Below are 72089 nucleotides of genomic sequence, written 5' to 3'. Positions count from 1 at the left end.
AAGTGACTTGCTCAGCTAGTAAGTGTCAAGTGTCTGAGGCCGGATTTGAACTCAGCTCTTCCTAAATCCAGGTCTGGTGCTCATCTACTGTGCCACCTACGTTTTTATCTGTAAAAAGGAGCTAATAATAGCAGCTACCCCACGGTATTGTTGTGAGACTCGAATGAAATAATATATGGAGAGCACTTTGCAAATATTCTTATTATTTTTAAATATACAGCACATTTTTTTCAGTTAATGAAAATTCACCAAATAATTTTAAGCTTTAGGAATTCCGTGTGTGTGTGTGTGTGTGTGTGTGTGTGTGTGTGTATAAGAGAGAGAGAGAAAGAGAGCCTTGATTAATTCAGTTTCTCCAACCCACTGGATGCAACGGGGAGGAAAAAGTGGTTACAAGATGATATTAAGGTCTAAAACAATGTCTAAAGGAGTATTTAAAAAAATATATATATTGCCTATTTACATGGTATGAAGAAGTTCTTCAAACAAACTTGATGGAACTTCCGGGTAATTAGTCATTGTTTGGCCAAAGGATTTTCCACACTCCTGATGGTATTTAACAAAGTAGGACATATTTCATAAGGAGTCAGTCAAAGTAGGTGACAGTTCTGAGGCATTGGGGCGGTACATCAAGAAGAGATTCTGATATATAGTGCTATACCCATTCTGTTCTACGGCATGCCCCATCTCCAACTCTTACTCCTGTGTTGCATCCCTTGAGGGATGATTATCCCAGGTATTCTGTGGGTCCATATGCCTAAAACAATAGTTCATAAATCCTCATTGGCATTCACCTTTAAAAATAGCCAGAGGAGGCAATTAACTCAAAGCAAAAGCATTTAATGAGATGGCACTCTAAGAATAATAGCTATAAAACATTCCCTTCGTGAAGCTGAGTTTTGTTCTCTGTCATATACACACAGGATCAGTGTGAAGAGTGGGCAGACACAGAGAGGATGATACTAGAGAAGCATATACTTAAGCACCACCTGGGGCCAAGGTGCCTCATGCATCTGATTTAGGAAGTTTCTACTGTTCTTCCTAGTCACTGCATCTCTATTTTGCAATTTACTTAGTTGGGTTCTCTAGTCCCGTTCCTTTTTACATCTTAATCCTTGAAGGCCAGAGTTACTTCTTTCTTCACACACAAAATCTCCTCCAATCTCATGCCTGGATTCTTGAGTCTTCTCCCTTCAAAGTATGGTGTCTCCTATTTGTTGAGTAGCCTAAAAGATGTCCTGGCCTCCACAGAGGATGCTGGGAGGATTGGGAGTGAGGAATCCCTCTCAAGGAGTGGGTTATTCTTCATAATTAGCTCTCTTCTAAACTCATAAAACTCATTCTCAGAACTGTTTCCTTCCTTGATTGAATCCTTAGAGAGTATTTTTCTTTTGAAAGACTGGTAGGGGTGTGGGATATCCTTTGGCTATGCAATGGCTGTTGTTCATTTATTTCAGTCATTTTGAATTTTCTTGGCAAAGATATTGGAGTAGTTCTACACTTCCTTCTCCACCTCATTTTACACATGAGGAAATGGAGAAAAACAGGATTAAATGAGTTTCCCAAGGGTTACAAAACTAGAAGTGTCTGAGGTCACATTTGAACTCAGGTCTTCCTGACTCCAGGCCTGGCACTCTGTCTACTATGCCACCTTGTTGCATTTAAAGGCTAGCCATTCTGGCTAGCCACCCTATAATTTCATTAAATTTGCCTGAGTAATTTCTTCACATTGTAATAAAGGAGATAACAAATATAAATACATCTATACACTTCTTTTTTTTGGACAGCTAAATGGTACAGTCTATGGAGCACTGGGCTTGGAATTCATCTTCCTGAGTTCAAATACAGCCTCAGACACTTACTAGCTACAAGTCATTTAATCCTGTTTGCCTCAGTTTTCTCATCTGTAAAATGAACTGTAGAAGGAAATGCAAAAGGACTCCAGCATCTTTGTCAAGAAAACCCCAAATGGGGTCATGAAGAGTCTCTCATTTCATCTGTGACTTGTTCCTTGCAACCTATAATTTTATCAAGTAGTCTAGGAGAACTCAACTGATCTAGGTTTCCGTGATCAATCCCTACACACTATATGAAAATTAAATTACAAAGTCTCTCTAAGGTACAGTACATGATAAGCTCATGAAATTTAGATATTCCATACCACTATCTCATGCCCCTGTTTTACCTCTGCTGTTTACATTATATGGAATGCCTGACTTAAAATACTATTACAATTGGACTCTAGCAACTGAATAAAGTCTGACTTTGCTAATACATTTCTAGGTTGTATCATTTTGATGTGCTTACTCCCTCTAATGATGAAACCATCATCATTTAAAGGAAACAAAATGAATCATTAGGTTGGGAATTATATGGTAAATAATGATGTAATATATTAATTTTGTGATCATTGTCAGATGTTATCCAGTTGTAAGATAGCTACATGTTCCAGCAGACTATGAGGTGAACCTTTATTTCTAAACAATAATTGATCATCCAAATGTTAAATTTTATGTGTTCTTCTCTCCTCCCATCCTAGGATGCTGTGCTTTTACAGTTTTTTAAAGCAGGGATTCTTAACCTTTTCCTTTTTTTTTTGTAATGGACCTCTTTGGCATTTTGGAGAAACATATTGACCCCCATTTAATGACTTTTAAAGAATTGAAAGAAATGCTAAATTTCAGTTAGAGGTTAGTGAAAATAAATATGTAATTGTTTTCCTATCATATTTCATAGACCATTTGACATATATCTTTAGACCTCTTGCAGGTTTGTAGACCCCAGATCAAGAACTCCAATTAGATCAGGAGTATGCTAATAAAAATTAACAACCAACTCTGAAATATATATATAATATATATATAAAAGCAGGACACAGTTTTAAGTTTAATTCTGCACAATTAACATTTCTCTATGACTTTAAGTTTAGACAATCAACAAAAGAATAAACCAAGCCTTAGTTTTTAGCATTCACTGATTTCTGAAGAGTAAATGCTCACACTGAAAATTTAACAATCAACCTTTATGAGCTAGGTGTCAGTTCACCCCTCGATGTATCTTGCAAGAGGCCAATAGAGTCAAATGATGGTGAAAATGAAAGAGAAATAAACAAATATGCTGGGGATAGATGAGGGAGATGTCATTCTGGGAAGAGTATTTGGAGGGGGATGGGCTTAACATTGTATTGAGAAGAACATCTGGAATTTCTGCTATGTGCTCAGTAACAGTGCTACAATAGGTATTCTGGAATATGCAAAAAAAGGTATAAAACATAATCCCCACCCTCAAGGAGTTTGTATGTAGTTAAGGAGATAGAATTAACGAAAGGGAAATTACCAATATTTTGGAATGTATGGGTAAGGGATGTTAATAAAAATTCAGTACAGCTTGAGTCTGTATCAGAAACTGAGTGAGGCTTTTTGGGAAGGAAAAAAAAGCATGGGATACAGGAAGATTGTTATATCTATAGTGGGAGCATTATGTAGGGTGGAGTGGGTAAATTGGCTATGTAGTATGTCATCATTAGGTTGGGACTTGTACCATATCTTCATGTCCTACATATTTTGACATTTTTTTCAGCTTAGGATAGTGTTATTATTAACATTTGAGTTATTTTAATTTTAAAATGCCATCTTCATGAAAATCCTTGTATTTATTACAAATACACAGCTTACAAAGGTATGCTACATTCTTGGCTATGAAATTCATAATACAAGAGTTAGAATTTTCTAGTAAAACACATCAGCCATTTTTATTTCATCTTGCTGGAAACATGGCAGCTAGTATTTCCTTAATTGAAATTTAAGTTTAACTTTAATTAATTCATTAATTCAATGAATATCAAGAGTCTGATAAGTGCCTGGAGCTGAGGAAACAACAACAAAAACTAAATAGTCCTTGACCCCAAGGAGTTTATCCTTTTATTGAATGAGGAATCATCACCATCATGATGATAATAGCTAATGTGTACACAACACTTTAATATTTACAAAGTCCTTTTAAAACATTATCTCATTTGATCCTCACAACAACTCTGGGGAGTATGTGCCATTTTTATCCCCATTTTACAAATGAGGAAACTGAGGCAAACATAAATTAACTGGCCCTACCCAGGTCACACAGCTAGTTATGTATCTGAGGTTTGATTTGAACTTGTCTTTCCTGATTCCCTATTCAGTTCTCTCATACAGCTGGGGGGAAAATAGCCCTGCATTTGCAGTAAACAAAACAAACCAAACCAAAAACCAACCCTCTAAACCCTGATTCTATTTATTGAAATCTTGGGTAAATCTTTTGACCTCTTTGGCCCTCAGTTTCCAAATCTGTAAAATAAAAGCTTTAGATTCAATGACCTTTAAAGTCTCTTCCTTTCTAAATTTGTGATCCTATGACTAATTCTACCTCTTTATTTCACAGCAGCAATTCTGAATGAAAGGATTAGATTCATTTGCAAAATTCTTTAGGATGTTGACAATCAAAGGTGGCAGAATATCCCACCATGTTGCTGACACAGACACTGAGCAAGGAAGAAATAAAGACACTTGTTTGAGAAAGAAGCAAAAGAGAAATGTGAACATTTCAGAAGTGTATTTATCTCCTAAGAGTTTGTCCTAGAAGGAAGACACATGGAAAGTCCTGATGTCAGGACCTTTTGAGGATGTAGCCTGGATTGGTAGTTAAGCTGCAAGCCAAAGTCAGGTAGAGTGTGAGAATGAATGTACACATACATCTGTGTATATGTACATGTATATGCATAATACACTTTCATATATGCATATATGCACACATATATGGATATTCACATATAGACACACCACATTGCATAGATGTATATAATACATATATATTTATGCATGTATGGAATATATAGCTATGTATATGCAGCATAAATAAGTATATATGTATATACAATGCGTGTATATGTGTATATGTGTGTATTCATATGTGTTCGTATGCATATAAATATCTCATTATTTTCACCAAAAAAAACCTCTCAAAAGCAGTGAAAGGCTAAATATTATCATTCCTATTTTATAGATAAAAAGACCCAAAGCACAGAGAGATTATTTGTCCATGTTCACTCAGCTTTTATGGTTCAGAGATAAGACTCAAATGTAGGCTATCTCATTTCTAGTCAATTGTCCTTTTCTCTCCACCATGCAGTGTCTTTCAGTTGCAGTCAATCTACCTCTCAAACTCTCTGAGCAGGAGGCAACATCTTAGGCAGGCAAAGTTGAGTCTCTGAGACTTGAGTCATACAAAGAGTTAAAGTTAGGTGAGAGGCTGCTTTAGTGGTGTGGTTCTGTGAATGAAGGAGCCTTGTTGGTCACCACAGGATCATTGATCTAAAGTTGGAAGGGACTTCAGAAGCCATCTAGTCCAATCCCTTCATTTCACAAAGGAGGAATCTGAAGTCCCTGTAGGTTGTTGTGACTTTCCCAAGGTCACATGGGTCAGAAGTAGGAACAAACTCAAATCCTTTTACTGCATTTCCAGGACTCTTTCCACTGTGCCATACTATCTTTCAATGGGTAGGCATTTGAAGTGGTCAAGCATGGTGGAGGTTGGAAATTTGGAATTTTTTATTTTTAAAATTTTTTTAGTGAGGCAATTGGGGTTAAGTGACTTGCCCAGGGTCACTAAGGTACTCCTGAATCCAGGGCTGGTGCTTTATCCACTTCGACACCTAGCCGCCCCTGCAAATTTGGAATTCTAAGGTAAGAATGAGTGAAGGTAGGAGCTGAATGGAGATTATGGACAGCATGGGATTGGTTTCCTGGATGTACAAATTGCTCCATCGGAATTCTATTGCTAAAAGCTAGTTTGTGAAGGGCTATTGGGAAGAGGTTTAGCCTGGAGCAGGCAGGTTGGCTCTAGTTTAATCAGTCATAAGTGTTCCAGCTAGATGGATTAATTAATTCAAAATTGTGCTAAGTCCTGAGAGAAGTGTAAAGTTTAGATGAAACACTATCTCTGCTTTCATGGAGCTTACTGCCCAGGGGAGATACAACACACACACAAATAACTATAATACAAAATAATAGGATACAGACCAGCCCTGTGATTTTGTTGATATTAGTGAGGAAACTTCCTTTATCAAAGCAGGAGGGTCCCTTCTCTGTAATTCATAGTCTCACTGGATTGCCTAGGGAGGTTGACTAATTTGCTGATACCTCCCTTTGTTGGACAATTTCACTTGTGAATCTTGATCCTTAACTCTCTTCCCTGATGAACATTCCCAAGGCGTTTTAATAACCAGGACCTGAGCTCTCTTCTTGTCTGAGTACTTGGATTAGGAGGTCAGGAAATGAAGAGAAAATTCATCGGGGCTTCTTAAAAGAGGGATAAAATAAAGGGAACAAAAAGAAACAAAGGCTGGGTCGATGCAGATGCCTTCTTCAATCTAGCTCCTAGGTAGAAGAAGCTTTACTTAGATTCCTCATGTGGCTTCTCTTGAGTTACTTCTTTCTGTAAAGATGGGGAGTAGGAAATCTGAACATGAAAACTTAAAAGTAGATTTTCCCCCCATCAAAGCCTTTTTACCTTCCTTTCTATTCCTAAACCTGTTTTTGCTTCTTTTAACTTCTGTATACCTCCCATCACTCCCCCACCCTTCCCCATCCAACTCTGCTTTCACATAGGATTTGATCTATTCTTGGGTCTTGGGCTGTCCCAATTCTGGACTAAAATGCTAATTGCCACCTCGGAGGCTTGAAAGTCCCCTCCATGTGGCTTATAAAAGCACTGGCAGCAGCAGCAGCAACATCTTCATCCTCAGCAGCAGCAGCAGCATGACCAGCATCACCACTATTTTTTTTTAAATCACTTTTCACCTAAGCTCCTGTCTCATTCCTAATGGGGAAATTTATATTTTCCCCATTTTCTCTTGGAGTTTCTGGGATAAGCAGCCAGTTTTTATTTTCTCTTTCTGTTTATCTGAGACTTTTTTTTTGGTGAGACAATTGGGGTTAAGTGACTTGCCCAGGGTCATACAGCCAGTAAGTATTAAGTGTCTGAGGATGGATTTGAACTCGGGTCCTCTTGAATCCAGGACCCATGCTTTATTCACTGAGCCACCTAGCTGCCCCCTATCTGAGACTTCTTAAGTGGTTTTTGCCTTTTGCCTTCCTTATTTATCAAACCTATTTCCACACATAACTGAAAGAACCTGATTTTTCTTTAAAAGAAAGATAGGGCAATTTTCTCAAACCACAGTGGAGGGAATATAAGGATACAAACTGTATATTCAGATTAGAAGGTGTGTGTTATTTTATTACCTTTGTAGAATTTCAAGGTTAAGTTTGCCTCACTGTCCTGGTTACTTGATTCTCCTTGAGTTTACTGTCTCATTACTTCACCTTAATATATTCTTAGGTCCCTTTCTGTCCCTAGAGGAGCAAAATATTTCTTCCATCCAAGCCCCAGAGCCACCTCTTCGGTTTTCATTTAAAAGTGCTTTTTTCACCTGGAACTCAAGTCAGCTGATACTATCTTGTCTTTGTATATAGATATTTCCACGTTTCCTTTGGAGTACATCAAACAGTGCTTGTTTTCTTTGTAATTCTTTTCTAGGGAGAGACAGTGTTATATGGGGGATAGTGTATTGGACTTAAAGTTAGGAAGACCTGAGTTCAAATTCTGATTCAGGCTTTTATGAAATTTGTGACCTGAAATGTCTTTCAGTCCCAAATTTCCCTATCTGTAAAATGAGGATAGTTATAATATCCATTTCACACAGTTGCTTTGATGATCAAATGAAATGATATACATCCAATGCTTTCAGATGTTAAAATGCTATATAAACGTTTGCCATTATTTGTAGGTTGCTCTCCTCATGTCTCAGATTACCCTGGTATTTGTCTTATTCTGAACCCCGATGTTCGCTTCTTGATTTTACCTTATCTTCTTGCTTTCTCAGTCAAGATCAACACTGTAGAATGGAGGGGGTTAGACTAGATGGCCTTTGCATTTCCTTTCAGCTCTAGAGCTGTGATTCTATGATCCTCTGTCCCTTCTGACTGCTCTGGATTAAATTTCTTGGTCCTCCTACTAGGCCTCCTCCTTGTTTAGCAGCTATCTATCAGTAGAAGCAATGAACACTTCTGCTCTTGTTTAGTTAAATTTTCCTGGCCCTTGCTGAGTCAGGCATGCTCTCCAAACTACCATGATTTTGGAGGATGGTTAATTTTTTTCCTCCTCTTTCCAGGTTGAAAGAGGATGCATGACCTAGCTGATAAAACCGTCATGGGAGAAATAACTCCTTTTTGAGTTCATGTGGGAGGTAACTACTGCCAAAATACATCTACCATAAAGCAGAAATTAAAGAGGGGGAAACCCCCCTAGGTTTTATTATGCTTAAGCACAGGTTCAGGGGAAGTAGAGAAACAATCCCTGAGCCACAATTAGGATTTGAATATTATTGCTGTTCGTTCTGTTTTCAAAGAGGACCATGAAATCGGGGAGGTGATGTTACGATTTTCAGTGAATTGGATTTAAGTGAGGGAGGATGGTGCAAAGTCACCAACCTCACTCCCTCCTCTGGAGCCCTCTGGGTCCAGTGGCAAGATATAGAGCAGGGCGACTGAAGATGTATTCAAATAAGACTTCTTATAGACAAAATTATGTCACAGTGACAGAGAAGTCATTCTACATATTAGAATCTTGTATACTCCTTTAGGTTATAAAAGTTAGGGAAAAGGCAAATTCATAATCCCATGCTTCCTCCAGTGTTGTTCAGCTGAACAAATTTAAACATAATCATAATCTCCTATATCAGCTAAGGAAACAAAGCTAGTTAAACAGACTATAACTGGACTAAGTCAAGTTACAGATTGAAATACATTTAGAAGGTTCACAATGTGCTAATTGAGGGAGGAGATTTAATGCCTATAGAGTCATTTTCATAGAATCCCTTTCTCAAATAAGATAGGGCAAACTACTTGGGAAGCCTTGATTACCTTTTCGATTTCTGACCTCAGGGAGGTTTGAGGCTTTAAGTAAATTTTCATATCCCATGGGTCAGATTTCAGCCAGCTCAATAAGCACCTAACCAGGAGAAATACCCCTGACCTCCCCTGTAATAAAAATTAATAAAAGGAAATCAAGGATGAAAAATTATCACAAAGTTAACTTGGCATCAGCAAGACCTGGGTTCAGATCCTGTGTCTGAAAGTTTATGACCATAGACATTTAAATCACTTAATTTCTCTGAGCCTCAGGCAACTTTCTGAGATTATACTTTGTTGAGAGACACCCTTCAGGTCCTTGACATCATTGGCAATACTGGGAGTGACCTTAACTAATTTTATCATGTAGGGATAAAATTGCTAGAGAAACCTTCTCAAGGATCATTCTAGACTCTTGGTCAGCTTTGACAGAACATTTAGATTTCTGCCACTAGACTGTAATTTATGGTGACTAAATTGTCTCAAATAGTAACAGTTTTAGGATTTACCATGACTGTATCCACTTGTATAGAAAAAAAAGTCATATCCTTTTAAAATATAGCTGAATAAATCACACATTTAGTTTGAGGAAGCTAAAGAAAGTTAGAAAAATAATCTGGACTAAGATTTCAAATGAACAAAATGGCTAAGTATTTTGGTATTTCTACCAATTAAAAGCAGTTGCTCTCTCTCTTGTTTAGAGTAATCACCAGCTGGTGTCCACCCTAGCTTAAAGTAAAATCTCATTTTTCCCCTTCTCTTCTAATATAATACCTTTAAAGTAGTCTGTGAACTGGCCTGGGGATCAGCACTGTTCTTCATGGATCAGCAGAAGGTTTGACTGCCAGCATCCTGCTGGATGGCTATACCACTAGGTTTTTCTTAAGCAAGCCTTTGATCATTCTCTAAATGTTGTGGCTTTCAGCTAAACTGTTATCCTTCTTTGCCTTCCAGGCTATTCGTGCTTACAGAACAGCTGGACTAAATCTCTGTGTCTAACTTGACCTTGGTCTAAATTGAAATGGAACGAAACTCAAAGGTGAGAACATGGGGGCTACCTCCTACTTCCCAAGACTCTACATTTTTGCCTAGTTAGGGAGAAATTGGCATATGCCACAAGGGCTTCCGTGGCATATTTCCCATGTGCCCCCTAGCTCGGGTAATATCACCTGGATTTATGATAGTAAAATGCCCTGTTCTTTCTAGCAGGTCACTTTTTACACATAATGGGAATTCTTTTTTCTTGTCTGCATCCGTTAAGGAGCATTGCCATCACCCAACTTTGCCACTCTTGATCAGGACAGGGATTTTATACAAGTGGTGCTGCAGCAGGAAGTAAGGGTACAAAAAAGAATAGGCAATTCTTAGTGGTAGGAGGCAGAGGAGACTGCCCCAAATGCCCCGAATGGTAAGTGGAGAAAGTCTCAGGAAATTCCAGCATTCAGCCTCAGGAAAAAAGGCCAAAACAGGAGTTTTCTTGTGTCCCAGGGGTCAATCACGATGCAGTAGGCAGATTTCTGGCTAGGTAAACTGGTTACAAAGTTAGGTAGACAGTATTTGAAAATCTAGTCAAGTAGGCTTTGGGCTTAAAGGATTATAGTTCTAAAGTTGGAAGAGACCTTAAGAAATCAATTCAAAGGGCAACTAGGTGGTGCAGTGGATAGAGCAACTGGCCCTGGAGTCAGGAGGACTCAAGTTCAAATCTGGTCTTACTAGTTGTGTGGCACTGGGCAAGTCATTTAACCCTGAATGCTTTCCCCCTCCAAAGAAAAATCAATTCAACCTCCTCATTTTATAAATAAGGGAATTGTGTCCCAATTCAAGTGACTTGCTTACTACTTTTATAGGTGAAATTTTTGAACAGTGTAGATAATCATCATCCCAAAGTCTACATGAATCATAAGCACATTTTGATTGGTGAAATGAAAAATATTTGTTTGAAAAAAGTGTTGCGGAAATACTAAGAAGAGAACTGTGTATACATTATGGCACTGAATAGGATAATATTTGTAATATCGTTTAAAATAATTAGCTCATTTTAAGCCTAGGAACCATTTAATGGTCCCTTAATTGAATATGATTTCCTCCTCCCCTGCTTTAGAGAGTTTATATATAACAAAAATTTAGAAGTACCACTACAATGAGTACATAGCTATGAATGTTCCTAACATTTTAGCCGAGGTTTAGCTCTCTGCTTTAATTTACATTTATATCTCTCTCTTGATAACCTCCAGTCTCTTTGTGATGAGGCAAAATTCAGTTTACCAGAAACATTCGGTTAAAAAAAAAAAAGCAAAAGCAGCAGACTATATTGGAGTATGTTGATAGAAAAACACTGGGAGTGAAAGTTGGAGAAAGCCAAACTTTTCTTTCAATTTCTTTCTATCCTTAAGGAGATGGGTACAACTAGGCCTCATCTTGAGTCTACTACTCCAAGATGCCTATCAGGCTGACATCCTCCCTCAATAGCAACTTTCACTAAAAAGATTCTTTCAAGGAATTGTAGATAATATGCTATGTTTGTCTTCGTGGTCATCCAGGTTCTCACTAACTTTTTCAAACTGTGAGCTGATAACCATACTACAAGGGCAATAAACAGAGAAGACAACACACATCTGAAGAGTTGAAATTAAATAAAATTTGTAGAAAAGTCAATCTAGTACATTAAAAAAAATCATTTCAATAAATATTTATTTAGTGATCATAAATCCTGTCTTAAAATAAGGGAATAATTATAAAACAATGGCATACTATTTGTATTTTTTTGTTTGTTGGACCATTATTTCAGGGGGGTCAGTGTCCCCAGAGTACTTTTAGACCTTTTAAAAATTATTTTTAATTAATGGAATAAACAAGCATTTCTATAACATAGTAAAATAGAAAAGATGACTGCACATAAAACTACAAATCTCCTATGCACAACTTGCTATTCCATTCAAATATACAACAAAATTATCATGTAAGGGGGCAGCTGGGTGGTGCAGTGTATAGAGCACACCGGCTCTGGATTCAGGAGCACCTGAGTTCAAATCTGACCTCAGACACAACACTTATTAGCTGTGTGACCCTGGTCAAGTCACTTAACCCCAATTGCCTCACCAAAAAAAAAAATTATCATGTAAATTTCTTTCCCCCTTTTTTCCCCTTCCCTCCCCTTAGTCCCTCAACCTAGAGATGCTTATCATTAAACACAAATAGAGTATGTATGTAAAATTATTCTATACATACTTCTATTCATCAGTTCTTTTTTCTGCTGTCTAGTGTCTTTCTTCATATGTCCTGTATAGTTAATTTAGGTTAATGATAATTTTCCTTGGGGGTGCTGGAGGAGTCAAGGGTTGGAAAATAGTTTTCTAAGGACATGAGTCATAGGGATAGTACATGGTTGCTGAGAGTGCTATGGTATGGATTTTAGAAAGGCAGAGCTGAGATGCTGGAGGAAAGGCAAATGAGAAATGGGTACAAAAAAGGAATTACTTATTCACTCATTGCTGTTACTATGTACAATATTTTCCTGGTTCTGCTCATTTTGCTTTTCATTATTTTGTGCAAGGCTTTCCAAGTTTTTCTAAAATCATTGATCTCATCATTTCTTATAGCACAGTAGTATTCCATTACAATCATATATAACAACTTGTTTAGCCATTCCCCAGTTGATGGACATCCCTGCAATTTCCAGTTCTTTGCCAATGCAAAGAAAGCTGCTATAAACATTTTAGAACATAAAGGTTCTTTTCCTTTTTCCTTAACCATCTTTGGACATAGAAAAAGTAGTGGTATGGCTGGATCAAAGTGTATAGGTAATTTAATAACTCTTTGGGCATAATTCCAGAATGTTCTCCAAAATGGTTTGATCAGTTCACAATTCCACCAACAATGAATTAGTGTTTCAGTTTTTCCACATCCACTCCAACATTTTCATTTTTCCCTTCTATCATTTTAGCCAATCTAGTGGGTATAAAATGATATATCAAGGTTGTTTTAATTTGCATTTCTCTAAGCAATAATGATTTAGAGCATTTTTTTCATATGACTACAAGTTGTTTTGATTTTTTCAGTGGAAAACTACCTGTTCATATCCTTTGACCAATTATCAATTGGGGAATGATTTGTATTCTTATAGATTTGACAAAATTCTTCATATATTTTAGATAAGAGACCTTTATCTGCTGAACTGTCTATAAATTCTCCCCCCCACCTCCAATTTTCTGCTTTCCTTCTGATCTTGGCTACATTTTTAAAAATTGTACAAAACTTTTTAATTTAATGTAATGAAAATCATTCATTTTACACCTAACTTTGCTCCCTATTTCTTATGTATTTATAAATTGTTCGCCTATCCACATTTTATGAGTAATATGTTCTAATTTTCTTGTAAAATTTCTATATCTAGGTCATGTATCCATTTTGACCTTATCTTGGTAAATGATGTGATATATTCTTCTGTGCCTAGTTTCTGCTATGCTGCTTTCCAGTTTTCCCAACATTTTTTTTACCAAATAATGAATTCTTATCCCCAAATCTTAAATTTTTACACTTGTCAAATACAAGATTATTTATTTGCTGCTTTAAGTTATATGCCTACTCTATTCCATTGCTCTAACTTTCTATTTCTTAGCCACTACCAGGTAGTTTTGATAATAGCTGCCTTATATTATAGTTTAAGATCTCATAATGTTAAACCTCCTTCCTTTACATTTAAAAAAATCTGGTGCATATTTGAGAATCTTTGAGTAGGTTGTAAACTCCTTGAGGGAAGGAATGCTCATTGTCTCAGAGTGTATCATTAGTGCATAGCACGTCACAGGTATTTAATAAACAATTGCTGATAGATACATAATTGGTAGTACGCTATTCAATAATTGTCTAAATTGTCAGTCATGTAGAAGAAAAGGAATAGTATTGTTTTAATGTAGTCACGCTAACCATTTTTGTGTTTCATTTGAAGAAGAGCTATGATTGTTGTAGGGATTAGGGAGCAGAGTTTGTGACTCTCAGGTCTCTCTTCTGTGAGAAGGTGTTGGCTATCATTCCATCACTTTCACACTATCATAAATCTAGAGCTGGAAGAAGACCTTAGAGGTTTCTTAGTTCAATCGCTTGATCTTACATTTAGAGAAACTGAGACACAGTGGGATTAAGGACTTGCCCAAAGTCATAGAAGGAGTAAGCATCAGGGATAAAATTGGAACCCAGGCCTTCTGCCTCCAGAACCAGTGTTTTCTCCACTATACCATGATTTTTCTACTCCTACAAGATCTATTTATTAGTACAGGTGCTGACCTTTTTTAAAACCAGCTTCAGGAGACAACTGTCTACCTGATTGAGCTTTTCAATGCCCAGTGATAGACAAATCTGTAAGCAGGTGATTTGAAGGACAACTGAGGTTCAGTTGCTCTCCTTATCAGTTTTCTGGAAAGAAAAGAAAATAAGTAAACCTGTGGAAAGCTAGTTCCAGGGCTCATTAGGAGGATACTGTGACAGGTGACATCTACTTCGGTGAAGATGAGAAAGAAAAGTATGCCTTTAGGGCCTTCTTAATGCCAGGCATCAACAAGACACAGAAAGACATGTATGTATGTGTGGCTAAACCGAAGTAGCAGGTACAAAAGAAAAATATAATAACAGGATATAATGAAATTGGTTTCCTAATCCACAGTCCTAAGTTAATGATAATTCTCCTTGGGGGTGCTGGAGGAGTCAAGGGTTGGAAAATAGTTTTCTAAGGACATGAGTCATAGAGATAGTACATGGTTGCTGAGAGTGCTATGGTATGGATTTTAGAAAGGCAGAGCTGAGATGCTGGAGGAAAGGCAAATGAGAAATGGATACAAAAAAGGAAGCTGCTAATTATGTTTTGGTTAAGAGCTGGTCATCTTCACTCTTTCTTGGAGGTGAAGTGAGTTATCATTTAAATATATATTTTTTAAATTAATAAAGTATTTTATTTTTTTCCCATCACATGTAAAGATAGTTGTCAACTTTTGTTTATATAAGCTTTCCAATTTCAGATTTTTCTCCCTCCCTCCCCTCCCTCCCCCCTCCCCTAGACAGCAGGTAATCTGATATAGTATATATATATATATATATATATATATATATATATATATATATATACACATAATAACATTAAACATATTTCTGCATTAGTCATGTTATAAGAGAAAAATCAGAGCAATGATGAAAAACCTCAAAATAGAAAAACATAAGCACCAAAAACAAAAGAAATAGTATGGTTCATTCAGCATCTCTACTCGACAGTTCTTTTTTTTTTTTCCTGGATTTGGAGATCCCCTTCTATCATGAGTTCCCTGGAAATCTGTACCATTGCCTTGGTGAGAAGAATATAGTCCATCACAGTAGATCAACACTCAATGTTGATGATACTTTGTACAATGTTCTTCTGGTTCTGCTCATCTCACTCATCATCAGCCCACGTAAGACCCTCCAGGTTTCTCTGAACTCCTCCTGCTTATCATTTCTTACAGCACAATAGTATTCCATTGTATTCATATACTACAACTTGTCCAGCCATGCCCCAATTGATGGGCATCCCCTCAACTTCCAATTCCTTGCCACTACATAAAGAGCAGCTATAAATATTTTTGTACATGTGGATCCCTTTCCCCTTTCCATGATTTCTTTGGGCAAAAGACCCAAAAGTGGTATTGTTGGGTCAAAGTGTATGCACAGCTTTATCGCCCTTTGGGCATAATTTCAAATTGCTCTCCAGAATGGTTGGATCAGTTCACAGCTCCACCAACAATGCATTAGTGTTTCAATTTTTCCACAGCTTCTCCAACATTTATTATTTTCCTTTTTTGTCATTTTAGCCAATCTGATAGGTGTCAGGTGGTACCTCAGAGTTGTTTTAATTTGCATCTCTCTAGTCATTAGAGATTTAGAGCATTTTTTCATATGGGAATAGATAGCTTTGGTTTCTTCATCAGAAAACTGCCTGTTCATATCCTTTGACCATTTCTCAAATGGGGAATGACATGGATTCTTATAAATTTGATTTAGTTCCCTATATATTTTAGAAATGAGGCTTTTATCAGAAGTACTGGCCATAAAAATTGTTTCCCAGCTTTCAGCCTCCCTTCTAATTTTGGATGCATTTCTTCTGTTTGTACAAAAAATTTTTTAATTTAATGTAATCAAAATCATCCAGTTTGCATTTTATAATATACTCTATCTTTTGTTTGGTCATAAACTGTTTTCCTTTCCAAAGATCTGATAGGTAAATTATTCCTTTCTCTCCTAATTTACCTATGGTATCACCTCTTATGTCTAAATCATGTATCCATTTTGACCTTATTTTAGTATAAGGTGTAAGATGTTGTTCTATGCCTAATTTCTGCCATACTATCTTCCAGTTTTCCCAGCAGTTTTTGTCAAATACTGAGTTCCTATCCCAGAAGCTGGAGTCTTTGGGTTTTTCAAACACTACATTACTAGTGTCATTTATTACTGCATTTCCTGTGCCTAGCCTATTCCATTGATCCTCCACTCTATTTCTTAGCCCGTACCAGATAGTTTTGATGATTGCCGCTTTATAGTAAAGCTCCAGGTTTGGTACCACTAACCCAATTTTCTGTGAATTTTTTTTTCATTTTTTCCCTGGATTTTCTTGATTTTTGGTTTTTCCAGATGAATTTTGTTATTATTTTTTCTAGCTCTATAAAATAATTTTTAGGTAGTCTGATTGGTATGGCACTGAATAAGTAAATTAATTTAGGTAGTATTGTCATTTTTATTGTATTAGCTCTGCCTATCCATGAGCAATTGATATCTTTCCAATGATTTAGATCTGATCTGATTTGATTTGTGTGAAGAGTGTTTGGTAGTTGTGTTCATAGAGTTCCTGGGTTTGTCTTGGCAAGTAGACTCCCAAGTATTTTATATTATCTACCATTACTTTAAATGGAATTTCTCTTTCTATCTCTTGCTGCTGGACTTGGTTGGTCATGTATAGAGATGCTGATAATTTATGTGGACTTATTTTATATCCTGCTACTTTGCTAAAGTGGTTAATTATTTCAAGTAATTTTTGAGTTGATTCTCTAGGATTCTTTAAGTATACCATCATATCATCTGCAAAGAGTGATAGTTTTGTTTCCTCCTTGCCTATTCTAATCCCTTTAATTCCTTTTTCTTCTCTGATTGCTAAAGCTAACATTTTTTGTACAATATTAAATAATATGGGTGATAATGGACATCCCTGTTTCACCCCTGATCTTATTGGGAAGGCCTCTAATTTATCTCCATTGCATATAATACTTGCTGATGGCTTTAGGTAGATACTGTTTATTATTTTAAGGAAAGCTCCACCTATTCCTAAACTCTCCAGTGTTTTTATTAGGAATGGGTGTTGTATTTTGTCAAAAGCTTTCTCTGCATCTATTGAGATAATCATACGATATTGGTTGGTTTTCTTATTGATGTGGTTGATTATGTTAATAGTTTTCCTAATGTTGAACCAGCCCTGCATTCCTGGTATAAATCCCACCTGGTCATAGTGTATTATCCTGGTGATCACTTGCTGTAATCTCCTTGCTAATATCTTATTTAAAATTTTAGCATCAATATTCATTAGGGAAATTGGTCTATAATTTTCTTTCTCTGTTTTTGCTTTGCCTGGTTTTGGTATCACCACCATATTTGTGTCATAAAATGAATTTGGTAGAACTCCTTCTTCACTTATTTTTCCAAATAATTTGTATAATATTGGAATTAATTGTTTTTTAAATGTTTGGTAAAATTCACCAGTAAACCCATCTGGCCCAGGGGATTTTTTCTTAGGGAGTTCATTAATGGCTTGTTCAATTTGTTTTTCTAATATCGGTTTATTTAAGGATTTTACTTCCTCTTCAGTTAACCTGGGCAGTTTGTATTTTTGTAAATATTCATCCATTTCATTTAGATTGTCAAATTTATTGGCATACAGTTGGGCAAAATAATTCCTAATTATTGACTTAATTTCCACTTCATTGGTGGTAACATCACCCTTTTCATTTTTGATACTGGTAATTTGGTTTTCTTCTTTTTTTAATCAAATTAACCAATATTTTATCTAATTTATTGGTTTTTTCATAAAACCAGCTCTTAGTTTTATTGATTAATTCTATAGTTTTTTTGCTTTCAATCTTATTAATTTCTCCTTTAATTTTCAGAATCTCTAGTTTAGTATCTAACTGGGGATTTCTAATTTGTTCTTTTTCTAGCTTTTTAAGTTCCATGCCCGATTCATTAATCTCCTCTTTCTCTTTTTTATTCATGTAAGCATTTAGAGCTATAAATTTTCCCCTAAGCACTGCTTTGGCTGTATCCCATAGATTTTGGTATGTTGTCTCATTATTGTCATTCTCTTGGATATAGTTATTGATTGTTTCTATGATTTCTTGTATGGCCCATTCATTCTTTAGAATGAAATTATTTAGTTTCCAATTGATTTTCATTCTACTTTTCCCTGGCTCTTTCTTACATGTAATTTTCATTGCATCATGATCTGAGAAGGATGCATTTACTATTTCTGCCTTTCTACATTTGACTATGATGCTTTTGTGCCCTAATACATGGTCAATTTTTGAAAATGTGCCATGTACTGCTGAGAAAAAGGTATATTCCTTTCTATCCCCATTCAATTTTCTCCAGACATCTATCATGTCTAACTTTTCTAGTAATCTATTCACCTCTTTCACTTCTTTTTAATTTATTTTTCAGCTAGATTTATCTAATTCTGAGAGGGGGAGATTCAGATCCCCACTAGTATAGTATTACTGTCTAATTCCTCTTTTAACTCATTTAACTTCTCTAAGAACTTGGATGCTATACCACTTGGAGCATACATATTTAATATTGATATTACTTCATTATCTGTAGTACCTTTAAGCAAGATGTAATTTCCTTCCTTATCTCTTTTAATGAGATCTATTTTTGCCTGCGCTTTGTCTGAGATAAGGATTGCTACCCCTGCTTTTTTTACTTTAGCTGAAGCATAATATATTCTGCCCCAGCCTTTTACCTTTGCTCTGTGTGTATCTGTCTGATTCAAATGTGTTTCTTGTAAGCAACATATTGCAGGATTCTGGTTTTTAATCCACTCTGCAATTCACTTCCATTTTATAGCAGAGTTCATCCCATTCACATTCACAGTTATTATTACTGACTGTCTATTCCCCTCCATTCTATTTACCCCCTTTGTACTTTTCCCCCCTTCTTTCACCCTATTCCTCCTCACTGATGTTTTACTTCTTACCCCTGCCTCCCCCAATATGCCCTTCCTTTTTATCACCCCCCTCTCTTTTCTTTACCCTTTTCTTTCTTGCTTTTGTCCTCCTTTCTATCAGCCCCCCCTTTCCCTTCCCCTTTTGCTTCCCTAAAGAACGAGCTGTTTCTTTATCCCAATGAATGTATATGTTATTCCCTCTTTGAATCAAATCTAATGAGAATAGGGTTGAAACAATGTTCACCCCTCCTTTCTTTCCCTCTCTTGTAATAGGTTTTTTTTTCACCTCTTCATATGATATAATTCATCCCATTCCACCTCCCCTTTCCTCTCCTCCCCATAGACTCCCTTTTTAACCCCTTAATTTTTTTTGTATCATCACATCAAAGACAATTTATATTTATACCCTCTGTGTAAACTCCTTCTCTCTGCCCAAATACATTTACAGTTCTTAAGAGTTATGAGTATTGTCTTCCTGTGTAGGGATATAAACAGTTTAACCTAATTGGGTAACCTTTTTTTTTTCCTCTGTTAACCTTTTTAAACTTCTCTTGAGTCTTGTATGTTAAGATTGAATTTTCTATTCAGTTCTGGTCTTTTCATCAGGAAATATTGAAAGTCCCCAATGTCATTAAATGTCTATCTTTTCCTCTGAAAGAGAATGCACATTTTTGCTGGCTAATGGATTCTTGGCTGCAATCCAAGCTCCTTTGCCTTCCAGAATATCATATTCCAAGCCTTGCAGTCCTTTAATGCTGAAGCTGCTGGTTCCTGAGCAATCCTCACTGTGGCTCCATGATATTTAAATTGCTTCTTTCTGGCTGCTTGGAATATTTTCTCCTTCACCTGATAATTCTGGAATTTGGCTACAATATTCCTTGGAGTTTTCCTTTTGGGGTCTCTTTCAGGAGGTGATCTGTGGATTCTTTCAATGATGATTTTATCCTCTGGTTCTATGATATCAGGGCAGTTCTCCTTAATAATTTCCTGGAATATGGTGTCTAGATTCTTTTTCTGGTCATGGCTTTCAGGCAGTCCAATGATTCTCAAATTGTCTCTCCTTGATCTGTTTTCCAGATCAGTTGTCTTTCCAATGAGGTATTTTACATTTTCTTCTTTTTTTTCATTCTTTTGATTCTGCTTGACTGATTGCTGGTGTCTCATGGATTCCTTATCTTCCAACTGTCCAATTTTAATTTTTAAGGCATTGTTTTCTTCAGTGATATTATGCACCTTTTTTCCATTTGGCCAAGTGAATTTTTTAAGGCATTGTTTTCTTCAGTGAAATTATGCACTTTTTTTCCATTTGGCCAATCAATCTTTGTGCTTCCTTTTCCAAGCTGCTGATTCTTCTTTCATGGTTTTCTTGTTTTGCTTTCATTTCTCTCCCCATTTTTTCTTCTACCTCTCTCAATTGATTTTTAAAATCCTTTTTGAGCTCTTCCAGGAAGGCTTTTTGTTCTTGCGACCAATTCACCTACCTTCGTGAGGCTTCACATGTAGGCAATTTGATGGTATTGTCCTTATCTGAGTTTATGTTGGCTTCTTCCCTATTGATACAAAAGCTCTCAATGGAGAGGGCTCTTTTTTGCTTCTTACTCATTATTGCAGCTTATTTATTTATTTTTTAAGTTGAGGTCTGCTCTGGGGGCACCAGTGTTCCTTTTTTGGGCTTCTCGTGCATGGGTACAGGTGCAGTGTGACCAGCTTTTTACTCTGAGGCCTTTATAGTATGTGTAGTTCGCCCCCCTGCACTTCCTGTCTGAGTGCACTCTGCCAGGAACCTGATCCCACCTGTCCCATTTGTGGCCCTACAGCTGGCAGCCTGCCCTCCCGGCCGGTGCAGATATGTTATTCCACTGTCCTTCTTGGCCACCAGATTTTTGAGCCAGGTTCCAGGGGCCTCAGTTGTTCGGCTGTGGCCCGCAGCTCCTGCTGACTTGCCCTGACCCCCTGGGCGCTGGGCTGCTGCCCTGCCCTTTTGCCCGAGTCAGACCGACCTTTTCCTGAAGTCTTCTAAATGATCTCTGGTTGGAAGACTGTCTCTTTGCAGGTTCTGTAGTTTCAGAATCTGTCCAGAGGCTTGATTTAATGTTCTTTTTGAGGGAACAGAAGGAGAGCTCAGGCAGCTTGCTGCTTCCTCTCCACCATTTTGGCTCCGCCCCCGTTATAATTTAATTCTTACCTGGTCAAGCAAGCTTTTGCCTTACTCATCCTAGGAGCAGTGATATGAGATAATGGGGAGGAGCAAAAAAATCATGGCAGGGATAGTCTGAGCCTAATATGTGCTCTGAAAAGATGTGTGTGTGTGTGTGTGTGTGTGTGTGTGTGTGTGTTTGTGTATACATTATGTACCATGTATGGATGATTGCCTGTGAAGTTTAACGAGTATAGTTGAAATCTTCAATTATGTGTACCAAAGAAGTAAGCATATCTCTTTGCTAATAGAGGAGGTGAAAAGGCTCAGGGATTATGTATTTTTTTCTGTTGTTGTTTGTTTGTTTTTGTCTGCTGGTATAGAATAACCCCAAACCATTCAAACTATCTTAAATTCATTGGCTTAGACTGCCAAAGAGCCTCAGAGGTTATCTATTCCCATTCCCTCCTTCTGGTGTAGTTGATAGAGCTCTGAATTTGGAATAAGAAAGCCTTTGTTTTAAATCCTTCCATAGACCCATACTAGCTTCATATTGTTGTTCCCTTGTTTCAGTTGTGTTTGACTCTTTCTAACCCCATTTGGGGTTGACAAAGATAGTGGAGTGGTTTGCCATTTCCTTCTCCAGTTCATTTTATAGTTGAGAAAACTTAGGCAAACAGGGTCAAGTAACTTGCCCAGGGTCACACAGCTAGTAAGTGTCTGAGGCCAGATTTGAACTCTGGAAGATGAGTCTTTCTAATTCCAGGCTCAGTGCTCTGTGCACTTGGGTGCTACCTACCTGCCTGCTGAATGACTTTAGGCAAATCTTTTTAAATCTTCTGTATTTCACTCTCCTCATCTTTAAAACAGTGATTATAATACTATCTATTTTCCAGGATCAAATGAGATAATATAGACACATTCATATATAAATATGTGCATATGTTATATATAAAGTGTTTTGCAAAGTTTAAAATACTGTATTGGTATTAGCTGTTATTATTGGTATTATTATAGAAGAAATTGAGGCCCAATGAGGTTTAATGATTTTTCAAGAGGACACAGGGCTTGTCTTTAGTAGAGTAAGGACTTAAACCTGGGCCCTTAACTCCACATCCAGTCCCCTTTCCCCTGAATCACATGTTTCTGGACAGAATGGGGAAAAAATCTTTCAGGAAAGAAAATTCCAAAGGGCATGAAAATCAATGTCTAGAGTGTGACAGGGAGCTTTATAGAATTATAGATTTCTATAGAGAGCTTCAAGGAACTTTGGAAGCTATTAAATCCAACCCCCCACTTTTTTATTTTTATTTTTTTTACAGATGAGAAATCTTAAAGTCAAGTAATAAATATCAATGAAAGAAAGGAAGAGGAAACTGTCATTAGAGTAGTACAAAAAGGCTGTTTTTGTTTTTTTTTGAATGGAAGGTGATTCCAAAAAGCTGATGAAATATCACCATCTCTTGGTCCATAGAAGGAGGTAGTAGGAGGAATCTTGTTACTTCCCCCATAATGAAGAGATGCCCAGTGAGGATTATAGATGCCACCATATGCAGACCTAACACAGGAGTTCTCTCTTTCCAGAGCACGTACAGGAGAGGTGGCAGACAGCCAGACGAGATGGATCAAACTCACTGACTGCTACCCACCTCTGCTGATTCATGTGGCAATGAATCATACTGTCAGAAGAAACCTGAAATGGGAGGAATGGAAGGATTTGGGGGCATGGGCTATGTTTTCATCTCTGCAGCTGAAAGTGGCAGTTCTGGAAGAGGGAGAAGAGTGCGAGAAGTGAGCTGCTGGGCAAGTAGATGGTGAAAAAGAACAATGTTTGATATTTCTTGACGATGGCTTATAACACAAGAATAATGTAGCCCTCCAAAGGAATGGAATACAGTTCTTTACGATTAGAGAAAATGAGATTGACAGGAGACTCACTGACCCAATATAAATGTTTTTAAACTGAAATTTGAATGAAAGGGAGAAAATTGCCCAGATGGAACTGGAAAGTGACTATATAATTTTGCAACTCTTAAGAGCAAAGGAAGGGAAACAGTGCCATCAGATATATGTATTTTAGATTTCTAAGAAAGCAGAATAAAAACAGATAAACAACAAGTAGAAGCATATCATGTTCACTTGCTCCAAATGTGAATGAAATGGATGGGAGTTTTTTTTAAAAAAATGGAATTACTATCATAAACATGTGATGAATGTTGACAAAAATGAAGGAGAGACATCTAATGAAACCAGTTCAGGGAACTCTCTTATTATTTCAAATTAAAAGATATACATGTACACATACATACATACATACATATACACACACACACACACACACACACACACACACACACACATATATATATATATATATATATATATATATACATATTTACCAAAGATAGAAAGAGGGACTTGTATCCTACCTGGCAATTTTGGAATTCAGGGCAACTACTGTTTGAGGGAAGTAGCACCAATAAGTTCACATCATGAAAGGAACCTTTAAATGCCCTTTGTAATTTGTGATGAAAAAATGTGATAATTAGGATAGTAATAATAAACTATTGTAGCTAAAAACCTGGACTGGGACTTTTGGGACATCGAGTATAGTAAATAATCCATTAAATAAGAGGTGTAATGATTGGAATGACGCCACCTGCTGGAGACTTACTGTAGAAGAGTTCCACCCATGAAGCAAAGGTCTTTGAGGGCAAGACCAGGAGTCTTTTCTTTGGCGTCAGGAAGTGACATTGGCTAGGGGGAGGAAGAGGGAAGAGACTAGCACTCTGTCTCGCTCCTTTCCTGGGGACTCTGGCGGAGAGCGGAGCTAAAAACGTGCTCTCCCTTTAATAGATGGATGAATGTAGGCCTTTCTCTCTCTTTACCAAATTCTTATTCTCCTTAATAAATGCATAAAAGCCTAACTCTTGCTGAAGCTTATAATTTATTGGCGACCACTCATTAGATATTTTAGACAGTTTAGCTAGAATTTAAGCCCTTAACAGAGGTTAAGAAGCAGTGTAGTACAGTGCATAGAGACCTGGCCTTGGAGCTAGGATAACCTAAATTCAAGTCTCTTCACACATACTTGCTATGCCATCCAGGACGAGTTACTTGAACTCTCAGCAGGAAGACTCACCACTACTGGAGTACCTGGGCATTTCCACCTAGCCCAGGTAGATCCAGAACCCATCAGAGATGGGCAGGTATTGGGAATACCCAGTAGTTCTCCCCTCTTTTGTTTTTCTGTTGCCCCTTCCCCCAACTCAAGCCACCTTCTTTTTGGCTTGTAGGACTCATGAGATGGAAGTCACCAACTCTATTTCTTCTGATTAGCTGGCTGTTTCAAAGGTCCAGTGTTCCCTTAATACTTCTTGCCCTTTCCATTTGCTCTGTGACTGATCTTTCTTTTAGGTATTACTACTTTTCCTTTCTCAATTATAGTGTAGGCTCTTTGAGAACAAGGACTGTTTGACTTTTTTATTTGCTTTTCCAGTTCTTAGTATACTGCTTGGCATATGGTAAGTGTTTAAAGAAATGATTTTTCCATTAATTAATGAATTGATTAATTCACTGCTCTAGGCAGCTTTCTAAGACCATAAGTTAAGTTGCAGAAAAGGTGCCTATGTGCATTGGTTGAGAGCATTTCCTTATCTAGTTCCTTAAATGAAAGAAATTACATGTCCAATCTCTATTCCTCTCTATTTTTAAGACAAAATCTGTTGAATTTAATTGTTTAATATATCATTTCTTTATAGAGTATCAAAGAGCCACGGCTGTTGTATTATGTCATAAAGTCTAAAAGTTTAAGTTCACCTTTACGAGCTTTCCTCCCATAGTGTCTCTTGATAGGGAGGGTTAGTACTATTGTCTGTTAGGTCAGAACTGCCAAACACACGGCCTTCCCAATGCTATCAGTGCTTTCCAGCCCAGATTAAAATTAAAATTTAACAAAATAAATATATAATAGAACTTAGATGATGTTAATATGTGATTTTCCAAGTCAATAAAAGACTTCAAGGATCCTTACATATGATTTAGTGGCATGGTATAGTCACCTTGTTTTTATTTGAATTTGGCACTACTGGTATAGGGACTAGAATCCGAGTTGGAAGGGACCTCAGAGACTGTCTGATCTAATCCATTGCTTATAGGTTCCCATTCTCTTTCTCCTCTTTAACAATGGCCTTAGTGAGGTTCCTTCCAGCATAGTGAGCAGGATTATTTAGTGACACTGGATATTTTTCTCAAGTGATTGTTTAAAATTTATTATTTTTCCTCCTGCAAATTATCTGTTTATATCCCTGAAAAACTGGGAATTAGGGTTTTCTCAGTTTTTAAAATCAGTTAATTATATATTTTAAATGTTTTCATCTGTTATGTTTGTACCAACATTTATTTTCCTTCAGTCTTTATTATATGGCCTTTTTTGCTGTTTAGAAATTTTATATAATCAAATACATTTACCTCATTTTCAACTTCTATTTGTTAAACAGATAAAATTTATCTACCCTCTGTAATTGAGATAAATATATTAATCTATTTACTTCTATCTCTTTTAAAGATTTTTTTGTCTGTTCATATTTTAGCTTCAATTTAATGAGGCATATAGTTTAAGACATATATCTAAATTTCTTTATTGTCATATTGCTAACCACTCCAAAGCTATAAGTAGGATAGGGCAACCAGGATTTTGTTCCAGTTAAGGATATTTAGTGTTCCTTCAGGAGAATAGAAGGAAACTTTTCCTTTCTCTTAGATGAGCTTTATTTCCACACTTTCTCTGAGAAGCAGACATACCTTTCCCTTCTCCCCTTCCCTATGGAGAGTATGTATGATGCTACCTTTTTTCTTGCTCAAGGTGCCTCATGGAGACCTCTCTGATGGAACAGAAAGGGCATGGAGCCCCAAATTCTAGGCATTGTACTAAACAACCTCTAAGATTCCTTCCAAATCCAAGGTTCTATTCCCTAAAACACAACCACATGAATGAATGAATGGAAAAGCATAGATTAATCACTTACCATGAGTCCAGCACTGTTGTGAGAATAAACATACAAAAGTGAAACAGTTTCTGCCTTAAGGAAGCTTACATTCTAATAGGATACAATACATAGGGAAATAGGGGCCAGGGAAAAGGATCCTTTTCTGGGAAGTCATAGGGATAGTGTATGAAGCAATAGAATAGTGGATTGACATTGTCTTTCCAGAACTATTGGCATTATTAACTTGACTGAATTGATATCATTTATTGCTATTTCTTGATCCAGAGGTCAAAATTGGTGTGGGGTGGAAGGAGGAACTCATGTGGAGCCACTGACAATGATAAGGAGATGGCCATGGGCTCTCTTCTTGGATTCTAATTAATCAAGATAAGATCTTACCAGGGAAAGAGGTCTAAACATGAAAGGCTTAACTCCTCTCAGGGACATAGAGTTTGGAGGCCAGGTTCAGAGGGAGCAGAAACAGAGAAGTTGGCAGGTTACCATAGAAATGAATTCTTCCCCCCAATCAACTAAATTGATCTTTATTACTTCTTGTATTATTAAAAAGTTAATTTAATGGTTCTTTTTGTGCTACTTGTCCTAGGAAGCAATAGCTTCAGGGCCAAAATTGCTAATTGTGGTTTAGCCAATTTCCCAAACTATATTTATTAAGTATTTAATCATTTGTTCTGCCTTTATCTTCTATAAGTTTATCAGACCTTTTTATATGTATGTGATATAGTCTTTGAAATCTGTTTAATCTATTATTTCTTTATTATCAAAGAGCTACTGCTGTTGTATTGTCATAAAGTCTAAAAGTTCAAGTTCACCTTTATCAGCTTTCTCCCTACAGTTCCCTTTGATATTCTCATTCATTTGTTTCTCCATATAAATGTCATTATTATTTTATCCAGTTCTATAAAAACCCTATTGTTAGTGTATTAATCTAATAAATTAAACTGATTCATCCTGTCATTTTTACTTTTTTATTTGTTCCACCATGAATATTGAGTATACCTGCAATTATTCAGATATTCCTGTATTTTTGTCAATAAGGTTTTATAGTTGTCCTTCTAAAGTTCATATAAATGCCTTGATACATTAATTCCCAAGTATTCAATGTTTTTGGTATGTTCTTATCTTTATTGTTTGTATGTAAGAATGTGTGATAATTTTTGTGTGTTTATCTTCTACCCTGCCACCTTTCTAAACTCATTTATTTCCTTAATTAATTGTTTTTATTTTTAATTTTGTAGTGGCAGTTGAATTTCAATTTATGCTATAATGTAACAAATTGATAGCTTAATTTTGATCTCTTTAGTTCTAAGATTTAAAAAATATATTACTTCTTTTATATTGTAGTTGTTAGCATTGCCATTTCTATGGTAAATGAAATTGTGTGAGAATGCTTCCAATGTGTTTTTACTGGATATAATACTGCCACTTGGTTTCCAGTAGATGATTTTCATAATATTGAGAAAAATCCTTTTATTATTACTAAATATAAAGATATACACAAATATATGTGTACAATATTGGCATATATGTGTGTACATATGTATGTAAGCCAACAATTATATCAATTGATACAGAAGACCTGCAGTAAAATCCAACAATCACTATTATATATAAATATATAATTAGTGATTGTATAATTATATATAGTACATATATAGCATATATATATAGTATATATACATATAGAGTAAAACATATATGTTTTACTTTGTGAAAAAATGATCCATCTATCCCTAAAATTATTTAAGTATTTAAGTATATTGACCACTTATGTGGGATGCTGTGAAGGGCCAGGAACTTGGACTGTTATATTTAAACACTTTTCCGTCTCTAAGGTTCTGTGATTCTCTGAACCCTAAATTAGTACTAATTGCTTTTCTATCAATACTAACAGTATTATTAGACTCATTTTATGTATAAGGAATTAAAACTCTAAGAAATTAAATAACTTGTCAGTGATCACACAACAGTGAATTTCTGGGGCAGATTAGAGCTCAGGTCATGGGCATGGGGGCTTATTGGTCTTCCTCATCCTGTAGCAGGAAGTATTCTTTGAATGCCTTTTGTGCTGAGTCAGAAGCCACATCTGAAAATGAAAAAAAAAGTGTAAGATTTACATATGTCAAGCTAAAGTGATTAAGATGAACTCTTATGGCTTGTTGACTTGTCCTTGGTTTCAAATGAGCAGAATCCCAGCTTCGGAAGAATGGATCTCAGAGTTAAGAGTATGTTTTTATACATCTATCTGTGGGGATGTCTCTAATCCATGCTGATCTATGTCAATAAGAAGTGCTAATATCTGGGACATATGCAGGTCTCTAAAATTGGCAGCAACCCAAAAGTTGGGTTTTGGTCTTCCCTTAAATTACATAGCCAGCTAAGTAGGTGGTGGAGTGGATAGAACAGTTCCATAAAGTTGGAAAGACCTGACTTCAAACCCAGCGTCAGGTATTTACTAGCTGTGTGACCCTGGGCAAATCACTTAAAAGACTTAAAGGTAACTTTATGTGCTACATAAATGCGAGCTATTATTAATAAATGCATGAGTCTCGCTTTCTTCACATAGACTATGAGGTTCCTATCTATTTTTCATTATTTTGAGGTCTACTTAGCCTGGGGCATATAGCATCAGGGGTAGATGTTAACAAGAATTTTGTATTAATATGAAGAAATTCTTAATGATTGTAACGGTATGAAATTAATGGATCACTTTGTGAAATTATAATCCCTCGGTCACTATAAATATTTAAGTATTGACTATATAACAATATATGTGTATGCTATGAAGGGGATTCTTACATTAGATGGGAGGTTGGACTAAATAATATTTAAAAACTTTTCAACCTCTAGGGTTCTGTGGTCAGCATTTTAAGAATGACAGATTCTTTCCTGATACATCAAAAAAAATTGTCCATGCTCTTTGTTATAATAGCTCTATCCCACTCCCATTCCCTAGAACATTAAAGAAATATGGAGATATTTACTAGACCCATGATGTTAGTGATATAGGTGAGAAAAATATGGTAGTCAATTCCTTATCTGCAATTTACTCTTAGAGAGTTTTCTGTTTTTGTTTTTGCTGTGTTGTGTGTGTGTGTGTTTTTTTTTAGAGGTTAAAGGACTTTCTCAGGGATTTATAGAAAATAAGTGGCAGAATCAGGATTTGAATCCACAACTTCTTGCATTCAAGGTCAGCTCCTTTATCCATTAGAACAGACTGTATCTCATGACATTATAATAAACATGATATGATATATGATAAATGTAACAATAAAACACAACACAATACAACATAACATAGCACAATATAATGTAACATGGTTAATAGTTCTCAGATATCCAGACTATCACGCTGCTGGCGCATACTTTTTACATGCCTATAAATGAATTATTTGTCCTTTTTTGAATTTCTTATCTTTTTCCCACTTTCTTTATCATGAAAGCATCTCTAAAATCAAGTATAATATTTACAAGTCCTAACCTTCTTTCTGTTTTTATCATTTAACCTTAATATCTAAAAGGAGTCTTCATCTCTGTGCATTATCCATATTCAAAGGAGAATACCTTTGCTTTCATAAACTTATTGAAGACTTTTTTCCTTTTTAAATTTCCCAATTGGCATGTGACCATGATTTACTCAATCATGCCATGTTTTACTATGTGAAGTAAGGCATTGTGACGGAGACAGATTTGATGTGTTCCCAAAGCAGTCATCACATAGAGAATTTTAGGGGAAAAAATCTCAGGTGTTCTAAGAATTGTGATCTCTGGACAAATAAAACTGTTTTTGTCAAGTGGGAGCTTTAATAGGCCCCAATTCCTCTTGAAACATTACTGCTAATTTTTATACTTGAAAATGTAATGGGAGTAGACATGGTGCACAATTAACCCATTTTTCTAATGCAGCTCTAATGAGAACAAAAAGTTGCTCAAGATTCACTTTGAGAATAGTTTTTAATTGAGAATAAAACACAATCTTAAAATTCCTGTGTAAGCAGAAATTATACAAACAATATCCATTTTACCAAAATCTTAATGAGAAGTTCTGTAAAGTAAATTGTATAAATGTACTCAGTTCCATTGAATACAAGAGCACTGTGATTTCATTGTTCCCTGTGGATATTTTGCCAATATTTGACAGGAGGAAAAATGTACTAGGATTAAGGCAATAGCACAGCATACAGTAAATAAAAGTGTATGTAACAAACAGTTGAATGCATTTGCAGAAACAGGTGATAAGGAAGAAGTCGACCACATAGAGGTTTTTTTATTAAATAAAAAAGAAAACATGAAAAATAAAAGAAGGAAATCATCATTCATGGTGAGTGGCTGTCAAAGGAATGTCATCATTTGTCATGGCTTATTGTTGAAGTGGAGGTATTAACGGCCTTTTGTAACTTCCCAGCAGTATCCGATAAGAAAGGAAAATATCTTTATAAATAAATGGTGGAGGAGCAGCTAGGTGGGGCAGTGGATAAAGTATTGGCCCTGGATTCAGGAGGACTTGAGTTCAAATCCTGCCTCAGACACTTTACACTAGCTGTGTAACCTTGGGCAAGTCACTTAACCCTCATTGCTCAGAAAAAAAAATGGTGGAGCAAATAACAAGTAGCACAAAATACTCCAACAGATTAAAAGAGTTTTTATTTTTAAATCTGAAAAGTTTAAGGAAGCTATAAATGCTAATAACTAGATTTTAAAATTTAAATCACTTTATGTTAAATATACTATAATACCAAAAGAAGACCAGAAGTCTCCAAGACAGTGGTGGCAACTGAATCAGTTTGCTTTGAAGAACTATCTCAGAAATTCCCCTTCTTGTTGTATCTTAGAACTTTCTCTTCTAATTATTTTTGCAAGTTTTGACACGTTTGTGTTACTCTAGTACATATACTTCAACTAGGCTAGTATTGACCTTACTTTTCATTAAGTCAGGATGTGGTATGATGTACAATGTTATTGCTCATTTCTAAAAGGGAAAAGGTAGTTAATTCTTTGATAAAAACCATTGTGGAGAAATCTTCGATTTCTAAAACAAATCCAGTATCTTAAAAGGTCTCCTTATTATGTTTGATTCCTAAAATTCAAAATGTAAACCTTTAGTGCCATATTTAGGAAATTACTTAGGATGGGTCAAAGAACTAGGTCTTTACTGTTTCCCATTGGTTGACAGACTTAGGTTCAAGAATTTTAGGACCTAGGTTCTTCCATGGAAAATGCCTTTCTGTAAATGAAAATCCCAGTGTCTATCAATGTGTCTGCTGTGATTTCAGTGACCAAGGATAGAATGTTGAAAGAGACTATGTAAAGCAACTTTTGCAATCTTTTATGAATTAAAAAAATGATAAATAGTTTGATAGTATGGTTCGGGGGAAATTTTTCCAAGGGGAATTGTAAACTCTTCTACTAATTTTCCCTGTGTTCTATTAAACAATACTGCAATCTTATACCATGAAGTAGACAGTAACTCTTCATAAATTTGGAAAGCTAGTGCATCTTCCTTTTCCAGCATATTTTTGATAGTAAAAGCAATTGTACTAAATATTTATATAAAGCACTATGGTCTGACACATGGGCCTCCAGAAAGTTGTTCCAAGTTCAGGGTTGTTCAATGGTCATACTAACTAATTAGACCTGAACTGATAAATTAATTTTTCTAATGTCCAGAGAACACATTAGACATTTAATCAAATAGCATAGGCAATTAAGTGAGAAGAAAAGATCTCCCAAACCCCATGTACCCATGGGGTATATTTTTCACTAGATTACCAAATCACTTGTTGAGGAAGGTATGCATACAGAGAACACATGTGACCAAGTAACATACATAGAGGACATGTACTGACAGTGTATAATAAGATAATATACATGTACACACATGCCAGGAACATGTATAACTGTGAGACATGCCTGGATGGTGTAGATGGAGGGAAATGTACAGTCAGGGCTGCCATCATAGCTAAGGTAACATGGATTATTCAGAATCCCCTGTGTACCCAGGTAATATTACTGATATGCTGCCCCTGGTGGGCATCCCATCTCTGCCATCCACTTGTCCATCTCTGGTGGATGCTGCCTCCACTCTCTGTTGGAGATTTCTGGTAGTCTTATGTTTGTTTAGCTTCTTTAGTTATCATCTTTTGGTCCTGGAATATTCATTATCTTTAGGGCCAGTTTCTCATCTTTACTACCAACTTTTGGAATGTAACTGCTACACAAGTAAATTCCTCCCTGGAAAGGGAGGGCTAACACTCTTTTTTGTGTATAGTCTAGTATGGTGAACTAACATAAATATCCAGAGAGCCAACAAAATCTGGAAGAAGCCTCAACCTGACTAACTGAATTCTTTTGAGACGCCCCAGTTTCTCCTGAGGCTGACTTGAAGGTGTAGCTAATGATCTGATTTTAGCTTAGAACGTTATTTTTAACTAAAACCCTTTCCTGCCTGTCTGTATATCTCAAACACTATTCTAAGTAGTTTACTCAACAAAGTCACAAAGGAGGAGTTGTGGGATTGGGGCACCTTGGCTCTCCTCAGCCTCCATAAAGGACCTGGTTCCAATGAAAATACATCTGTGGGTGAGAATCCATCAACTGGTGACAGCTAGGAAAGGCAGTGGACAGAACACCAGGCAGAAAGTCAAAAACACCTGAATTCAAATCCAGCCCCAGACACCTACTAGTTGTGTGACCTCAGGCCAATCACAATTTCTATTTACCTCAGTTTCTTAAACTGGAAAATGAGGATAATATAGCACCTACTTCCTATGGTTGTTGTATCAAATTAGATAAAATTTGTAAAGTGCTTAGCACAGTGCCTGGCACATTGTATTTGCTATATAAATTCTAGTTGTTATTGTTACTATTATAAGACATGGCTATAGGCCAGAGCCTTTGTTTTGCATTCCTACCTCTGTTGTGCATACTTGTGTCAGTAAAATCACTAGCCATTATTTAGCATCCTGGCTAAAATGAACACTCCATACTTTTTACTTCTAGATAAAGTGTAATTTTGATCACTTCCAAGGCCATACAATAATTTGAATCAGGATGGTAACAAAGTATTTTTGGGTAAAATTCTTTAGGAAGAACTGCTCTAGTGCATTTTCCTAGATTAAAAAAAAATAATTAGGGCAGCTAGGTAGCTCAGTGGATAGAATACTCCGCCTGGAGTCACAAAGACCTGAGTTCAAATTTGGTCTCAGATACTTACTGCAGTAGTAAGTCACTTAACCCTGTTTACTTCAGTTTCCTCATCTATAAAATGAGCTGGAGAAGGAAATGGATAACCACTCTGATATCTTTGCCAGGAAAATGGGGTCACAAAGTCTCTGATATGAATGAAACAACTGAAATACAAGTACTATTAGAGGAAGAAGTAGTATGGAGGAGAAAGAGCTTTGAATTGGGAGTCACATCCTGGGTTCAGATCTTGGCTCTGCTACTTATTGCCATTGTGACTTAAGGAAAATCATTCTTCCTCCCTGAACCTTAGTTTCTTCACATGAAAAAAAAGAGAGGTTTGGATTTGATGACCTCTGAAGTACCTTCCAGCACTAATTTTCTGAGCCTGTGAGCATTCCAATTATTCTTATGTGACAGTGTTGGAAAACTGTCTGATGGTTTAAAAATATTCTTCTCTAGATAATTTTTATTACTGATTTTGGAGGTAAACTTTAGATGGATTGAGGATGGATTTCAATATATCCCCTGGATGAATCAGCACATATTTTGAATTGGTGAGGTCAAACTGCCAGTTCTTTTTAAACATTTTAAAATGCTGAACAGAAAGTTATATGAATTATGTCATTGAGTAATATCATATACTTAGAACTTGAAATGGCCATAGGGATCATTTACTTCAGTACTTCTTGACACTTTGTATGCCCTGGAACCCTTTGGAAATTGGTGAACCCTGTTGACCCTTTCTCAGAATATTTTTAAACACATAAAATAAAATATATAGGATTAGAAAGAAAACCTATTATATTGAAATATAATTATAAAATATTTTTACAGAACAGATCTAGTCCACCTCTTTTACTTTATAGGAGATGAAACTGAGGCTTTAAATGTTCAAGCTACCTGTTCAAGGTCACACAGGTAGTAAGTGCCAGAGTCAGGCCTGGAGCCTGGTTTTTCTAACTTCAAATCAAGCAATCTTTCCATTGGGTCTATTACATGTAGCCTGTTGATATAGGTGGTACAAATAGTTGTCCCTGCCCTCGAGGAATGCTGTTGTTGTTTGTCCTTGGTTCTGGAGAGGGACTGGGACATCAGGGTGATTTCATAACTTGGATTTAAGTGAGGGAGGGCTGTACAAGGTCACCAACCTCACTCTCCTCCAGAGCCATCTGGGTTCAGTGGCAAGATACATATCAGCACAACTGGAGATAGCTCCAGATGTGATTTGCCCAGGGTCATACAGCTAGTAATTGTCTGAGGTGAGATTTGAACTCAGGTTCTTCTGACTTCAGAGCCGGTGCTCTATCCACTATGCCCATGGCACAATATCATCGGCAGGACGTGAGTTCAAATCTCACCCCAGACATTTACTAGTTGTGTGACCGAGGCAAGTCACTTAACCCCAACTGCCTTAAAACATCTGGGGCTATCTCCAGTAGTCCTGATATATATATCTTGCCACTGGATCCAAATGGCTCTGGAGGAGAGACCTTGCAAAGCCCTCCCTCACATAAATCCAATTTAGTGCAAGTAATGACATCACCTTGATGCCATGGCCCTCTTCAAGCATGAAGGACAAAACAACAACAAACAACAACAACAATAACAACAACAACAGAAAATAGTAGATATGCTGTTGCTAGTCCATGTATATATACAACAGGACCTTGGTGTTTTATTAAAATTGGGTAATGAGAACAACTCTCTTTTTTTTTTTTTTGGTGAGGCAATTGGGGTTAAGTGACTTGCCCAGGGTCACACAGCTAGTAAGTGTTAAGTGTCTGAGGCCGGATTTGAACTCGGGTCCTCCTGAATTCAGGGCTGGTGCTTTATCCACTGTGCCACCTAGCCACCCCCAACAGCTCTCATCTTAACAAAACAACCCCCAAAATTTCTTAGCTATGCAATAGTAGTTAACCATCACTGTCACTTTAAAATAAGTAATGTGGAAATATCTTGATTCCAGTAGGATTCTATTCATAGCTGAAATTCACTTGAAATATACTGCCAACTCACCATCAAAAATTAGATTTGCTATCTGCTATCTTGTTTCTATTGCTATTCACCAAGGACTAATTATGACACAGGTTATTAATAAAGAAATGATGGAAGGGAGGGTAGGTTGAAGGGAGACAGAAAAAGCTTAGAACGCATTATTCAAATAAACTTTCTGATTCCCTGTGACCTATAGAAGAATTTCTGCAGCTAAGTCTTTTTGACTACTGTAGTCTTTCCAGTAGACGTGGGGATAAAGTACAGGGAATGTGAATAGCCAACTTTGCAAATGATGCCTGGAGTTTCTGAGCTAATCCCCCCTGTGATATTTTTATTTTTAAATAATGTCAACATATAAAGCACAGTTAGTAACATATCTCATTTATTCAATAGGGATTTTGCTACCTACTGCTCCCATAGTGGGTTCTTTGTTTTTTTCTTTTTCTTTTTCTTTTTTTTTTTGCACACAGTTCATACTTTCTTCTCACAAAGCTTGAAGTGATTATTCCTGGTCTATTGAACACTAGCAGTGCATATAGGCCTCTTGAGGACTTAAAAGAAGACAATCTCTTCCCTGGGGATCACATACTTAGTTAGAAAAAATGAATTTGTGGCACTGTACTCTAGAAAGAAATGGTTACTTATATCTAGTGGAATGGGAGTTTCTATTTTGTCTGATAGCAACATGGGGTATTGGACAGAAGACTGATGTTGGCTCAGAAAGATCTGGGTTCATATCCTGCTTAGCTGTGTGATCATCAATAAATTACAATTTCTTGGTGTCCTAGAGTACAGATAACTCTCTAAAATGATAAATTACACACAAAAAGCAAATCTGTATCCATGGAAGGACTTTCTGCACAAGGACTCCCCCCTTCTCTACCTTTAAAGTTCACTCCTACACCCCACCCCAAAATAGAAATGGAACAGACTTCAGAAGTCTTATGGTCCAACTCTTATTCAGATCATAAATGCCATCAGTGAAATTCCTGGTCATTCAATTTCTACTTTAAATACTATTTGTATTTTAGGGAATAAAGCATTGTACTTGTTGCTAATCCCCTGTTTCAGCAGAGAGGTAAATAGGGATTATCTGGGTGCACAGGCAATAGGTAAATTATACATTCAAGACAAATTTCTTCAGCTTATCCAGTTCTCTGCGTCTCCCAATGGTTATCACCTGTATTCAGTTAAGCATGACCCTACCTGAACTTTCTCTGCAAAAATAGGTGTATGGTCACAATGGACCTTCCCAATTGCCTGCTGGAATTGCACTGAAATATTGCAGAAAGTCATATCATTTTCAATTCTCTTTAATGACTCCTAGGTCTATACTAATAAATTTTGAATCTGCAGTTAATATTTTTTTTGCCCAAGCACATAATTTTTCTTATTTTGTTTATAGTCTCAAGAGTCTTCATATAAAATGCTACTTTCATCATTCTAGACGCTCAAGAAAAATTGCCTGTCAGGTTAAATTAAAGGTAGTTTCTTTTTTAAATGTTGCATGCAAAGCCCCTCCATTATTTGTGTTCTGTATTATATGAGCCCCAAACAATTTAACAACTCTTCACAGTATAAAGAAAATAAAGAAATGAAAAGTTTTACTGTCAACATCTTAGCCAGGATTCAATTCAGTGAACATTTATTAAGTGTGTAATATGTTCAAGGCAGCACAAGAATTCCAAATAGAGAATTTTATGTCCCAGAAGCACTGAATTTCAGATTTGGAAGTCCACATAGGCCAAACCATACTTTAAAAAAAATTGCCTCTACAGTGACCCTGATTAATGGTCACACAGACTTTGCTTGAAGACCTCCTGCAACAAGAAAACCATTTCCTCTTAAGTCGGCCAATTTCACCTGTGGATAGTTCTAATTGTTGAAACAATTCTACCTTAATACTTCAAGTCATTCTAAATCTGCCTCTCTGCAATCTATACCCATTGTTCCCATTTCTACTATGTGGGGCCAGAATTAAGATCATAGACTTAGAGATCTAAGGCTGAAAGGGACCTCAGAAATTATCTAGTTCATGTCCCTCTTTTTACAAATGAAGAAATTGAGGTGCAGTTTCTTCAAATAAATGACTTGCCCAAGGGCATACAAATGGTCTCCATTAAAAAAGAAGCATCAAATAAGTGCCTGAATATATAGGTTCTTATCCTTTTTCTGTAATCATATTTGGAAACAGACCTAGCAGTGGCATTGCTGGGTCAAATGGTATAACAAACTTAATAACTCTATGGGTATAATTCCATATTGCTCTCCAAAATGACTGGATCAGTTCACAACTCCACCAACAATGAATTAGTGTCCCAATTTTTCTGTATCCACTCCAACACTTGTTGCCTTTCCTCTCAATCTGGTAGGTGTAAAACAATATTTAAAGTTTGTTGTTTTGGAAACGTTTAAAAAAGTTGTTTTAGTTTGCATCTCTCCAATGGCTGAGGGTGGTGGGGGAGAAAAAAGGAAAAAAGAAAAGAAAAAATAAATTTACATGATAACTTTAATATATATTTAAAAGAAATAGCAAGTTGTACATAGTAGATTTACAATTTCATGTACAATCTTTTTTATTATACTATGTTATAGAAATGCTTGTTTTATTCCATAAATAAAAAAGTACCTGATATGTTCCAGGCACTGGATATATAAGTACAAATAATGAAATTCCTACTTGCAAGGAACTTACATTCCTCAGCAGAACTGGTTCACATCCTACCTCTGATTCATTTTTAACTTACCTTCACACCACAGATTAAGGTTTTCAAACTGCTTCATAACAACCCTTCTAGACAGGTAGTGCAACTATTTCTCCTCACATTTTACAGAAGGGGTTACTAAAGATCTTGTCCGTTATCATACAATAAATAAGTATTTGACAGGCAGGATCCAAACCCAGGTTTCCTGACTCCAAGTCCAGCATTGTGCTGTTCTGCAGACAGGTCCAATTCATTCTTTCCATGATATGACAGCCCTTCAACTACCTTATGCTATCTATCATTTCCTCTCTTTAGGCTTTTCTGGGAGAACCATTTATAGTTCCTTCAAATGATCTTTCTGTGACATAGTCTCTAGCAACCTCATCATTCCAGTCACTTTCTTTTAGATAGTTTCCAGTGACACACAGAAGTGAATACCATTTTCTGTATGTGCTCCGCAACTTCCCTCCTTTTGGGTCCTATGCATCTATTAATTCAATCTAAGATTCTGTTAGCCTTTTGACTATTCTTTTGCCTGTTTTCCCCAAGACTGTCTTCATTCCTTTTCCTATACCATATCTATTATGGATGGGTCTGAAGATCCTTAATCTTTCTAAGCCCTATCCGTGATGTGGATTATCCTCTTGTCCTTGTATTTTCCTGGGCAGTGCTAGTTACTTGAGGTCAAATGCTTATCTTTTCACGTTTGCATTTCCCTAGTGCCACAGAAAGGGCAATTATGAAATGTTTGTCGAATTGGATTGAATATGAAAAGTCCTAAATTGCCCCTTATGCTTCCCTCCTCCATGTCTGTCTGTCTCTCTGTCTCTCTGTTTCTGTCTCATCTCTCTCAAAAACACACACAAACACACACACACACACACACACACACACACACACACACACACACACACACACACACACACACACACACACACACCCTTTGGAAGGTCTGTTTTGGAATACCACCAGACCAATGTTGTTTGACATCCCAAAGGTCTTTCTGGCAGTAATACATGGTGATTTTACAGATGAATATTGATTGAGGAAACTGAATGAGTTGATGATCCCACTCACACACCCATCCCTACCTCTTGCTGTTATCTCAGGTGCTTTCCTTAGTCTTTCACAGTTTGTGATATGAAGGAGGGGGAGAATAATATAAAGAGCCATGAGTTCCTTCTTTTGTGTAAAACTTGCTTCTTCTCTTCAGCAAGTATCAGGAAATAGGGAGAATGGGAAAAGAGTAAAAATTTTATTAAATGTCTACTATGTGAGAGATACTGTGCTAAGTGCTTTACAAATATTATCTCTGCTGAGGAAAAAGAATAATAGATGTTATCAAGAACCTGAGGCAAGTTAATTATTAAAGTTGGACCTTGGATTTATCTTTGAGTTTCCTGGTAGTTAACACAAAAAGGGAAACTTTGGGTAATGTATTCCTCTTTGTCTGACTAAATGGAAGTAAACTGCAGAGATATTTTCTGGCATTGAATTCAAAGAGGAATTTATTTTGTTAATTTATATCCTTATATATGGAATATTGGGTAATATTCAAGTTGAATAATATAGAACATAGTTAACAGGAAATTGAAAGCTTTTACAAAACTTTACTTTCAAAGTCACTAAACCTACACCAACCACATTTCAAGATATTACAATGGGGGCAGCTAGGTGGTGCAGTGGATAAAGCACTGGCCCTAGATTCAGGAGGATCCGAGTTCAAATCCAGCCTCAGACACTTGACACTTACTAGCTGTGTGACTCTGGGCAAGTCACTTAACCCTCATTGCTCCACACACAAAAAAGACATTACAATGGTCAAAGTCTTATTAAACTGGTTGGAGAGCTCATGTGGAGCTATGAACTTGGATATGAATTAAATCAAGATAGTTAAGTATGATAAAATACTTTGTGGCTCAAGGGAAGTTGTTTAAAACTTCTCTTCCATTACCTCCCCAATTCTTGCTTGGTAGTGAATATTGCAATAGTCTAGGGATTGGTTGCCAATCACCTGTTCCTAGGGTGAATAAGTGTAGGTTGGAGAGAAAGGTCTTAGAAAAAAATAATGACAAGGAGAATTATAGTTACATATTGGAAATAAAGAGAAGTTAGGCTTTAGAAAAAAGAAATCTAACCACAAAATGTGCCACAGTAATCCATATTATTGTCTGTAATGTGTCTTTAGGCAGGAGAATTTTGGGGGACTGAATTGAGGGTGGTATCCAAGGGATTGGATGAGATGATGCCTGGATTCATCAGAGGGGAGAGGAAAAGAGTTATGAGCTTAATTGACTATTACTTCTGTCAAAGTTCCTACTGTAAGGAGGTATTGAGCAGGGAAAAAAATCTCCGATTATCAGTCATCTGATAATTTGTCAACTGAAACTCAGAATGGATTCATGTTAAAAAGTTCTATAAAAGCAGGCTATCGGGAGTTTACTTTTATTTCTTCTTGCTCTTCAAAATCTCTTCTATCCTTTTTCTCTTCTTCTAGAGTGAGCTAAGGGTTAAGAGGTTGAGTAGAAAGAATATGACTCAAATCCCTTCCTCTCTACCAGGTCCAGTATTTACCTATACCTAAAGCATGGCTGTCAGATGTCTTCAAACGGAGGCCCTCAAAATATAATCTCATAAAATTGAGTGAAGAGTTCACCAAATTAATAAAGGACTCTAATGATCAACACTTCTTGCAATTCCCTCAGTTAAATATTTGCTGCCCCTAGCACATTAAAGTGAGGAACTTTGGGGCATGTTAGTCGATAGCTATAATTTTTGAAAGCCCACTATAAGCTTGGGAAAGATCTCACAGATGTCAGTTAGCCACAATTCTGAGTGCCCAAATTAACATTATTTTTTGAGGACCTAGACTTTCCTTAACTGAATGACCTGGAGGTTACATTTCCCCCCAGATATTTAGTTATATTCAAATGAGCAAAACATTTTTCACAAGGCTTCTACATCTCATGTCTGTTTTGGTGTTTATAAGAAATACCCAACCTAAAAACAATTAGTAAAGATTGAAAAAAAGAAGTAAATAGCAAATGGAAAAGTGAAATGAAAAGGAAAAAAATCTCCATCAGAAGAGAAATTTAGTTCCAACTGAGCTCCCCAAAATATGTGGGGCTTCCTAAAATGGATTCAGTTGGGTCAGTTGGAAATCAACTAGTCACATGAAAAATCAGTTTTGTTAATCTGTCATATATAGAGCAATCAAAAATGGAGATTTGGAAGAGTTGGGTTTGATTTCATACTCCTAAACTTCACTTCCATATAGGGAGAGCACTCAGGGTTTCTAGGCCACCAGGCAAGCTCCTCCCTATAAACCGAGATTCCATAAAGATCCTTGTCAAGTTGTATAGACTCATACAATGATATGACAAGCTAGACTTCAAAAAGCAAATATGAAAGGGTTTCAATGATGTGTTGGGGTTCACAAAAGTGTTTATTTTAATATCTTAGAATGGGTTGGAAAACAACCCTCAACCAAAACTTTGACTGGAATTCATATAGTCTATCAGCTATCTCAGCTTTCTTGCTAGGGAAAAGTATCCCAGATGGGCTTAAAAAATCAAACAAAACTTTCTTAAATGTATCATTGCAAAACATAGGGTGATCTAAAATAGAGATTCTGATATAATGTTCTAAATCATCCCAGGCCAGGGTAAGTAGGTTAGCTAAAAAAAAAAATCAAACTAAGATGAGCCCCCAAAATATGTAGGGTTTCCTGAGATTAAGCAATTTGAGTTAATTGGAAGTTAACCCCTCACATCCCAGATAAGATGCCTATATTCATTCCATTGTAAGGTACGAGTATGAGTGGGCTAAAAAAATCAAACCATTATAAATGAGATATACTAATCCATCACATTCTAGAATGAGTAGTCTAGGCTCACCACCTCCAACACCTCCCCACCTCCCCTGGGGGAAAAATGACATATTTCCATTAGTTCCATCTGGAAGGACAGTGAATTTGGAGCTGATTATTGGGAATTCATATACATCTTAATGAGTTTATATTTCCTATAGTCTTACACAGTCTTTTCAATATTCATAGCATCCCTCTCTGATTTGGAATTTAAACTTTTAGAGCTGATGAACAAGTTTATTCTTTTCTCATTAGACCAGCACTGTCTGAATAACTCACTGGTTTTGTTCTTTAAATAGGATTCCATTCAGAGATCATGTAGGCATTTTATTTTTTTCTCCAATGACCATGCTGTATCAAAAAGTTCCCTGTTAAAAAGTTCTGATTTCTGAACTCTCAAATTTGAGAACTCTCAAACTTGAGATTACCCATGAGACAACTCTAAAAGTTGATGCTACTGAGGAAATATTTCTTCTGTGGCTAGATTAGATTCTTGATCAGTCTGCTTATGGAATTAAAAATTCTCCCACCTCTACAAATGGGGTTATGGTTCAGAAACATTGTCTACAACTACTCTCTCAAGTTATGCACAAGCAGATGTCAAGATCTGCATGCTCTCTGTGTGTATGCATATGTGTGAATATACATATACACGTTCTTTTCTCTGATTCTCTTTTTTCTCATAGGCTCTCTGAACTACTAATGTGGGAGAAAAAGGTAACTATAAAATAATCCACCCTAGGATGTATCCAATTACTTATTTGTTTACTCTTCTTACTTCATAGATTTGTAAATTTAGACCTGGAAGGTACCTTAAGGAACATCTAGTCTAAGGGTTATTAACCTGAGGTTGGTAAACTTTTGTGTGTATGTATACATACACATTATATATACATAGATATATATGTGTGTATATTAGTATCATATATTTACACACATGTATACAATGCACATATTTGTGTATATAAATGCAAATACTCATATACATGAGTATATGTACATACATACACACATGCATACAAGTTCATTCACCTCAGATTAATAACCTCTAGACTTGATGATTCCAAAGATACCATTCAGGTATAAATTTACAAACCTATGAAGTAAATAGATTAAACAAATAAGTTGTTCGATCCATCTTAGGGTGGATTATCTAACAGTAATAGTTTTCACCCATATTAATACCTCAGAGGTCCAACAAAGATTTTTTCTCAGAGTTGTAACTAGGGCAGTACTATCAGGACCCTGTCGCAGGGCAATGATATTTAGAAAATGGTGATACACTCACAGTCCTTTAGCATCTAGTTAGCATGAAAAATTCATTAAAATCGGAAGCTACTGGATGGCATGTCTGTGCTTTTCCTCCCTGGCTCATATGATTCACTTGTCAGAAGGAACTGCCTACCCTCCAGGAAAGGTTGGCAGTTTCATATGTAGAATCACAGCAATTGGGATTAGAATAGAGTTCTAACCTAAAAAAATCTACTTGAAATGATATTTAAATTCATATGTATACATGTATGCATATGAAAAGATCGGTCAATTCTGACCTCTCTCAAGAGGGGAATCTGACTAATGACTTGTCTTGATAAACCATGGAATATTTTATTTAAGTTTATTCTAGAGGTAGGCTGGAGTATGAGGAACTCTAATAGTTTAGAGATTCTAATGATTTTGTTAAGGATATTCTGTTCTAGAGATTTCCTGCTCTTCCCATATCTCTCTGTGGTCACCCATCTCATCCTCTTTCCACCATCTTGCAGTGCCGCCACCATGGTGTGCATAAATGTCCTGGCAGATTCTCTCAAAAGCATCAACAATGCAGAAAAATGAGGAAAACACCAGGTTCTCATTAGGCCGTACTCTAAAATAATCGTCAGGTTCTTAATTGTGATAATGAAGCATGGTTACATTGGCGAATTTGAGATCATTGATGATCACAGAACAGGAAAAATTGTTGTGAACCTCACAGGCAGATTAAACAAGTGTGGTGTAATCAGCCCTAGATTTGATGTTCGATTCAAAGATCTGGAAAAGTGGCAGAATAATCTGCTACCATTCAGTCAGTTTGGGTTTATTGTGCTTACAACCTCAGCTGGCATCACGGACCATGAGGAAGCAAGATGAAAACACACAGGAGGAAAAATCCTGGGATTCTTTTTCCAAGGGTGTAAAACATACATACAAATAAAATGCTCCAATGGACAAAAAAGGATATTCTATTCTATAAGAAGAAATCTTATAGAATTATTCAAAGTGATTTATTATTTTTCTGAAATTAAAGTTTTGAAAGATTTCTTTGGGATATTTGTTTCTTTCTCATTTGTCAAATTGAACTCAATGGAAGACTTGGGTAAGGTTTAAAAATTTCCCAGTGGGAACCATGATTTTAAAATTCATTAATGTCTTTATGCAAAATAGCTGGTTTTAAATATGGGAAAATGGGGAGTTATATTAGGTTTCCTAATAGTCTTTGCTTGTATGCTTATTGCGGTCCTGGAAAATTTTAGCTTGGAACTCTGATGAATTTCTAGTTGTTGTGATTCTCCATGTGGGCTTCCCAATACATCCAAGATGGTAGTTCTTTAGGACAAGGGAAAAATCTAAGCCATTGGACAGAAAGCACATACATGTCATCTGGTGACTTGCCATTATAACTAATTATTTTTGCTAAGTAGGTGCTGATCTCATTTCTTTCTGTGTTGCTAAAGATTAGAAATGCTGTCAGGACTCTAAAAATTGGCCTTTCTCAAAGGCTCAGTCCTTAGATCTATTGTCTTACCCCTTTATATTCTTTTTTTTTTTTTTTTTGCGGGGCAATGAGAGTTAAGTGACTTGCCCAGGGTCACACAGCTAGTAAGTTGTCAAGTGTCTGAGGCTGGATTTGAACTCAGGTACTCCTGACTCCAGGGCCAGTGTTCTATCTACTGCTCCACCTAGCTGCCCCACCTTTCTACATCCTTGAAGGGGTATTTACCCCTATGCCTTAAAGTAGACTAACTTAACATTTCTGTCTTTTGAAATCAAAGCCTGGCAATGACACTATTTAATTTGTTGTTCATTAATTGTTATTTAATTGAAAGGGTAGTCGTTACACTGGAGCTTCAAGTCCAAATCTCTACCAAACAGTCAATAGCTTACCTAAATATAGTTGACAAATAATTTGATTTGTTAAGGAAGAAATTAACAAAGAGGTGGCATGAATAGTGGCTAATGAACTGACCTCAAAATCAGGAAGATTTCGGTTCAAGTCCCAAATCTTCCTTATATTGGCTATATGACCTTGGAAAAGTCACTTAGCTTCTCGGTGGTAAACCTCCAAGACTAAACCCACAGAGGTGCTAACCTGCATTGTCGGAGACAATTTCTCATTGGGAGTTCCCAAAACTGATGCAACCACATGTCCAGTTCCTTCTTAAACTTTAGTTCCTGTAGACAGTATTATATATGGTTTGACAACACTTGTAAATTGTAAATAGTTCAACATGCAGAGTGTGCCTGGAACATAGTAGGTACTTATGTTTATTGACTGATTGTTTGAATTGCTATTTGGCTTTCTATACTTCTAAGTTTTTGTATTAAGAACCAACCTAATATCTAGCAAGGTAAATTCTGTATGTATTTTATTGTTTTGCTGATGACATATGGAGTATTTATTTCACAGTAAATTGATTTTCAAGTGTACAATAAACATACCATTCATTTTTCTGCTCTAGTGAAGTATCTATGTTCTAAAATGCTCTCTCATTTGAAAGTTACAAAGATCTCTTTAAAATATATGCCCATATTATATAGACTTTGGACTGATAGTTGAAGAGATATTATTGCCTTCAAACAGTCTGATTTTTAAATGGATCTCTAAGATTCTCAGGGAAAAATGCAATTTCAAGTAAATGAAAATTAGCAGCAGTGAAGAAGGTACAGTGCTTTGATTAATGGCATATACTCAAGCTTGCAGGCAATCATTAGTTGGGTCTCATAGGGAGTAGTTGTAAGGATATTAGTATACTGTAGCTCTCATAAATAGTACAGAAAAAAGAATGAATTTTAAGATATCCAAATTTTCTTATGCTAATAATAGAATGGAAGATCCAAAGTTGGTGACAGTGACTATTCAGCAGAATTTTCAACTGTTCAGAAAATGGGTCATTAAGGAATAAGCATGTTTAAAAAATTATAGGAACAGAAAAATGGATCAGGAAGATCACTGACAGTATCTTTGTTTTTTTTTTTTTTTTTTTTTTTTGCAGGGCAATGAGGGTTAAGTGACTTGCCTGGGGTCACACAGCTAGTAAGTATCAGGTGTCTGAGGCTGGATTTGAACTCAGGTACTCCTGAATCCAGGGATGGTGCTTTATCCACTGCACCACCTAGCTGCCCCCGACAGTATCTTTTAGAATGCTTTTGATCAGTTAAGTCAAAAGCCAATTTTGCAATAGGCCTTCTCTCTTCTCCCCCCTTAAAAGTTGGGGTTTGTATCTCTGCTGGGAATCTAGAAGTGCCAGGCCCTTAGGCTAGAGCATTATCCCTTTGTGATTCTCCCAAAACTCAGGCCTGTTCTTGGTTTATTGGGAGAATTCATACAGTTGATTAGAAGCTACATATCAAGGGGGCAGCTAGGTGGCACAATGGATAAAGCACCAGCCCTGGATTCAGGACTACCTGAGTTCAAATCCAGCTTCAAATATTTGACACTTACTAGCTCTGTGACCTTGGAAAAGTCACTTAACCCTCATTGACCTGAAAAAAAAAAAAAGAAGTTACATGTCAACTGTATAGAAAGAGACAGAGTAAATCTGTCCCTAACTAGCTCAATGTCTGAAATGTTCATCTTTTGGGAGTATTTGTATGTATGTGTAAGGGTGGAATTGAAACTTCCCCATCCTATTTTAATCTTGATAACTAGGTAAAACCTCAAAAAGTACCTTGATAGGGGCAGCTAGGTGGCACAGTGGATAGAGCACCAGTCCTGGTTTCAGGAGGACCTGAGTTCAAATCCGGCCTCAGACACTTAATACTTACTAGCTGTGTGACCCTGGGCAAGTCACTTAACCCCAATTGCCTCACCAAAAAAAAAGTACCTTGATAACTTAGTTTGGTAGCTCACAAATCAGTCAATCATAGATCGAAGTGCAAAGATTAAGTCCAAAAAGTCTTTGAAAAACATTTGATGAAGTGAAATGACAACAGCCAAGAATTCTCTTCCAATTGACTGGAGGATTTTTCTGACCTCTAAATCTTCTGTAAAAACATTGAGTTAGCTGGAGAAGGAATTCAAGAAATTGGAGTGTATTACTTTCTTTTTTCTTTTTGAAAAATTTCCATTTAAAAACAGTCATTTTCTCCTCCCTCACCCTGCCCCATTTAAAATACAAAAGCCTTGTAAGTGTACATTGTCAAGCAAAATAAATTCCTACATTGTGCATGTCCAAAAATGTCTCATTCTCCATCTTGAATCCATCATCAATCTGTCATACAGTGAGTAACAGCATTTATCATCAGTCTTCTGGAATCACAATTTTAATTATTGCATTGGTCAGAATGCTCAAATTTAAAATTCAATCATTCATATGCCATAATTTTTGCAGCATTTCTCCAGTTAATTAGCATTCTTTAAATTTCTAATTCTTTGCCACTATAAATATTTTTATAAATACTGGTCCTTTTGTATTTTAATTTCTTTTGTTACATCAAGGAATTTGTGAATTTTAGTAACTTGGTGGCATAGTCCAAATTGCTTTCCAAAATGACTAATTAAAATTCTAGGGGCAGCTAGATGGCACAGTGGATAGAGCACCGGCCCTGGAGTCAGGAGTACCTGAGTTTAAATCTGGCCTCAGACACTTAATACTTACTAGCTGTGTGACCTTGGGCAAGTCACTTAACCCCAATTGCCTCACTAAAAAAAAAAAAATTCTACCAACAGTGCATCATTAATGTACCTGTTTTCCTGTAGCCTCTCTAACACTTTTCATTTTCCTTTTTTTTGGTAATTTTTGCCAATATTATTTGTATTTAATTTATATTTCTCTAATTATTAGTGATTTGGAATCTTTTTGTATGGTTTTTGATAACTTGGATTTCTTCTTTTAAAAACTGCCTGTTCATGTCTTTTGAGAATTTATCAGTTCAGGGATATAGATCTTAGTCTTATAAGTTTGAATCAGTTTCTTATTTCTTAGAAATGATACTTTCATTCAAGAAACTTGTAATTTTTTGCTGTTATCTATTTCTATTCTAATGTTAACTTCATTGGTTTTGTTTGTGAAACCTTTTTCAATTTTATATTATCATAATTGTTCATTTTTTATTTTGTTATCCTCTCTATCCTTTATTTAGTCATGAACTATTCCCCTATCCATTGATCTGAAAGGAAACTTCTTCCTTTTCTCTTAATTGATTATGATGTGATCTTTTATATTTATTTCATGTATTCATTTGGAACACATCATAGGCTTACTGACTTTGTATGGTATGAGGGTTTGCTTAAACCTAATTTCTTCCAAACCACTTTCCAGTGGTCTTTGTAGAATAGCGAGTCCTTACCCCATTAGTGTCCAGCGTTACACACATGACTCAAAGGGAACTGACTGTACGGGAATGATCAGCCTTGGCTTTGGCCAAGTTTTTCTGTTCTCCCATACCCCACCATATATTATTAGATGAGGACCTTCCATCTTTGATGTATCCATGAGATTTTGGACTTTACATCTTCCAACTGGTATCCTAGATGGAGTGTCAGCATTGGGATCCAAGGACAGACTTAAAGTAAATTCACCACATTTAAGGGGAACTTCATGAGCACTTCACAAATGGGAGAAGGGTACAAGCTAGCCACCAGGGACTGGGGGTTTTCCCTTTAGCCAATATTCTCTGTATGTTTGAACTCACTCTGAACTTTGTATTTACTTGTGGGAAAGGTTATCATCCTTTTTTGGGGGGGGGGAAAGGATATTTTAGACATTGTTTTTATTATATCACTTGAATAAACACTTCTCCCTAAAAGATTTGAGACGAGCTGGCTAAACTGGTTCACAATGGATAATCTTACAGAGAGGCACATTCATAGGTTTTAAGCTAATGGCATTAGAGAAAAATATCCACCACCCTTCAGTAATTTCCCTGTAGTCCTCGGTGGTACACCAGCAGATGTAGCCAGGCAAGCTCTGTGAACCTGAATTGTTAGTATGAGTATGAATTTGGATGAGGGTGTCCTATAGCTAACATGAGCTACATATGTATTACCAGATGGTGGAATCACCCAACTTCTGAGACACTCCTGTATACATTTAGACTCAGTTAAATCCAACAGCTAGAAATACATACACAAAAATAAAATAATTCCTTCCCTCAAAGAGCTTACTACATTCAACCAGAAAGTATACAATATGTATATAACCAACTAAATATAAAGTATATACAAACTAATGCAAAGCAATTGCGGAGGGAAAGAGTGCTAATAACTCAGGGATCAAGAAAGGCATTTTGTAGGAAGTGGCACCTGAGATGTGTTCTCTCTTTAAAAATTTGAGGGTTACTTAAGAAGAACCATGTAGAAAATACATACATCTTGTGACAGGAAGGTCTTTTTTTCTTTTCTTTTACCCCAAAGGGACATGAGTAATGCATTGAGATTATTCAAATCAGGCTCAGAATAAGAACACAGTGTATTAGGTCAACAAAATGTTGGCGCAGATCCTTGGAACGGAGGTGTTGGTATTGAAATCTCTAAATGTAAATTTTAATAATCCTTTTAGGCCTAGAAAGATTTATGGTTCATATACAAGATTGATATAGGACCTGCGTTACTATTATGCAAGATTTGTAAGCCTGCAATAGATTTGCTGTTTGAACTTCAGTAGACTCAAGAGTGAAAGAAAAATCTTATTCATCAAGGTCTTTCAAAGTAAGTACACCCAGTTGCTTACAACTAATATTTACTCGGTCTAATGGGATGAAGTAAGCTAAAAGGGAGGATGTAAAAGGGAGCAGAAAGATGCAGATTAAAGGAAAGTGAAAGAAACAACCTCTTCACATTAATGGAATGCCGCTAAACAAATTATTTACATTAATATAGGGTAGTGATTGAACCTATAATTTCAATGGTGTAGAGAAGGACATTTCTTTTCTACTAATTTGATCAGGCCTTCTCTATAATGAAAGAGTCTAAGGTAGTTGACTAGGGCCCTGAGAGATTAAGTGATCTGCCCAGGGTCATGCAGTCAGCATGTCAGAAATGAGGTGTGAAAGGTTTCTTTCCACTAATCCAGTCTGTCAACAACTTCATTAGATTAAAGAACAAGTTTAATAAATTATGGAATACAAACTGGTACTGTTGCTTTCAATAAAGTGGCCTAGATATATTTTCATAGAGGCACTTTTTACTCTGGGTTTTGCTGATTTGGTAATGTCTCCTATTTTGACCGAGTCTTCTGAGTAGAACAGAGAGAAAAGCAAGTCTGTGAATCAATTTCTTATATTCTTTGCCCTTCTTAAGAGCTGGATAAAAGAGAGCTCCTTATCAATTTTCCCTTAATTCCAATCAGCTTCACAGAGAAACTCAGGGAACTTAATGTCATCAACCTACAGAACAACTCCTCCACTCCCCTATCATGACACAGAATGTAATAAGTACACAACCTAAGTGTTCATTTGCAGAAGATGTTAGTCTAAAAGACTCATTTGATAACTGAAGGAGGGTGTTGAAGAGTGACTTTCCTGATGACTAAACCAAGAATAAAACAGCCTCAGAAATCTAAGTAGATAAAAAAAAAACTCCTACTTTTCTAGATTCCTAGCATTGTTTTTACTTTGGAGTTCATACAAAAGTCAGGAGCTAAAAGTTGAGAATATGGTGATTAACCTCACTGGAATGGGAGATATTTCATATTTAGGCAATACTTTGAAATCCAAAATCTACAACTAAACTCCATTTGCTATAATTGTTAGAAATCATATAAGAATGAAGAACACTTTAAAAATAAATTGTTTTATTCATTTTAAATCTATGCAGTCAACTGACAGGTTAAAAATGTTGCTTATTAGTTGTTGCCATGCTTTAATCAATAGGTGAGAATAATTTGTAATTAGCATATATAATTAACAGCCAACTAGTGTTGGCCTTTGTTCATAGCTACATTGAGTCATGGAGTATTTTCTATTTTGGAGAAATATCAAAGGCCTTTATTCACACATTCGAGAGCAAATGGGCCAGCTCCCTAATGGAAATGGCCAAGTCATAGAGTATTAAAGCTGAAAGGGACACTAGAAATCATCTAATTAAATCCCCCCTTTTTTTGGTGGGGCAATGAGGGTTAAGTGACTTGACCAGCTATAAAGTGTCAAATGTCTGAGGTCAGATTTGAACTCAGGCCCTCCTGAATCCAGGGCCGGTGTTCTATATACTGTACCACCTAGCTGCCCCCTAAATCCCCTTGTTTTACAAGTGAAGAAATGGATATGTAGAGAGGTTGAGTGATTTGACCAAGGTCATATCTAATTAACAGTGAAGTTGGAGCTAGATCCCAAATTCTCAAATACATAGCTATTTGCCCCATTCTAGTCAGTCACCAAGCATGTATTGAGTTCTGCATGATGCTTTCTCTAGTCCTTGCAATTCTTTTATCCCTTTAAGTAGCCAAATATTTGTTAACACTATTAATTTGTTCAATACATTTTCTTTCATTGATAGTGCAAAGCCAAACTCCAACTCCATTTTTGTCTAAGGAAACATAAATTCCACATTTATAAAGTTGAAGTTATATTTCTCCCAGGATGACTGTAAACTTCTTGAGGGTAGGGGCTGTTTTTCCTTTAGTCTTTGTTTATCTTCTGGCACCTAGCCAAAGTCTTACACATTTAATAATAAATGCTTGTTGAAGTTAATTTAATTTTTGTGTACTTTACAAATAACAGTAATGTCACAAGCTATATAGTGAATTCCTCAAAATCAAGTGTTTGTGGATAACAATCTGACGAATATAGGATGTGCATGTGTGTTTGTTTGTGCTTTTATAGGAATGTCTTAACATTTAAAATGAAGATTCAGCAATGAAACTGTTCACAAAATGGATTAATTCAAATTGGTATGTGTCATATTGAAGGGATGTTTCCTAAAAAATACCTTTCCTTGTTGTCATTTAAATAATTTAAATAATCTGGGCTATTAGAGAAAACGACCATTCACCCAATCTATGGGCTACAAGAGCATGATTGCACTTTTAGGTAGCATGGAGGTAGGATGGGATCTAATTACAAAGCCAAGAAACCTGGCTTCATAGCCTGTCCCTGACATACATCAGCTATGTGACCCAGGGCAAATTGCTTAATCTCTCAGTGCCCTAGGAAACTCTCTACAATTATAAATTGTAAATAAGGGGTCAACCTGCATTGATAGAGATTTTCCTTAGGTAGGAGTTCCCTATGCAATGAAATCAAAGGTCAAGTTCCTCTATGGACATACCTGAGCTCAGTCCAAATGTTCCATACTTCCTATAGTGATACAAAAGTCTCTCTCAGCAACAAACATTGGAATAAGGGTGTTCATTTTACTCGAGACTGTGCATCAGAGATGAGCTTCAGGAGTTGCATCCACATCCACTGGGACAAGAGCAGGTATATATTAGGCACCTCTGTATTGCCTTCAGGGCTGACATACTATGGTCAGACTAACTGACCCTTTGTGTGAGTTACAGTATCATATAAGAGATAATGGGACAATGAATGGTAGATTAATCTCTAAGATACTTGTAGCAGCTCAACTGTTTTGGTCTGACATTATTTTTAGGCCTTATGTCTGTTATGACTTCAGATCATTTAAAATTTTGAAATTCTGTGAGAAATTCAATAATGAAAAGGTGACACAAGTAGCAAATGCTTTATCTTGAAGATTTAGGCTTTGAGACTACTCATTTTGTCTTTTATAACTAAGCTCAAATTCCCCCATTACTGGGGGAAAATATCTCACAGTGAGTGGTCATTTTTCTGACATTGACATTCTATCCTAAGAGTGCTTTTAGAATCTATTACTTGGAGGGCATAGAAATGGAGCTAAAGTATACTAAGAAGTGGCGCTTATCATGTGGAACCTTAGAGTCCCTTGACAGTCAGGGCCTTGAAGGTGAGGATAAATGTCTTCTGGGCATCTTCCAACACGTCTCCATGATCCAAGGATCTCAAATATCACTCCTGTGTTAGATACTGGGATTGAAAGTGGTAGAAATAATGTTTGACCTTTACATTATTCTGATTAAGGCCTGAGAGTAGCCATATTGCACATCTTGTCATCTTCTGGCATGCTTTAATCATGACTTAAAATTATCCCTGGGTTTCACTAAGGCAAACATCTTTAATTGACAATAATGCCATTATGCAGCTCTGAGGAGATTAAAAAATCAACTCCTAAGTATTGTAGTAACAGGATCTACCTGGAGTCAGCAGAGTTTTGCTCAAAGCATCCTTCTGAAGGCTATTCTGAGATGCTTCCTGCTACTTTTCTCTGGATGGTTGAGGGGAATTCTATTTACTATCTCCTTATGGGGTCTGTAGACACAAAGGGAACCCATTATTTAAGCCAAGCTACTCCCCTGAATCAGTGTCGATGTCCTTAGGCTAACTATACTGATATATGGAGTTTTCTTTTTTATATTCTTGGCATTACCTTCTTTAATTATCTAGCCCTAAATAATTCTGGCTCTGTTTCCCTTAAGTTTGATTTGTTTGTAAGACAAATGAAGAAAAAATTGCAGTGTCGTTGGAAACCTGACTTTGTAGAGAGTACTACTGTCTCCTGATAGCCCTGTGAAGTGATGCCTACAATTTTCAAATGAATAAACAAGGGCACAAGAGGTGGAATGACTGCCCCGTGGCACATATTATATCAATGATGCCACTGAAAATAGGATTCAGGAGTCTTGGTTTTTCTAGTTCATTGCATTCATCTTGGTAAAAGTCCTTCTCTCTAGGAGAAATAAAAGACCTTAAGCATGAAGGATCTCTTTTTGACACCACAAATAAAACGAAAGACCAGCTTAAATGGCTTTGTGCTGCAAACGACTGCTTGGTATAGATGAAAGAGTGCTGAATTTATAATCAAAGGACCTGGGTTAGAGTCCTGCCTCTCTCTCTTATTCCCTGTGTGACCTTGAATAAGCCATTTATCTTCTTTGGGTCAGCACTTTCCTCACTTCAAAAATGATGGAGTTGAACTACATAATTTTTTTTTTGTGGGGCAATGAGGGTTAAGTGACTTTCCCAGGGTCACACAGCTAGTAAGTATCAAGTGTCTGAGGCCGGATTTGAACGCAGGTCCTCCTGAATCCAGGGCCGGTGCTTTATCCACTGTGCCACCTAGCTGCCCCTGGATAGTTTTTTTAAGATACTTTTTTTCCAACTTTAAATCTATAATCCTATGATTAATATATGTATATATATATATATATATATATATATATGGATGAATCGGTTAGCTAGCATTTATTAAGGACCTACTATGTGCTAGCTACTCTGCTGAGCACAGGGGATAGGAGACCTCTCAGCTTCTTAAGGAGATCATGAGATTTAGGTTAATTAATTATTGTATGACTTATTTCAGTGCATACAGCCTTGCCAATACCAAGACTCTGAAATGACATTATTCACTCACTCCCTACTCTTGCTCCTCATGTATTTAGTGGATCATTTCTTATCAGGCCAATGTAAGGCTGTTAGGAATATGTAAATAATGAATCAGCTTAGGTTGAAGTAACCAGTCATGGATTGAGATTAATTATGTCACTTTACTCCACATCATCTTGCCAAAACCATGGGGAGTAACACAGTTAAGCACAGCAAGACAATATGCAGTGATGGAAAGTGATAATAAGTCTGAGTTGCCTATCACCAAACAAAAGTGCTTACTGTAAAAGTAATTATGACCCCCAGCATCTTTTGCACCATAAACTGCAGGAAAATGCCACATCTAACATCAGTGGGCTGAGACAAATAGTCTCTTTGTAACTATTGCCCACAGGACAGGTAGGTGGCTCAGTATACAGACTGCTGAGCCTGGAGTCAAGGAAGACTCATCTTCCTGAGTTCAAATGTGTCCTCAGACATTTACTAGCTTTGTGACCCTGGGCATGTCACTTAACTCTGTTTGCCTCAGTTTACTCTATCTATAAAATAAGCTGGAGAAGGAAATGGCAAACCACCTCAGTATCTTTGCTGAGAAAACCCTAAATGGGGTCACTAAGAGTCAGGCATGTCTGAACAATGTTGAAAACTATTGCCTAAGGCCACTTATGATGCTTTCAAGGAACTAGCTTCTAAAAAAAAAACACTAAGCAAAATGACCTCAAAACCTTTTTATGATGGATATGGAAAATCACTAACATATGTATAATTCCAAAATAACTTTTTCAATTTCTAAAGCAATTTTTTTTTTTGTGAGGCGATTGAGGTTAAGTGACTTGCCCAGGGTCACACAGCTAGTAAGTGTTAAGTGTCTGAGGCCAGATTTGAACTCGGGTATTCCTGACTCCAAGGCTGGTGCTCTATCCACTGCACCACCTAGCTGCCCCTCTAAAGCAATTTTGGAGGTCAATTTTTGCATATGTAATTGATGTGGTATAAGGAATGCTAATTCTGGATTCAAATGATCAGAGTTCAAATTCATCTTATATCCTGAGTGATAAGTCATTTGGACAAGTGACTTCAGCTGTAGCATGTTCTGATCTGCCCTTCCTGATTCCATTGGACCATGTGTACTGGCCCAAATTGGGTTAATCCGAGATGACAAACTTCCTAGCTGCTTCTAGCCATCTGATAGGTCAACATTGAACAGACTTCTTGTTTTAGTATGATAACATAAAACTTTGTGAGGTTCCTTGGTCCTTCTCTGCCTTATGAGTATAGCAGAGGGATAGCAGACTGCTTTATCATTTGGAAGGAGAGGCAACTACTGGCCTGCTTTCCTTCTTCAACCCCCCAGGTGGCTCCCTGTAACTTTGAGGCTTCCAGTGAGAGATAGGAGATGAGATTGCCCTTTGCCATGCTGTAATCATGGTGACTACTCTCATGAGGCAGTTAGAACATGGGAACCCAGCTTGAATATACTTTCTCCCCTACCCCTTTTTCTAACTTATCCTTCTTGTCCCTGAGTAGGTAATAATGCCTCGACCTTGAGGTAGATGTGTCCAGGCTTAGAAGTGACCTTGTGGGTTTAAAAGGTCTAGACATACATAAAATGAAACAGACTAGTGGCAAGGGGAGTTTCTTCACTGGAGAAAATGACCATTGATAGGACTATGACTGGGAGTAGTTTGTACAATCCAGAACTGAGCTGACTTGTTGCCAAATCTATCTGTTAGTCCCACATACTGTTTATATTAACCAGATTGGTTTTAAATGTCAGGCTTCTGAGAGATTGTAACAGGATTATAAGATAAATCACTAAATCTTTTTAAAATTGTGCTATTAATGTGTGCTATGATTCTTTTGTGTCTGTTAGCATTTATTTTGTGTGTAGGAAATAAATGCCTCTGCTATACCTGATTTACATTGTATGGGGGAGGGGTTTCTTGTCCAGGGTCACACAGCTAAAAAACAACTTTAAATAAATTGTCCCTAAGGTACCAAGATGAGGGATTTAACAAAGTAAATAGTGTGAAAGAAGGAGCCTTGCCTCCTCCTCATTAAAGATCAAGCTCACCTAATGTTGAACCTAGTCAGGGACCTTGTGCTTGGATTCAGAGTTTAAAGGGACCCCTTAACAGAGAAGTATATGGGCACTATACTCCAGTCCCTTGGGTCTAGCTGGACTAGATGAACTCTAAATCTATGGTTCTATGGTTTAATCTTATTCAGTTAAGATGACTAAAAATGGTAGGTAGGTTAATTTTTGATTTACTATTTTTCACCTTTTTTGACAGATACACACCTTAAGGAAATAACATATAACCATATTTAAGAAAAATACAATAACAACAAAAATAATAGTGCATATATATGTATCTTTAAGATTTGCAAAACATTTTACATATGCTAATTAATTTGATTTAATTACATATAATTATATGTTAATTCATTTGATTTAATAATTTGATTTAATTCATTTGTTAATTCATCAATCCTGTGAAGCAGGTATTATTATCCTCATTTTACAAATGAGGAATCTGAGGCTGAGAGAGATTAGGTGATTTTTCCAGGGTTACACAGCTAAGTAAAGACATTTCTAAGGTAGGATTTTTTTGGTATGTTTTGTGTTTTGTGGGGCAATGAGGGTTAAGTGACTTGCCCAGGACCACACAGCTAGTAAGTGTCAAGTGTCTGAGGCCAGACCTGAACTCAGTTCCTCCTGAATCCAGGGCTGGTGATTTATCCACTGTGCCACCTAGCTGTCCCCTCTAAGGTAGAATTTTAACTCGGGTCTTCCTGACTCCAAGTCCAACATTACATTACATCAAGGTTTACAAAATTATTTTCTTGAGTACCAATCAAGAAAAAGGAGAACTGAATGGAGTTGAAACCTGTTCCTGAGCTGCTCCCAGTGTTCTGCAAATGCTTGTTTCATTGGGTGGAGTCTATTTTGATGGTGATGTCTAAAAAAGGATTTTAATGTGAATATCAAGAAGAAACAGGGAGAAAAAAATAAGAAAAAGTAGTGAGACAGGAGATAGGGAGGTAAAAGAGCGACAGATCAGTAAAGATGGTAACAGTATCCACAGTAATAAGCAGAAGCCAAGGGTTAGTGACAGGGACAGTGAGAAGGCAGAACTCGGAGAAGCCATAGGAAGAGAGCCAGTAAGAGAGAGGGAAAAAAAAGCAGCAGAAAGAATCCTAGAATTTTAGAGGTGGAAAGCATCTGAGAAAACAACTTGTCCGATAGCTATTTGAGAAAGAATGAGCACTCTAAGCTTGGAAGAGAGGTGGTCACAATTAAAAGTTGGCATGGGGGTGGTCATGCCAAGTATGATAGAACAGTGCTAGGTTCTCTCAGGTGAAGTTGGAGAGTAGGGGAGAGTAACAGCCATCACTAAGCAACAGAAGAGTCACAGTCTCTTTTCCCTGAATCTTATAGCCCTCCTCTACTGATATTACTTTGATTATCTAGATGAAGGTGTAGCTAATGTCAGGTGTAGGATTAAATGACAGCTTGTAATTATGCTGCTGTATAAGTGATTATTTGCCCATCGCAGACTGCTGACCTGACCTGGAATATCGATATTTTTAGGGATACTGTTCCTACTCCTTCCCCACCCTCCATTTACTAATAGTAGAAATTACTTATGACAGTGTCTTTAATAGTTGCAGTACTATCTACTTTGTGTGTCTGGACAACAGGAGAGGATATGGAAACAAATACTTGAATTTAAAGTAGCTCCCTAAAAGAATCAAAATATTAAGAGTTTCTGTTAAAGAGTTTGGATGTGGGATTGCTATCCTTCCAATATGACTTGATTAATAGTGTATTATTTTCCATCTTAAGAAAATAAAGTCAATGGGTTATCTAGTTTTTAAGACACACAGATAATGCTTTCCATATTCTAGGGAAACATCTGGCTTAGAAGTATTCTAAGTCTATATTTTACTTCTGGGGCGGAGGGAGAGGAAGAGGGAGAGAGAGAGAGAGAGAATGAATGAATGAGTGAATGAATGAATGAATGAATGAATGATTGATAGTGGGAGAAATGAAGCATTGCTAACCTGGGACTGTAGCCTGAGCAGATTTTAGGAGCACAAGGTCCAGCCTGTAGTGGCTTACACACAATTCATTCATATTGCCTTAGCTCAAGGATTCTCGCACCGGTAACCTCCCATATGCTTTTTCATGGTGACAGAGCCTCTAACACTTCTATCCCCCTGTCTCCTGAAGATCCTCCTCTTTGTCCCTCTCCATATCCAAAAGGTGGGAAGAGCAAGACTGAGAGTCAGTTGTTCCTGCCAATTTCACGATCAGAGCAAAATCCTTTGGGGAAGCATGGAAAAGGACTTGGTGAAATTTCTGCCCAAACTAGCATGTTAGTGTCTTGATCTCCTTGGCAGTGCACTCAGTAGGCATGAATCAGAGAGTATTATATGGAAGTGAGGAAAGGAAAGCCCAGAAAATTTAAATGTCTTGCCCCAAGGTCATCTAGATAGTATATGGAAGAGTTGGAATACAAACCTAGGATTTAAGACTCTAAATCTAGTAATCTTTTCACTATACTACAGCTCACATCATATATAGTATTTGCACAATGAGGAGCATGATTTATCAAGCAAAGGTTAATTTGTATTCAGTATACTCTATTTAAGAAGATGGAGGTCTTTAGAAAGATTTACATGAAAAACTATTAAAGTTAATAATTCATTTCCTTTTGGGGATCTGTAATTGGGTGTGCTGTATTTGGTATGAATACAACTTAGGAAAAGAACATTTTTAGAGAATTTTATTAGAAGGTACAAGCAGGAAACTGAAAGAACTATTTAAGAATAACATATAACTATGTGGAACCATTTGGAATAATTATATTACATGATAAAATTATGAGAGTTATGTTTTCTATGATTATATATACATATATACATTTGCTAGTAACAAACTATACATATATAATAGCTAGCATCAGAGATATATGATACTAGCATATATATATATATAACTCAACAATCTATATATTTTTCCTATAGATAGATAGTTATCTATACATATCTATACACATATATACATATATATGTACACAGATCTGTAGGTGTCTATAGAGCTATGACTATAAATCTATAGGCATATATATTTGAAAGCCTTGTGAGTGCTATATTCATTTTATTCTGAACAAAAATATTACTAGAAGGGCATTTACAAAAACACACCAGTTATAAAAATACAACATACACCTTATTTTTCCATTCCCCCAAGAGAATAAAAATCCCAATAAAAGAAAAATAATTCAGTTATTAGGCTAAGATAGCTTTATTTCTTTTCTTTCCTCTTCCTCATCCTCTTCTTCTCCCTTTCTCCTTCCCTTCCCTTCTTTCTATTTTTTAAACAAGCTACATGGCTGGAATTCATTGTGTATGTAGTCTTAGACTACTGAATGTACTTGAAGGTAGAGAAATGAAAGGGAAACCAAATTACCAAGAGAAAGATAGCTCCCTTTCACATTTTCATTGGGCAATTTGTTTCATTCTAACTTTAATAGAGCGAGTCCTAGAAAGTAGACCTGCCTTACTTTACAAGCAGGTGTGGAATTGTATCAACAAAGGAATCCTAAATGGCTGTGACAGCTTTGTCTTTTCATTCAAAGGCATTCAGTCACATACAAGGTCCACAGACTGATGACACAAGTTTCATCTCCTTTTTCTTCTTTGCCTTTAAGCCACAAGCATGAAAGATCAAAAAGTGATGGCAAATAATAAATACTTAAAATGCAGAATTTTATATAATAATTAGCATTTAGTTAGCACTTCTAATCTTCAAGCTACTTTACTATTATTAATTATTTAATCTCCATAGCTATCTCTATGCAGATTCTCCTCCTTTGAAGAGATATGAAATAGCACATAAAGTCTCAGATTTGGACTTTAGGACACTTTTTCTTTTTCTCACTGTCTTGAAATCTAATTGAAGTCAAATCCCACATCCTCAATGTCTTTGCTAAAGAAAACTGAGCCTACTTATGTCAGGCTTAGGAAAATTATTTCTATTTCTCACACATGACATTCTGTCTCCCAAATCTGTGCTCGTCCTCATAGCTGGAATGTACATTTTCTTCACCCCCACTTCCTTGAAACCCCTAGTTTCCTTCAAAGCTCAGTTGAAATGGTACCTCTTATCTGTGCCATTTTCTGATAGCTGCTAGTGCTTACTCTTGGATGATGTTGCACTTAATCTGTATAGACTAATATGTGTATATACATGTTCTCTCCTCTTACAAAAAGTATAAATTCTCTGAGGGAAAGGAACTCTTCCATTTTTGTCTTTGTATTCATAATACCTAACCTATGTTTTGGCAATTACTAAATGCTATATGAATGATTTCTTTATTGCTTGTTGCACTGAACTGTTCAGGGGATAGTTTTTATATTTACAGTTAACTCTTTCTCTGTGTTAGATGATAACACCTTACATTGATAAAATTCCATTTGGTTACAGAATCACATATGTTATTTTGTTTTGTCTTCAAAACAATGTGATGAAGTAACTAGGGCAAGTTTCATGCCTATTTTTCTTTCTTTTCTTTTTTTTTTGGTGAGGCAATTGGGGTTAAGTGACTTGCCCAGGGTCACACAGCTAGTAAGTGTTAAGTGTCTGAGGTCAGATTTGAACTCAGGTCCTCCTGAATCCAGGACCAGTGCTTTATCCACTGCACCACCTAGCTGCCCTATGCCCATTTTGTAGATGAAGAAACTCAGGCTGTGAGAAGTTCACACATCCAGTGTCACATAGCTGATAATTGCTGGAGCTGGAACTTCAACCCACGTCTTCTGACTCTGAAGATCTCTCTCATTGCAGGGTATTATCTCATGTCTTTGAATGAGATAGTGAATAACATGGTTTTTCTTATTCTTTAAGACTTTCATATGTAAGATGCAAATATGGAAGAAAAACTCTTTTATCAAACTAGCTCACTTTTCCTTTTAGGGATTGTTGTCTGACAAAAAGTCAATCTCCTAGCATATATGGCAAAAAGATACACTGTTCTTATTGCCTTCCTTGGAAGAGACAGTGTGGTCCTATGGAAAGAGTATTGGATTTAGGTTCAAAGGACCTGCTTTAGAGTCTATCATTTACTATCAGTATGACCTTAGGCAAAGTGAAGGGGAAGAATTGGATGATCTGGAAGGTCTCTTCCAGTTCTAAATCCATGACTATATTTCAATGGAACCCCTATAGGCCTTTCTTTTATAGTCTTATTATATATTTACTTTCCTATGTAGGGTGAGCATCATTATCTTGGTGGATTAAAATGTCAAGTTTTGAAAGGAAGATCACAACCTTTCAATTATGCCATTCTATTTCATAGTGTTATAAATAACATTCTCAATTAATTCAGTAAAAGAGGCAATATTACTGATTTTTCAGAGATTTGCTTTTCTTGGTCATTGGGAACATTATTATTGCCTTAGCCAAATACACAAAGATTGAGTCCAACAAAGTGAATTCCTTGAATGGAGCTTTTATGTTTTTGGCTTTGATTGTAACATGTTTATTCCAGCCAAGGTGAAAGTGAGATTAAATGGCAAATGTTTGTTTCTTTTTGTCTCTACAATTCTTGTCAGTTCTTGTTGGCCTAAGACTGGGATCTTAAATTTAAAACTTGGCTTAAGTATACTAGCTATGGAGGAAGACGTACTAAAGAATTCCATTATTCTAGACGTCTATGATATATTTTTGGTTATCATTTCTCTTTGCTGTTTCCCCCATTTTTAATGTTTCTTTTTTTCTATAGTAAAAATATTGAGCACAAAATGCTATAAGGAAAAATCTTCATGATGCAATGGTATAATGTTTCATTTGTCAATTAACCATGACATTGATTTCCTAGGGACTGCCTTTCTACTATCCTGTGACTTCTAATATGTCCATTGCATAATTTTGAAGGTATTTAGAAAAGATGTTTACTGGAAAGCATAGAGGTTTCTGTCCTTTTATCTTTGTTCTGTGATTTTCTTTTTTCTCTCTTTGGGCTTATGTATATTTCTTGATATTTAAGATTCAATTCTCTCATGGTGAATTTCCCCTCTGCTTTCCTCTATGCTCAAGGCTCCTAGTAACTTCAAAAGGCGTTCCAGATAGGGAAATAAATTTCCTTGGAGAATTTGGCCATACTAAAAATTTGAATAAACACACACACACATATGTATATAATGCAACACTCACAGCAGGAGATGAAGATCAAACCTAATGCTTTGATGTCAAGAGGAGCTTCCCATATGAAGGAACTCAGCTGAGTTCCAGGGAAAGATGAAATATTTGCTGAATACCCACAGTTCCAATGGAAATGGAGCAGTGTATATAGTATTGAGTACCCTTTTAAAAATGTTCCCCTACTCAGGGGATCTTTATTTAAAATGTCTAAAATAAAGGCACTATTTAGTAGCCAAGTAATAACATATATTTAAACCTAGAAGAATTTTGTTATTCTGCCTGGTCTAAAGTCAAAATTTGTAGGAATATATATTAGACACATCATGCCACACACACATCTATTATATATAGATGTGTGTGTGTGTGTGTGTGTGTGTATGTGTGTGTGTCTTTAATAATCTATCTGATAATCCAGTTTGGGGAGGGAAGCGCAGTCTTGACTTGATTTATAAGTGTAAGGAACTCTTTCACTGTAGTGACTCACCTGTAACTTACAGTGATAGAGAATTGACTACTAGAGGTATTGAGAAGTTAAGTTGTTTGACCATGATCACAGCCAGTATGTGTCAGAGACAGGAATCAGATTTTTTTTTATTAGAAGGCCAGTCTTCTAAAGATCTACTATGCTGCATTGTCTTTCTTGGCGCAACTTATTCTCTGTAAATTCATGTTGGCACTTACTGATCATTGCTTCTTCCAGATGCCCCAAGGATAGTGTTATTTGTCTTGGATACAAAGATTCTTTGCAACATCTCTACCTGACATCTCAGTAATTGCTGAAGGTAGGTAAGGGAGACTGGCTGCTAGAAAATAGAAACATAAGTATAAAAGCAAAGGCCACATCAAAGATATATAGCATTTCTTTTAGGATTTCGGCCTTTGGATCCAACTCACAGCTTGATAATCCAACTGCTCTCCTCTCTACATGCTAAGTGGCAGAGTAAGATTTGAACCCGTTTACTTTTTACTTCTTAACCAGCATTTATAGCATTGCTCCATGAGACTTCCATTAGTAATGGTCTCTTGACTGGTTTTGAAACTATTTGTAGACATTTCATATGCTTTTATCACTTATTTATGAAATTTAAGATAGACCAAGATGAGTGCTACACTCAGAGGCCCTTACCTTCATCTTCCAGTAAGATACAATGAATTTGTGTATCAAAACATAGTAGCTGGCACTGAGAAGGTGCTCAATTATTCCTGGTTGATTGGTGACATGTATGGAAGAAAAGGCATATTGGATATTATCTAAATGCTCCTTTGTTTCTTTTTCATACTTCCTTTCCTATACTGAGTTTTTACTTTTTCTTCTCCTTTATTACCTCCTGTATCAGATACCTGCAGTCGGCCAACTCTAGCTGATGGTGCCTAACAAGAAAAATGTCAGGAATTAAATTTGTGATGACCTTAGGCGGCTGCTTGTCTCGTGTTACCATCATATGTGCAAAGACAAATGCAAGCATCTTAGCTAGATTTATAGATTGTTGTGGATTCACCTCGGGAATGTTAAAGGATTTCTCCAAGTACAATGCTTTTGTGATAACCAGGGGAAGGACTTATGGCCTGTCACAGTTTGTGCTTTAAGTAAACTCCAATTACTGGTGGAGCTGATGCATTTAGTACATGTGTCTTAGGAGTCTGCATAAGGCCAAGATATACATATTCTGCTTCCCCAGGATACATTTACCCAAATTAACAATTTATTCAAAGCCAAAAGATAGGGGACCTTAATTCATATTTTTTCATCATGCACAAGGATTGAGTGGTTTTCCTGAAATAATACAAATGACTATGATTGATACAACATTTATTTTATCTTTTTTTTTGTCTGACCACATGTGTAATGTTTCTTTTTCAGTGCAAACATATCTTTGTATGGCAGAATTAGGAAGAAGGGTTGGGGAATGACCAAGCATTTATATCCATGGTGGACAGTGAAACACTCTCACATTATCACTCTGTCATCATTCTTGAAAAGACTGTAATTACATAAGAAATGAATTACCCAGGAAATCTGATAATGAGTTTATGCTCTAGATTTTTCCTCTCTCTTTTTACAAAATGGTCTATGCAGTTTTGAAAATTACATGTTGAATTTGTTATATGCTTTAATTTTATACTTTAGCATACTTAACTATACTTCAACACTTTATCACAACCATAAATTAAACTTTAATAAAAAAGCAAGTAGTATGCAAATAGAAACTTGTGGTTTCACACACAATCCACTTTTTCTGTTCTATTCTGTATATAGAAATGTTCATTTGTGTGTATGTATGCATGCATGATTAAGTTCTGGATTTTTAAAATAATCCACAGATGGAGAAGATTCAGAAAAAAATAAGTGACCTACTTTATGTTCATCATGCCATATATCTCAAACAGGTACTATAGATGGATGATGAGTTGGGTCTAGATCTGAAGAAGAGTTGTTTGCATCATATTTAAGAAAGTCCCATGTGTCTCTTGAATACTTTCTATGCTGCTTCCTGCCACAAAGCCAATCCATTACATGCATACTGATATTTTCTCTAGGATGATACATGACTGGATCATGGAATACTGTGATCTAAGAATCATCAAAATTACAGATGACCTAAAGTGCCCTAAAGGGTCTGTATAGAAGCTGTAGTGTATTATCAATAATTATGTCCATTGGAAGTACGTGAAATATATCATTAAGGGTGTGTAGTACTAGAAAAAAAAGAGGAATGTTCAAGGAGCAAGAATGAAGGATAACAAATTGCCAAAATGTTGCATTGGAGCAAGAATGAAGGATAACAAATTGCCAAAATGTTGCATTGGTCTCCATGAAATACTAAAAAAAGTCAGAAGAACATTTCCAGTACAATGGAGGTTTTATGGAAAGATGTAGACAAAAGTCTCACATGATTCAAAAGCATAGGTAAGTTGGAATTGGTACCCATATTATAGAGGATGATCAGAAAATGGATCCATCTAACTCAATGTAATCACCTTCAACAAACATTTGTTGATGTAGACAAAAGTCTCACATGATTCATGTTCCTTTTTATTTTGTAATGTTTGTAATATAAATAATATTAAAAATGAACATGCCAAATGTCACAGTAGCTTTATTCGCTGATAATTTTACCAGAGAAAGCAGTGATATATTATAGTTCACTATGTATTCGATCTTTTCTGGATTGTAAGCTTCTTGAAGATTGGAACTTTAGGGGCAGCTAGGTGGCGCAGTGGATAGAGCACCAGCCCTGGATTCAGGAGGACCTGAGTTCAAATCTGGCCTCAGACACTTAACACTTACTAGCTGGGCAAGTCACTTAACCCCAATTACCTCACCAAAAAAAAAAAAGTAAAGAAAGAAAGAAAGAAAGAAAGAAAGAAAGAAAGAAAGAAAAAAAAGATTGGAACTTTATCTTGATTTCCTAACTACCTAGGTACAGTGCGTGTAATAGGTTATTAATAAATATTGATTTTTTTTTAATTTTTTTTTTTTAGTGAGGCAATTGGGGTTAAGTGACTTGCCCAGGGTCACACAGCTAGTACGTGTTAAGTGTCTGAGGCTGGATTTGAACTCAGGTACTCCTGACTCCAGAGCCAGTGCTCTATCCACTGTGCCACCTAGCTGCCCCAATAAATATTGATTTGATAGAATTGATGTTGAAGATTTTAATTTGGTGTAGTTTTTATTGGCTCTTACGTGGTCTCTTCGTTTTAATCAGTATTGGAAAATGTGCTTAGAAAATATAGTTGTTAATGATGAATTTTAGTCTCAATAAGTATTTCTTAGGCATATAGTGACAATTTTTAGGGTCACAACAGGATGAGGTGGGAGCTCTGAGGGTAAGAGTTTAGGGGAGAGAGACTTAATTTCAAGTAGAAAAAAACAAAGAAGAGAAATAAGAAAGCAATACCTCTTGTTTGTCTTCTCTGCCTGTAGCTGACCAATTAGGAACTTTAATTTTGTAAAAAGAATTTTATCCTATGAGGAAACTGCATCTCGCCACAGATAACTAAAATAAAATGAGAGGGAGAAAACAACTGTGAGCCATCTCCCAAGGTTATTTAAGTCCCTGAAGGAATGAAAGGAATTAGGAGGGGGAGGATGAAATGAGCATTTATTAAGGTTCCACTGTGTGTCAGGCACTGTGCAAAATGCTGTACAAATATACTCTCATTTGATCCTCACAACAACCAACTAAGATTTTTACAGTTAAGGAAACCGAGGCAGATGGAGGTTGAGTGACTTATCTGGATCACACAGCCAGTAAGTATTTGAAGGTGGATTAGGACTCAGGTCTTCCTGACTTCAGGCCCAGCACTCTTATCTACCAAGCCACTTAGCTGCTTTGGTAAATTAGGTTTGAGGTACAACCTGACTCTTTCCTTGATGGGCCATATCCCAGATGTTGAATATATCTGTGCCAAATGCTTATAATCTGAAGTGTTTAAAGTACTCTACATCCCCTGGTAGCCATGGTCACAATACTAGATGGCTGGAATTATGGGAACTAACTGCAAAGACGAGAATTTTTAAATTTAGTATCTAAAACACAACTATCATGTGTTTATTTTTGTATATAATTATGAAGCCCTTCTTTGTGTCACCAGAGAAAAAGAGAGACAGAGCTATTATATAGGCTTGCTGTCACTTCTAGGACTATTGGTCTGGAGGTTCCCATTTGTGGCTCACTTATTTGGAAAAACCATTCGCTCAGAATATAATTAAAGTCACTTTATATTGACCTGGAGATGAAATGCATTATAAAGGCAGAAATAGCAAATAAGCAAGATACATAGAGAGGGGGAACCTCCTGAGGGAAAATGATAATAGTTCACCAGCTCATAGTGAATCAGAGGAATGGGGAGAAATAAAAAGGGGATACATTTACCAGATCCCAGTGCTGTGGAAAACTGTGTCCAGGTAGATCACTCCTTAAGTGGGTCCAAGAGCTAGCCAAAGTTTCAAGTTTTCATGATTCTATTCAGTTTGGGTTATCAATGCCCTTCCATTGCTATTCCTGGCCTCCCCCATCTGTCTTTCTAGATTCTTTATTTTCTCCTTTCTGGGAAAACTACACTTCTCATCAGCTATGTTGCCAATAATGGACAAGTTTTGATTAAATTAGTATGTTTTTTCCTCCATAGATTGCAACCTTCTTGAAGACAGGGCTTGCTTCATTTTTGTCTTTGTATCCCTAGTGCCGGGCATAGTTTCTGTCCCAGAGTAGGTGCTTAATAAATGGTTGTGGATTATTTGATGGAAATGGAAGGTAGACAACCCATCAATAAATAGCCTCTGAAGGAATTGTTGGTATTCTTTCACTAAGAAACATGCATACTTCTCTATCTCTTCCTTTACTCTTTTCTTATTCCTTCTAATTCTCCTCTCTTACTTTCTTTCCAGTGAGACCCAGAAGCATTTGTATATCAGACTTAAGCACACAGGGAGAAGAAAGGTTCCTAACCCCACTCTAAAAGTTAGGAGAAGAGAGAGTTTATCCTACCTAATTGTATATCACCTTAATTTTATATGAACCATTTAAAAATGCCATTTGCAGTGTGTGTTGGCTTACAGTGAAACAATAAATTACCTTATACTTCAATACTATTGAATGGATCACTAATAATAATGACCCATAGTTAAAGTGGAGCAATACTTTAAAAAAAATTAATTTTTTTTTTATTTTAGACTTTTATCTTCCAAATTACATGTAAAAGCAAATTTTGACATCAATTTTTTTTAAACTTTGTGTTCCAACTTCTCTTCCTCCCTCCCCTCCCACACCCACCCCCAAGGACTCAAACAATTCAACATAAATTATATGTGAGTTGTCATGGCAAACAATTCTACTTTATCTAGGTTGTGAGTGGAAACAGATAAAAACAAAACTTCAGATTAAGGAATTGTTAAAAAAAAACCCTGTGTTTCAGTCTGTTTTCAGATACCATCAGTTCTTTCTCTGTAGATGTACTGCAAATTTCCTAGGTTCTTCAGAGTTATACTGGATCATTGCCTTGCTGAAAATAACCATATGCTTCCCAGCAGATCATCTTACACTAATGCTGTTATTTTGTATACAGTACATTTCTCTCTGCTTCAGTTCATATGGGTCTTTCCAGGTTTTCTTGTTAGCATCTTGTTCATCACAATTTCTATATAGTACCTTGAACTTGACAGAGAATTTTCTTCACAATAGCCCAGCAGAGTAGGTACCATACATTTTGACCTTGTAGTCAGTCAACGTAACTATTTCCCTCCATCCCATTCCCTTCCAATGATATTTATTCCATTGTCTACCTTATTTTGCCCTAATCCTCCTCATAAGTGTTTTGCTACTGACTGCCCCCGCTCTACCCTCCTTTGATTCACACTTCCCTCCTTATCCTCTTCCCTTCCTACTATCCTGAAGGTTTAAATAGATTACCCTTCCCTATTGGATATGTGTGTTATTCCCTCCTTGAGTCTGCTTTGATGAGGTTATGGCCATTGAGCTAATTCTGTTTTCTAAATTTTTCTTCCTCCCTCCCTCCTCAACTCTCCCTATGAAATCAAGCAATTCAAAATATGTCATACACGTGGTGTTATGCAGAACATCTTCACCTTCCTCTAAAGTGTTTTACTTTTTACATTTCCCTCCCCCAAACTTCCCTTCCCTCCTTCCCCTCTTCTCCCCCCCCCCATCTCCTCCTCCCACTTTTCCTCAGGGCAAAAATATATTACTATACCCGATTGAGTATATATGTTATTCCCTTTTTGAGCCAATTCTGATGATAGTGAAGTTCACTCACTTCCCCTCCACTCCATAGGCTTTTTTCTTGTTTCCTTTCTATGAGCTATTTCTCCCCATTCCACCTCTTCCCTCCCCCTCCCCCCTCCCCTAGTCAATTCCTCCTACCTCTCCCCCTTAGTTTAAAGATGTCATCATGGGTTAACTAGATGGCACAGTGGACAAAGCACCAGCCCTGGGGCCAGGAGGCCCAGAGTCCAAATCCTGCCCCAGACACCAGATAATCCACCTTGTTTGTTCCACAAAGAACAAGGATACACAAAAAATAAATGCTTTACAAATACTATCCCTTCATATTCATTTCAGACCTGAGGCTTCTGTGTTTTCCTTGCTGAAAAAGTTCTTATGAGTTGGAAGTATTATTTTCTCATGTATGACTGTAAATAGTTTAATCTTTTAATGTTCCTCGTGATTTCTTTTTCCTTTTTACCTTTTTATTATTCTCCAGGGTCTTGTATTTGGAAGTAAAATTTTCTATTCAGTTCAGGTCTTTTCATCACAAATGCCTGAAAATCATTTGAAATTCCATTTTTCCCCTGAAAAATTATGTTTAGTTTTGCTGAGTATGTGATTTTTGGCTGTAGTTCCAATTCCTTTGCCCTCTGGAATATCAGATTCCATGCCCTCTGGTCCTTTAATGTAGAAGCTGCTAGATCTTGCTTTATCCTTATTGGAGCTCCACAGTATTAGAATTCCTTTTTTCTAGCTGCTTGCAATATTTTCTCCTTGACCTGGGAGTTCTGGAATTTGGCTATACTATTCCTAGAGGTTTTCCTTTTGGGATCTCTTTCAGGAGGTGATTGGTGGATTCTTTCCATTTCTATTTTAGCTTCTGCTTCTAGAATATCAGGGCAATTTCCCCATATAACCTCTTGGAGAAGGGTGTCTAAGCTCTTGTTTTGATCATGGTTTTCAGGTAGTCCAATTATCTTCAAATTATCTCTCCTGGCATTATTTTCCAGGTCAGCTGTTTTTCCAAGGAGATATTTCACATTGCCCTCTATTTTTTCATTCAATTGGATTTGCTTTCCTGTGTCTTGGTTTCTCATAAAGTCCCTAGCTTCCATTTGTTCAATCCTAATTCTTAGGCAACTATTTTCATCAGACAGTTTTTAAATCTCCTTTTCCATTTGGTTTTTCAAGCTGTTGACTTTTTTCTCATGACTCTGCTGCATCACTCTCATTTCTCTCCTATTTTTTTCTTCAGTGTCCCTTTTGAGAGCTTCCATGGCCTGAGACCAGTTCATATATTTCTTGGAAGCTTTGGATGTAGGGGCCCTGTGGTTGATTTCCTCATCTGAGGCTGCACCTTGATCTTCCTTGTTGATGAAATAGCTTTCTATAGTTTTGAACTTTCTTTGTTTGCTCATCTTTTAATTGATTTTAAACTCTCCACTGGGGTGGGGGTAGGGGCTGCTTCCCGGTTCCACTCCTGTTCCCAGCTCCAGAGGGTCCCAGGTGTTTAGGTTTGAGGGAGCGCTGGTTTTGCTCTTGCCTGGCCTGTTCTCTGGTCCGGAGATAACCTCAAGCCTACTTACTAAATAACCAACCAGCAAAGCTTTCTGTGGTGTGTTTTTTAGTTTCGGAGGAACCTGCGCACGTCCCCCACCTGAGTCTCCCACTGCTCAGGATTTCTTCCTGGTGCTCTGCTGGGGTGGGACAGCTGAATTCTTTCCCATCCCACTGGAACCCCTTTGGTTTCTGTCCGTCCCCATCCAGCCGATGCCCCTTCTCACCCGACCACAGGCTCAGCTCCAGAAGATGCCAGTGCTGTAGCCGATTCAGAGGCTCCATGGTAAATTCCTCTGGAGGCGTGTATGGTGTGTTTATCAGCTCGATTGCAGGGTTAGACTTTACTTGTGGTCTAGCACAGCCCCCTGAAATCTATCTATAGCTGGAGAATAATCTCAGTCCATATTTTTGAGTGCTTTTCTGCTCCAGGGGTTCTTTTATTGCTTTTGTGGGGTGATTGTATCAGGAGCTCTGTGAATTTAATGTCTTTCCTCTGCCATCTTGGCTCTGCCCTGGAGCAATGCTTTTAATAAGTTCTAGGTAGATTTAAAAAATTATGTCTCCTGTGATACTGTCTAACCAAGGCTTTGAGCCTCCAGTGAAATTCATGTGACTGACATCACAAAATACATATATAAGCCTGAGTTTTGGAGCATCAAAAATTGGTACAGTTATAAAATGCACTGTATAAAAAACACATCATGTTGTGTTTTAACCCTGTGTTTTGGTATCTCCAGGTTGATTTCCTTTGTTTCTCTTAATCATTTGGTAATAATTACTATTTATTTTATCTTAGAATACAAACAGAAGTTTTCAGATTCTTCATGGAAGTGTTTTATGGGGGGGCAGATTAGAAATTCAGGCCTATTATTTCCTGAGTATAGAGAAATCCTGGTGATCTAAAA

The 72089-nt window shown here is 36.6% G+C and overlaps 1 pseudogene; it reads left to right on the top strand.

Moving 5' to 3' along the window:
- Window positions 1-43839: 43839 nt before the first annotated feature.
- Window positions 43840-71471, top strand: LOC122728820 (annotated as a pseudogene).
- The last annotated feature ends 618 nt before the right edge of the window (window positions 71472-72089 follow it).

Source organism: Dromiciops gliroides, chromosome 5 (genome assembly GCF_019393635.1).
Source record: "Dromiciops gliroides isolate mDroGli1 chromosome 5, mDroGli1.pri, whole genome shotgun sequence".
NCBI lineage: Eukaryota > Metazoa > Chordata > Mammalia > Microbiotheria > Microbiotheriidae > Dromiciops > Dromiciops gliroides.
The sequence above is the reverse complement of the archived record's forward strand: the minus strand, read 5'-3'. Positions and strand labels throughout refer to the sequence as shown.